The sequence below is a fragment of the Felis catus genome, chromosome A2, assembly GCF_018350175.1.
Source record: "Felis catus isolate Fca126 chromosome A2, F.catus_Fca126_mat1.0, whole genome shotgun sequence".
Lineage (NCBI taxonomy): Eukaryota > Metazoa > Chordata > Mammalia > Carnivora > Felidae > Felis > Felis catus.
Genome location: NC_058369.1, coordinates 90,270,540 through 90,342,628, shown reverse-complemented (window position 1 = coordinate 90,342,628; position 72,089 = coordinate 90,270,540). Strand labels below are relative to the sequence as shown.

General features: G+C 37.2%; 1 protein-coding gene and 1 pseudogene across 1 annotated transcript; one reads left to right on the top strand and one right to left on the bottom strand.

Annotated features, from left to right (window-relative positions):
- Positions 1-40,222: 40,222 nt before the first annotated feature.
- On the bottom strand, positions 40,223-41,176 carry LOC123383975 (annotated as a pseudogene).
- Positions 41,177-50,296: 9,120 nt separating this feature from the next.
- LOC109497284 (transmembrane protein 138-like) lies at positions 50,297-65,536 on the top strand. Its single transcript, XM_045052632.1, is given in 4 exon segments — positions 50,297-50,499; positions 50,540-50,795; positions 53,364-53,512; positions 65,424-65,536. Coding segments are annotated over 4 exon segments (696 nt in total). The 5' UTR covers positions 50,297-50,321.
- Positions 65,537-72,089: the final 6,553 nt, after the last annotated feature.

Here is a 72,089-nt window from a genome sequence, read left to right as displayed (position 1 = left end):
CAGGTTAATTCTGTTAATGTACTCACTACCAGTGTGAAGCCTGATACAGGGCTCAAACCCATGAACCGTGAGATCATGACCTGAGCTGAAATCAAGAGTCCATCACTAAACTGACTGAGCCACCCAGGCACCCCACAAAACTAATCTTCTGAGACAGTCTTTCATCCATAAACCAATTAAACAAATCTATGCAAGACCTTGGAGAAAATATTTTGACTTCAGAGGACAAGATCTTTGGAGTTAAATGGAAATGGAATCTTAGGGAAAATCATGTTGCCAAAAACAAACAAACAAACAAAAACTTGAAAACTTTTTTCTTCTGATGAGGCTTGAGAGTGAGAAAAGAAATCAACAAGTCTTACTGAAAGATGGGAAATGTTACAGGAACAAATTAGTATTTCCCTTCGTTTCTAGACTGAGCAAGTGTATCCCTTTTTCTGAACTTTCTGCTCTGCCAGAGTACTAGACTTTGACAGAAGAAAATGTCAGTGAGCTCCTTAGTATGTAGTATGATGACACGCAAATTGAGGTTACTGCTCTGTCCCAAGCAATCAGTGAATGTCTTTCACAATTTCTGTGAAGAAAGACCATGCCATTTATAAGAAAGCAGTGAAGAATTTGCTACTGTTTTCAGTTTCTTACATGTGTGAGCAAGCTGCTATGTTTAACAAGCATCTTGAGCAACAGAATTTATTTCATTTCAAGTGAAAATAAATCCTTTTGGGTCATAGGGTAGTTCTATTTTTAAGTTTTTGAGGAACCTCCAAACTGTTGTCCACAGTGGCCTCCCCAGTTTGCATTCCCACCAACAGTGCAAAAGGGCTCCCCTTTCTCTGTATCCTTGTCAACATCTGTTGTTTCCTGAGTTTTTAATTTTAGGTATTCCGACAGTCATGAGGTGGCATCTCATTGGAGCTGTGATTTCTATTTCCCTGATGACAAGTGACGTTGAACATTTTTCCTGTGTCTGTTTGCCATCTGGATGTCTTCTCTGGGAAAGTGTCTGTTCATGTCTTCTACCCATTTCATCACTGGATTATTTGGTTTTTGGGTGTAGAGTTTGTTAAGTTCCTGATAGATTTTGGTACTAACCCTTTATCCCATATGCGATTTATAAATATCTTTTCCCATTCAGTTGCTTTTGAGTTCTGTGGATTGTTTTCTTTGCTCTGCAGACATTTTTTATCTTGGGAAGTTCCCAATAGTTGATTTTCTCTTTTGTTTCCCTTTCCTCCAGAGACATGTCTTGTAAGAACTTCTAAAGATTCTTATTCGAGGAGGCACATGCACCCCATTACAGCCAAATTATGGAAAGACCCCAAATGTCCATCAACTGATGAATGGATAAAGGATATACATGCACACACAGAGGCATACACATAAGAAATCAGTCAGAGAAAGAAAAATATCATATGATTTTACTCATATATAGAATTTAAGAAAGCAAAACAGATTCCCCCCAGAACAGAAGTGTAAGAAAGATAAAAACAGAGAGGGAAGCAAACCGTAAGACACTCTTAAATACAGAAAACAAAATGAGGGTTGATGGAGGGAGGCTGGCGGGGGGGTGGGCTAAATGGGTGATGGGTATTAAGGAGAGTACTTGTTGGTTTGAGCACTGGGTGTAATATGTAAGTGATGAATCACTAAATTCTACTCCTGAAACCAATACTAAACTCTATGTTCACTAACTTGAATTTAAATAAATAATAAAAAAAAGAAAAGAAATCCTCTTGTATTTAACTTAATTTTCAGTGATAATTAAGTATTTTGTGCAGCAAAAACTAAGCACAGCTTTCATATTAAAGAAATTTTAATTATTTCCTTTTGGCTTAAAAATAATACTTTTTATACATACATTGTCTGGTAAAAGGAGTTCAAGGAAGTAAAAAAGGCCTTTATATGATAATTCTGTAATTGCTACGCCTACATACTCGCTTCTGTAATACCACTCAGTAAAATAATGTTTTTTTTTCAAAGTCATAAAAATATGTGTTTTAGACTTATTTGTATTCATATTGTTTCAAATTATGGCTGAGTAAAAATCTGCTACTGAAAGCCATCAATAACATTAATGGAAATCAACTTACAACTTTTATTTATATTAAGTTAAATTCAATTTTACCTACTTCAGTAATTTAACAAAAACTTGTTTTCCTTACGAATTTTAAAAACTTATATAAAGAAAGAGAATTAAATTTAAGAAAGGTAAACTATGCCTGCCTTTTTGTGTTCTTCCCAAGAAGGTTGCCTTTAGTTTTAAGAATGAGGAGGCATGAAACCGCTATTAAATATATCCTGTACAATTTATCTATTTTATTAGCAACTTGAAGAGAAGAAATCTGTGACAAGAATTTAAGATCTAAGTATTTTTTTTACATGGAAAAACTAAAATTTCCTTTACCTGCCTCCTTGACTTACAGTGGATATAATTTATGGGGATATTAAACCACCCAGAATAGACTAATGAATTGTCCAAAATAAGCGTATCTACTGGAAAATGTCATTCTCTACTTAAAATAGCAGTGAAAATTATTACTGTAATATTATAGCTACAAATTAATGACCTCGTTAAGTTACTAAAAGCTGGGGATATAACAACTTTTTGTGTGGCTAAACCTAAAAAATTATTCCAAAGATCTCCCCAGAGTAAAATGATTAAGAAATATTGTTCTGTCTTACAGATTACATAGATATATTACATAGATACATATATACATATAGCCATAGAAAGAAAGAAAGAAAGAAAGAAAGAAAGAAAGAAAGAAAGAAAGAAAGAAAGAAAAGAAAAGAAAGAAAGAAAAAAGAGCCAACCTTCAAAAAAAGAAGCACACTCTTCTCCATTACCACCACGTAACCCTAGCATTTAGGAAATCAATATTCATACAATGCTATGTTGCAATTCACACACTTCATTGTAATTTTGCCAACCATCACATGAATGTATCTTTTTCATTTCAGTCCAGCTACTTGCCCAGGAAAGAAAGTTGCTTCTGATTTTCACGTTTCATAAATCTTCAATCTGAAAGAGTTGCTCAATCTGTCATGTCTCTTATATCCTTAATAGCCTTCAAATTTTGCAGGCTTTTCATGATATAAGATGTTCCCTTACCTGGATCTAGAAGATTTTTCCTTATAATCAGACTCATATTTCTCCATGGTAAAGTCATCATTATGCAGAAATATATTTCAGTGTTATACCAGCATATTGTTTCTTAGCAAAACTTCAGCCACCATCGTTATTTTCCAAATTATGACTGTTTATCATTCCTTATTTTATAAAAGAAGAATTTTCTTTGCTCCCTTATTTATTTATTTATGTATGTATGTATGTATGTATGTATGTATGTATGTCTGTCTGTCTGTCTGCATGGACCCATGAGTTCCTGTTTCATGAAATGGGGTATAATCTGATAGTATTAATTATTTTGATCCTCAATTGTCCTAGATTTACTCAGTGAGGCAGCCATCAAGTAGGCTCTTGTATACTTTTGACATGTGTTTATCATTCTTGGACCATGTCTTCATTTTCTGGTACAAGGTATTCTTGGACAAGAAGTCTTGTTAGTGCAGATGTTATTAAGAAGTCAAGAATATTGTTAAGTGGCTATAAGTAAGCCTATACTCATCAGTAAACACACACACACACACACACACACACATACACACACACACACGGTCAATTCTCATTATTTATAGCAGTTATATTCTATAAATTTCACACTAGGAAATACAGAATAATTGCCGCTATGGATACAGGGTTAATTTCCTAGGAGCCTCTGGTCACATTTCTATCAATTGATCAAACATGATCATGTTTTATGTGTGTTTCTGTTGAAGACCTATTACTTAATATATATTATTCATTCATTTACATAGAACTCATGGCTAATAACACTAGAAGTCACACCTGAACAAAGCTTGACTAACACATGTATTTTTTCCATAATGCACATTATAGTTATCTCGTACTTAGGAATACCATATGGACTTCAGTGCTATGCTCAGGGGACATTTAAAATATATATTTTAAATATTTTAATAATATATTTTATATTTTATAATATATTTTAATGTTTTTTATATTTAAATAAAATATATTTTATTCATTTCTAAGAGACCAAGAGAGACAGAGCGTGAGCAGGGGAGGGGCAGATAGATAGGGAGACACAGAACCCGGAGCAGGCTCCAGGCTCTGAGCTGTCAGAACAGAGCCCAACGCGGGCCTTGAACTCCTAGACTATGAAATCATGACCTGAGCCAAAGTGGGATGCTTAACCAACTGAGCCACGCAGGTGGCTCAGGAGCCATTTTAAACAACAAAATCCTCCCCCCCCCCCAAACAAAAAGTATAAAAATGTGAAAACCAGGGCATGGAGTAGACTGAGAAAACAAAATTTGTTCATAATATGGGAAGTGAAAAAAAATCAAGGCATTGCTTTGTTTGCCCTCAGCTAGCAACGTGCAAGTTGGTCAGTTCTGATTTTTCATGACCCTGTCCATGTCTGCAAATAACCATGTAAGACTAGGTTGATTTGGGGTTATAAACAAATTGTAGCAAGTAAATGAATCCTCAACTATAGAATCCATGACAAATTGGGATATGTATTACATATATAAGTTGTATATTTAAAGTTGTAGATTTAAAAAGAATGAACAAGGGTTTATACCATCCTTTCAATTTCAACCCCAAACCTCAAGATTCTAAATAGGCTCTGCTCCTATCATGTTTGTCAATCATGTCAGTGTGTAACACCAGTGTAAATCCAACCGTCTCCAGTGTATTCACTTATTTGCCCCATCTACAAACTTATTTACTCAATGTAACCAAACTCCCAGTCACCCTACATTCTCCGCCTAACCTGTCACTACCCCCACTGATTTGTGACCCCTGTCACTACCACATGCTGTGGATACCTTCCATCGGCCCCACTCCCTATCACTGCCCTACTCTCGAGAGCATGGACTGCTCACCTGTGTCCAGCTTCCTTGGGTGCCTGAGCTAACTGTCTCTTCCCACACTCCTAAGAAGCACTCTTTCTTTCCCTCTTACTGCCTGTACCCTCGAACACAGGTGATTCAGGCTGAGAAAAAAATTCAGACTGGGAAAAAAAAATACTGGGTGGTAGAGTACATTTATGTTAAACCTTGCATAAAATTACTTTTCAATAACCAGTTACCATTTTCTTCATATTGTAACCAGCATTTGATGCTGTCAGTCTTTTTAAGTTTAGCCATTCAGTCTGAGTGAGGTCATAACTGATGTTTAACGTAATTTCCCCTAGTGACCAATAATGATGAGTTCTTTCTATAAAGTTTCTGTTCAAGCGTTTAGCATCTTTATTTTAATTGCTTTACTAAGGAAGAACTTACCTACAGTGAAATGATCAGATCTCAAAATTAGTTCAACATTAGAGTTTGAAACTCTATCGGCTCCTAGATCCTACATGAGTATCGAGGCATATGTCATTTCCAGCACTCCAGAGTATGAATATATTCATGTGTCTCTTCTCAATTGACACCCAACACAATTCTTCCACCACAAAACATCCAGAAAAGTTATTTCTACCACCACAGTTTTAGTTTTACCCATTCTGCAACTTCTTATACATATTTTTTTGTATGTAAAACTTCTTCAACTGAGTGTAATTGTTTTTGAGATTTATCCACATTGTTCCATGCATCAGTAGCTCATTCTCTTTTATGACTAAGAAGTATTTAGTTTTATGATTATACTGCAGTTTGTTTATCCATTTTCCCATCGATGGACATCTGGGTTATTTCCACTTTTGGGCTACTCTGCATAAACATGCTATAAACGTTATGTACAAGACTTTTAATGGACTCACTTTTTCTGTTCTCTGGTATACATAACTAGGAGTGTGGAATCGCAAGGCCAGAGAGTAGATGCATGCTTAACTTCTAAAGCAACTGGCAAAGGGTTTTCCAAACATTTCCTACCTTTTGTCCACTAGGGTTATCTGCTTTTTTATTATTTAATTGTAGGAGGGGTTTGTTTCCCTGTGATTTAATCAGTGAGAAAACTCTTGCCAAAACGCCTCTTCCTTTTCTGTAATGGAAAGTGGGCAGCAGTCATGAAACTTACACAGCACTTAAATAAAAGCAATATAGCTTCATGAGCAAACCATGATCATCCCACAACTCAAGTCCAGCAAAAATGGTCTTTTCTTACATGAAGTCTGGGGGAAAAAAAAAAAAAAGATAAACCTAACAACTAAGCAGTGTTCTTCCAGAGAACAAAGATGAAAACTTAAGGTCTTATTTTGGCAGGATTTGCATGTTGCCACGTACTGATAAAACACCAAAAGGTAAAACTGTATTTATTACATTTTTTGCCTCATAGGCATACGCTATGAAAGCATAAAAGATGACCGTGACTTTCACTACAACGGATGATTTATAACTCACAGCTCTGTAATTCTATTGTAGAGGAGAAAAATCTTTGCCTCTAACCCTCCTAGGTTCGACAGCTGTGTCTATAAAATAAACTGAGACAAATTAACAGGAAAAAGAGGCATATAAATTTCTTAATTTTGGGGGGGCGCCTGGGTGGCTCAGTCGGTTAAGCGTCCAACTTCGGCTCAGGTCATGATCTCACGGTTCGTGAGTTCGAGCCAAGTGCCTGGCTCTGTGCTGACAGCTTGGAGCCTGGAGCCTGCTTCAGATTCTGTCTCCCCCTCTCTCTCTGCCCCTCCCCTGCTTGTGCTCTGTCTCTCTCAAGAATAAGTAAAACACTAAATTTTTTTTAAATTTCTTAATTTTTAATACTCCATGCATTAGATCATCACAGGGGGCAAGAAGTAAATATTCAAAAGGTGCTGAGTTGTGAAAGTGTATGTATCATCTTAATAAGGGGGAGGGCACAGGGATGAAGGGACCTCAGAGGAGAAAATGATTTTGAGGAATTAAGAACAGGTTCTTAGAAGAATGGATGAGACATATGATAGTGTGTGCCAAAGTCTGGGAGTTGTGTCAACTTCCAGTTTTCTTTCTGCGACAACAGTCAATCTTCTCTGGTTGATGAAGGTCCCAAGTAGGGGATTTAGCAGATGGGGGATTTTTGGAGCATCTCTCTTTAGACAAATGAAGGGAATTCAGAGACACTTCAGCTCAAAATAAGGTACATGCCCAAGTGGCATACTTTGGGATGGCATGCCCTGAACTACTTCCCTATCAACATAAATATTTAATTTAGATTAATGTTCCTACCAACAATTTCAGAAAAACCCACTTAAAGGCAAGGTAAAGTAAAAGTAAACTAATACTAACAAAGAGTCTGCAATTGAAAGAAGAAACCACACTTATGACAATAACAAATGTGTGAGTCTTTGTTCAGTTACAATCTCCAATCCATGTGCTTCCTGGGAAGCCTTACTGGCTTGGTATGTCAGAGCAGGGTTAAGCGCTGAGTAGAAATCTAGAGAGTTACATGAAAAACATGGCAAGAAGGAAATCAAGTGAGGTCCATGCCCAAATCTGCCCGTAAAATTTATTCAAATAGTCCATTTATCCAAATATTGAGTACTCAATTCTACAACCACAGAGGAGGGCCAGAAGGGGGTCTGACCAAGAAAACGAAGCTTCTAGAAAGTAAAAAGCCTCAGCAGAGATTTCAGTTACCATTGTCTGCAGCGATTCAGTCTGGAGCTTGACTCCATTCAAATTAACTGCATGCTAGAAGAAAATCACTCTTCAGAGACATCATAGACCCAGAACTTCTAAATGCATTGTTCAAAATGTACTGTATACATTGTAAAATATATTGTTCAACATTTCAAATTAAAAAAATCCAATCAATATGTGAATAAACAGGATAACGTGACCAATGCTCATAAAAAATAATCAATACGAAAAATAATTAAGATGTTGTACATAGTGGAGAAGGAATTTAAATAAGCTATCATAAATACATGCAAATATGTGAAGAAATACATACATACAACCTCATAAGAAATAAAGGCACAAAAGCAAGACAATGGAGCAAAAAAAAAAAAAAAAACTTCAACCAATAGTTCTGAAGCTGGACATCCACATGCAAAAAAGTGAATCAACACACAGATATTACACCTTTCAGGAAAATTAACTCAAAATAGATCACAGACCAAAATATCTAACAAACTATACAACTCATAGAGAACAAAGATGTACATAATCTTGGGTTTGGTGACAAATTTTGTTACACATGAAATGAGTGATCCATGAAACGATTAGTATTTTGGGTTTAATTAAATTTAAAAATGTCTGTGGGGCTCCTGGGTTGCTCAGTTGGTTAAGCATCTGAATTTGGCTCAGGTCATGATCTCACAGTTTGTGGGTTTAAGCCCCGCATCAGGCTCTGGGCTCCTAGCTCAGAGCCTGGAGCCTGCTTCAGATTCTGTGTCTCCCTCTCTCTCTGTCCTTCCCCCATTTGCGCTCTGTCTCTTTCTCTCAAAACTGAATAAATGTTAAAAATAATTTTTTTAAATTTCTGCCCTGTGAAAGATGATGCCATATGAGTGAAAAAAGAAGCCAAAGACCAGTAGAAAATTTGTGTGAAACATATGATAAATGAATAGTATACTATATATACACATATATGTGTGTGTGTGTGTGTGTGTGTGTGTGTGTGTGTGTGTGTGTATATAAAATGTGAATAGATTCCTGAATAAAGAAGATAGGCAGATATAGCAACTAAGCACCTGAAAAGACGCTCAGCCTCTTATGTTACCAGGGAATTGCAAATTCAAACAGTGAGATGTCACTACACACCTTTTAGAACAGCCCAATTCCAAAACACAACACCAAATGCTCGTGAGGATACAGATCAATAGGAACTCATATTGATTGTAGATGGAATCCAAAATGATATAGCCACCTTGAAAGACAGTTTGACAGCTTCTTACAAAACTAAGCATGCCATCCAATACTTGTCCTTCGTGGCACTCACCCAAATATGGTGAAAACTTGCACACAGAACCAGTTTGGAAGACTGATACCCACATGAAATCTTGCATATAAACATATACAAAAATTCTTGCATATGAATGTTTACAGCAGCCTCGTTTATAATTGCCAAAACTTGGAAGCAACCAAGATGTCCTTCAAAAGGTAAATAAGTCAACTGTGACACATCCAGATAACGGAATATTATTTACTGTTAAAAAGAAATAACAAACCATGAAAGGAGGTGGAAAAACCTTAAAAACATATTGCTAAAAGAAAGAAGCCAATCTGAAAAGTGTACGTACTGTGTGATTCCAACTATATGACATTCTGGAAAAGACAAACCAATGCAGATGGTAAAAAGCCTAATTCGTGCTAGGCGGTTGAGAGTAGAGAGGGAAGAAAAAATACGCAGAACATGGCATTTTTAGGATAAAGTATTCTGGATGTTACCGTAACAGTGGATACAGGTAGTTATACATTTGTCAAAAGCCATAGAATTAACAACGCAAAGAAGGACCCCTAACGTAAATTAAGAATTGTGGTTAATAATAATGAAATGGTACTGGTCCATCATTGTAACCAATGTATCTCACTAATACAAGATACTAAAAACAGAGGAAACTACATGTGTGTGGTGGTGAGGGGTGTATGGACACTCTCTCTCCTTTGAGCTGGTTTTTCCGTGAACTTAAAACTGCTCTAAAAATATGGTCTTTAAGAAAAATTACAAAATAAATGAAAATTCAACCGTTTAAATAACTACAGTCCAAGTAAGTAGGCTAAACAATCTCAAGGCTGAGATTTTTAGGTTAGGTAAAAAAAAAAAAAAATCTAAATTCAAGTATATGCTTTTACCGGAGGTATATGTCTAATAGAAAGGCACAAAGGTACTGAAACCGAAGGGAAGTAAAATTATGTACTCTGTGTATCGAATCGCAATACAGCTGACATGACCAGAGTCATTGTCTAAATATAGGAACAAACAGAGAGCAAGGCAAGAAATACCACCAGAGGGCAAAAGTGGCATTTCATAATGGTTACAGGCTCAATAAATCAGGAGAATTTAACATTATAAATATGCATTCCCCAAATAATGGAAATGCAAAATAGGTGAAGTAGGATTTTGCAAAATTACCAGGTCCATCCATAATCATAATTGCCACCTTCAACACCACTCTGAGTAACTGACCAACCAACTTGACAAAATATCAAGAGATATGGAAGATATGAACATCACTATTGGTTACTTAATCCCAAATGGTATTTATAGAAAACTATATCTGAAACCTAGAGAATACAAATTCTTCTCGTGCACGCATGAAATGTTTACCAAAACACACATTAAGCCATGCCATAAAACAAATGTCTCTCAATTGCAAAGGAGAGAACTCTCTCAGACTGTGTTCTCTGACCCAGAGTCAAGTTAGAATCAGTAAAATTAGGCACCTAACAAAGGCCTAAATATTTTTACGTTTATTTATTTATTTTGAGAGATAGAAAAAGGAGGGGAGGGGCAGAGAGACAGAGAGGGAGAGAGAATCCCAAGTAAGCTCCTTGCTGTCAGTGCAGAGCCCAAAGTGGGGCTTGAACTCACGAACCACAGGATCATGACCTGAGCCAAAACCAACAGTCAGACACTAAACCAAGTGAGCCACCCAGGAACCCCCTTAGGTATTTAAAAATAATGATGGCAATTTGTTTTTTGATAATGTGGTAGGGTACCCTCCCTAAGGAAAAAAAAACCACAAGGCAACCTGACTATATGCGTACATGACAACATCCCTCACGACCTTGTAACATGAGGCCACTTAAGCAGACTACATGTTTGTGTGTTACCATATTTAGGAGACAAACAAGCAAAAAAAAAAATACATAAAAAACTATGCCACGTGGCGTTCAGGGCTCAGTTCTTTGGGCACGAACCCAATTGAGCAGTCCTGGCAGGAATAAAGCTGCTTCCTGGAAAGACAAGACTCAGTATCCTGAGTCTCTGTGCGAGAATCCTGCTACATTAACACACAGGTCAGAAAAAGAAGACTTCACATGCCATCTTACAAAATTATAGGTGGTTTTAAATAAATTATGATGGACATATTGCATATCAGTATTTGCCAAAGGCATAAAATTATGCTTAGAGAGCAATGTATAGCTTTAAATTCTTATGATAGAAAGGAAGAAAGGCCTAAAATCAATTATCTCAATATTCATTTTATAAAGCTAGAAAAGAACAAACAAATTAAATGCCAAGGATGTAGAAGAAGGGAAATAATTCAGGAAAGGATCAATGACCAGACAAATAAACAGTCAACTGACCAAGCCAAAAGTTCAAAAGTTTGTCCTTCTAAACAATCAAGAAAAATGTAACAACGACCTGTAACAAGACTGATGATGGAAGTGAGAGAGAGGAACACCGACAGAGACAGAAAGAAGAGGAAAGGCCAAAGAGACAAACTGCTATAATGCAAATGTAAAAAGGTCCTACCACTAAAATTCTATAAATATCAAAAATAAGAAAAAATTATAAACGTCTTTAATCCATTGCTTGTTAAGTTACAAAAATTATCCCTATGTCTGTCACATTCTTTTTTTTTTTTAATTTTGTTAATGTTTATTTATTTTCTTTCTTTTTTTTTTTTTTTTATTTATTTTTGGGACAGAGAGAGACAGAGCATGAACGGGGGAGGGGCAGAGAGAGAGGGAGACACAGAATCGGAAACAGGCTCCAGGCTCTGAGCCATCAGCCCAGAGCCCGACGCAGGACTCGAACTCACGGACCGCGAGATCGTGACCTGGCTGAAGTCGGACGCTTAACCGAATGCGCCACCCAGGCGCCCCAATGTTTATTTATTTTCAAGAGAGAGGGAGAGTGAGGGGCAGGGCGTGAATGGGGGAGGGGCAGAGAGAGAGAAAGACAAAGAATCTGAAGCAGGCTCCAGGCTCTGAGCTGTCAGCACAGAGGCCGACCTGAGGCTCAACCACATGAACCGCAAGATCATGACCTGAGCCAAAGTCGGATGCTTACCCAACTGAGCCACCCAGGCGCCCCCTGTCTTTCTCATTCTTAATGTTTCAGGACATTTCATATAAAATATATTTTATGTGAAATATAACATGGAAAAATTTTCACATAATTTCATACAAAAATGAACAACTCAAAATGGAGGTCAAACACCCTCGTTACTATGGAGACAAAAAGAAAGAGACTAATATCCTTACACACAATTAAAGTCTGACTTAGATTCACACCCATAAAACAGATAAAATTATTTAATATTTTAAAATGAAAAATTTCAGAGAAGTGGGTGAGAGTCATCAGGAAAGAGTTAACAAAGGCATAACACACTTCAGAAATGAAAAATAAGTTGTAACAAATACAAGTGACTAGATCCGCTTATGATTCCTGAAGGCAAGTAGAAGTTTAACAATTTGCTGTGTCCTCATTTTAAAAGGCAACGTAATTTTTTTTTAATTTTTTGTTTTCAACGTTTATTTATTTTTGGAACAGAGAGAGACAGAGCATGAACGGGGGATGGGCAGAGAGAGAGGGAGACACAGAATCGGAAACAGGCTCCAGGCTCTGAGCCATCAGCCCAGAGCCCGACGCGGGGCTCGAACTCACGGACCGCGAGATCGTGACCTGGCTGAAGTCGGACGCTTAACCGACTGCGCCACCCAGGCGCCCCGGCAATGTATTTTTTTAATAAAAACATGAATTAAATAAAAACCAAATGTATAGGAAGAAATTTCAACAAAAGCCAAGCTTCTTTTTTAAATAGACAATATACTGGAGAAGCTCCTTGATCACTTGTTCAAGAAAAGTAAAAGAAGTAAAGGAAAAATAACACAAACTGTAACTATCAGGATTAAATAGGGAATACGATGACACGTCTGAAGACAAGAGTGTAAGTAATTATCAACATCCATATTTGCTAATAAATCTATAGGGCAAACTCCTGCAAAAGAACACTTGCTACAGCCAACAGAAGAAACATGAAATTTTACTCTCTCTGTAGTTCCTGAATTGTCTGCCAAGGCATATTAAGACAACATAGTGAACCCCAAGAGCTAACACCACAGATTTTAAATGTATGTCACATATACGTGCAATACAACTTTCGAAGACAAACTGAAGGGAGTATCTTGCGACTCTAGAGAAAAATCAAGATTTCTGTATGGGAGGCAAGTGTTAACTATCATAGGGTTATAGTACAAATAAGAACTTCTTTTTTTATACAGAAAACTATTAAGAGTAAAAAGCCAATGAGTAGAGTGGAGAAGTGTATTTCCAAGAGTTATGAGAAAACACTTATGAAAACAAGGTACAAGAAGCTATGTAGAAACATGCACACAATAAAAAATGACAATTTTTTGGATCATTTGGTAAATGTCAGTTAAAACCAGCATGATGTTCCAACCACACATCCACCAGAATGGTGAAAATAAATAGTAACAATGGCAGAAATACTAAGTGTTGAGGACAATATGGAGAATGATAGCTCTCATATTGCTGAAAAAAGTATAAATTGGTACTTTTTGAAAATATGTTTTTCAATCCCTACTAAAACTAAATGCATGTCTTGTGCTTCCAGAATTCTGCTCCTATGGCTATCCCTAAAAGAAATGCAAACAAAGTTTCATCCAAAATATGTACTATAATGTTCATAGCAAGAGGGGCGCCTGGGTGGCGCAGTCGGTTAAGCATCCGACTTCAGCCAGGTCACGATCTCGCGGTCCGTGAGTTTGAGCCCCGCATCAGGCTCTGGGCTGATGGCTCAGAGCCTGGAGCCTGTTTCCGATTCTGTGTCTCCCTCTCTCTCTGCCCCTCCCCCATTCATGCTCTGTCTCTCTCTCTCCCAAAAATAAATAAAAACGTTGGAAAAAAAATTAAAAAAAAAAAAAGAGTACTATTTGAACAAGGAGTCAAAACCCTGGAAACTAATCAAAAACTTTCAACAAAAGGATGGATAAATAAATAATGCGATGGTCACACCAATTACACAGCAGTGAGATGAGATACTAAATCATGCAAGAGTATATCCTAATCCCATCGATTTAAAGAAATTGAATGAGGGGCTCCTGGGTGGCTCAGTCGGTTAAGCGGCCAACTTCGGCTCAGGTCATGATCGCTCAGTCCGTGAGTTCGAGCCCCGCGTCGGGCTCTGTGCTGACAGCTCAGAGCCTGGAGCCTGTTTCCGATTCTGTGTCTCCCTCTCTCTGACCCTCCCCCGTTCATGCTCTGTCTCTCTCTGTCTCAAAAATAAATAAACGTTAACAAAAAAATAAAGAAATTGAATGAAAAATGACCAAAACTTTTTGGTCTCTCCATCACAACTGCAATGTTTCTGTGTTGTTGGTGACTCATTGCAAATCGTATGTGTGAACAACGTGATTTCCGAATTTTAAATTTTAGCCAAGTGCTCAATGATGTTTCTTCGAGTTCACTTATATGACAGCAACAATTTGTACCAACATGAAGAGACTTTAGCAAGGTTAGCTCCAATTCCTCAGGGAGGAGGAAGCATCAATGACATATTGACAGATATGACAGATAATGGCAGATCTGCACTGTGGAAGGCAGTTTCCACCTAAGTATTGAACCCAGTTTATGGCTTACCTGTTTCCTCTATTATTAACTAGTTCAGCAAATGCCTACTGGTTGGCTACTCCGTTATACACAATGTTAATTTCTGGGAATACAATATTGTGTCAAAAATTATGGTTTTTGCCTTAATGGAGATGGGAGTCTAATAATTTAACAAACAAAAGAAATCAAATGGGGGTGATTGTGAAGAGGCAAAATAAATAATGGCCTGAGGACATTTAATGAAGAGCTTTACCTTATGAAATCAATGTTGACGAGAAGGTAGCCAACTTTTTCCCCTATTTGGGCCCCTCACTTTCTTCAAACTCCTGGTTTAAGAAATGATTTCTCTAAAAAGGCTTATTTGAGTAATTTATATCACTTTCAATACTCCTTTAGCCTGGGTATGCTCAGACACTTGTACCATAAAAGAATGTTCTTGCTTCCATAGAACTTTTTAATGGTGGTTTAGCATATAAATTTTATGACTTCTATTGGATTACCAACCTTTCTGGAGTACTCTGTTCATTTTACTTCTCATAATACTTTGTGAGCTCCCATTCTTACAGAAGACTTTCCTAAGTACTCATTTTTAGTGCTTAATGAATATGCATTGAGTTAGGGAGATTAAAGTGGGGTCATGAAGGAACGCTTTACATGTGAAAGGTCTTCAATTCCAGAAATATAGCAGTACATTATTAGGGAGCTTATCCCGGGGAATCGTCACACACAGTCACTATTTCATTGGTTCCGTTCAAAATTCACGCGTGTGTTCCCGGCTGCAATAGACATCTTAGGGCTAGGCTGAATTTTCTGAACCGGCAGAAGGAATTTTAGGCCATCGGAGTTATTCAGATTTTATGCTCATATGGAACACAATCTGCAGATGTTAAATTAGCCAACAGGGAGCCCATTTGCTGGCCTATAAATGTCAGAGAAGCATATTGAAACAGATAAAAGAAAAGTAAGAAGAATTCACGTAGGCAATACGAAGCCGAAACCTCATTCCACAGATTAGACCCACCTCCGTCTACAGAGGAATTAAAAAAAAGGTGTTTTATTTCCTTCAAGCTTTTCAAAGAATAAAATAATAAATGAAGAAAGGTGGTTTCTCTCTTAAGTTGCTCCATATAATTCTCAGGTAAGAAAAGAGTGATACATGCATTTAACTACACTTTCAAAGGCCATAGATTAGGACCCACAGGCCTTACTATCTCCATCTCTTGTGTAATCACCTGCTGGGTGACTGTCACCTTAAGCCTGGGGTTCTTGTTCAGTGACTCATCTTCAGCTGATGCCTCAGACCCACGGTGCTATCATACAGTTTAATTGCTGACTTCTGTTTGCTGATATTTCTACTGACTTGTTTTAAAGGTTATTCCCATTAGGAATTCTCATCTTTAGATGCAGAATGAAATTTGAAATTTTAGAATGTGAGCTCAGGGATGTGCTTCAAAATAACTACTATTGAAATAGGAATAAGAAGAAAAAAAGGAAAAGAAGGAAACTTGCTTTGGAATCAATACATCTTTCTCTCTTTACAATGCATTTGACACACTGGTGAGTGGTTTTTATACTGTGTGAACTTTAGGAGCAGGAAAAATAAAGTTTAGAAAAATACTTATACGGGGAGTGGCAAAACTGTTTTCAAGGCACTATCAAGTGGAGAAAAGTAAATTATGTGATGATAGTCCTTTTTGGAGTTTTTTACATTTTCTGATGATTCTTATGAGATTGTGATGGAACTATCAGATGGAATAGATAGGATATAGAAGCTTGTACCTGTCACAGGAACATGGATTTGTACAAAGAGGATCATTCCAGTTGCCAACAACAATTGGTTATCAAAACAAAAGGTCCTGTGCTCTCAAACACTGAAACATCAGGGGCGCCTGGGTGACTCACTAGGTGAAGCATCCGACATCAGCTCAGGTCATGAACTTGTGGCCCGTGAATTCAAGTCCCCTGTCGGGCTCTGTGCTGACAGCTCAGAGCCTGGAGCCTGTTTCAAATTCTGTGTCTCCCTCTTTCTCTGTTCCTCCCCCCACCCAGCGCTCTGTCTCTCTCAAAAATAAATCAAGATTAAAAAAAAATCAAAGACTGAAACACCATATTCATGACAGTATCTGTGTATTTCGACTAAATAGATTATTGCAGATTTGGAAATATGGCAACTGTCTTATTTTCTTCTTCCTCCACAATTGGAGAAATGAACAAAATCTGTGTACTCTTGAATCAGCAACACCTAGTATCAACCAGTCCCCTTGTCTGTGTCAGATTTTTTTCACTATATTATGCCAAAAGACAGAAAACTGTGACCACCATATAGAAAGAAGTTGTCAAGTGCTAGGTTAAAATAAAATTATAGTTAGGTTTCACACTGTCTACTTGACCTTTCAATACCTTTCCACGGGTGCTGGACAAAGTACTGCTTTAAACTAGGTGAGAAAGCAGGATTGGGAGAGTGGAAATAGTAACATAGTAAAGATTCTTTAAAGCTACATCTGTAGCCTGCCAAGAATGCTGACCAAACTTTTTGTAGTGTAAAACAGCTTGTGCCACTCAAATGCATAAAGAAAACATAAATAATAAAAAGCAAAGCCAGCTTTTAAAAATCCAAACAAAAATAGTTTTCAATGCAATGCAAGATTTTTATGATCTTGGAAACTCTCTGCCAGCATTTGCTTGTAGCTCACTGCTGGTATTCATGAAAACTGAGTACAAATTCTTACGTTTTGCTAGCTTTGGGATGCACCTAAACAAGTAACTGTCTATTCATCTTCCCCTTCTAGGGAAGATCTTTCCTCTTGTTATTAAATTTTAATGAGCTCAGGTGTTCCAACTTTAAAAGTCATCTTTTGTTTTTTATTTTTTAATTTATTTTGAGAGAGAGACCAAGAGAGAACACACAGGCAGGGGAGGGGCAGAGAGAGAGGAGAAAGAGAGAATCCCAAGCATTGGGGCACTGTCAGCGCAGAGCCCAACACGGGGCTCAAACCCATGGACCATGAGATAATGACATGAAGCAAAACCAAGAGTTGGACGCTTAACCAACTGAACCACCAGGCGCCCCACACCTTTTATCTTTGAATGAACCTGCCAACTCGGCATTGTTAAGAACCAGTGAAAAGCCATGATGGTCATGTGACAAACTGAAAGCATAGGAAAGCAAAGTAAGTCATCTGCCATTATCAGAAAGCAATTGCGTCATGAAAAAGGGTAAATTTTTATTCCCAAGTGAATTACTGCCTATACTGATTCTATTTAATTATACAAAATTTTAATAAATTTGGGAATTGCTACTAACATACAGAATACCCCAATGGAATTGTCAAACTGTGTTCTACAGCATGGGAAGTAAGCTGAAGATCTGCCAACTGTCCATGTTCTCCAAAATGAACCCCAGAACCGCCTTGTTTTTAATCCCTTTATATAAAAGACTTCCAGTTAAGTGTTACTTCCTTCAAGCAACCACTTTCAATCTAAAATGGGTTTAAAACTAGATAGAACTAGGTATCAACAAATAGTCGTTAAGCAGTCAAATCTCAGCTAATTGTTTTGGATTCAATAATGTAACAGTATCGTGGATTAAAACATTAGGACTTAAAACAGTCCCAATGAATCATCAGATCCAACATTTCATTTGTGTCCAGAGACAGAGGTAGATTGGACAGTATTTTTCTTTTAAAATTACACTTAACAAAGATTATTACATAGTGTTTCCTGGTAACATATTTTAACTCATATTTTCAGGACTCTTTTGAAATGAGTTTTTTAGGAAAGAAACAAGAGAGCGTGGACATTTATGAAGTGAAAAATGATACTAGTTAGGCCAAACTACAAATATCATGTTTGATGTTGATGATCAGCTTTCCAGTTCTTCCTTAGGTTGTTAACAGGTAAAATTAATAATCCAGATTGTAGAGTTTTCTGAATACTGCTAAAGATGAACTAGGGTTAAGTTTGGAGCTGGAAACTCAAATTTAAACATACCAAAATTAATACACTACACGTATTTTGGGAAAATTATTCAGAAATACCATCTCATAACCTGTAGTTCGTGGAGACTATTCCCTATTCCTTTTCTGTCTTCTCTTTTAACCCATTACGTGTTGGATGTAATAAAATGCAAAAACATGGGGCGCCTGGGTGGCTCAGTCGGCTAAGCGTCCGACTTCGGCTCAGGTCATGATCTCACAGTCCGTGAGTTCGAGCCCCGCGTTGGGCTCTGGGCTGATGGCTCAGAGCCTGGAGCCTGTTTCAGATTCTGTGTCTCCCTCTCTCTCTGACCCTCCCCCGTTCATGCTCTGTCTCTCTCTGTCTCAAAAATAAATAAACGTTAAAAAAAATTTTAAAAAAATGCAAAAACAGAATTCTACAGCATAATGATATATCACAAAGTGAACATATGGTTAACTGAGGCACTCAGGTCAAGAGAGTGCCACTATAGCCCCTCTTGAACTCCTTCAATTATGACATTCCTATTTAATGTTACCGGTATCTTGACATTTTAAATTATTTCTTTGCACTTATTTATAGCTTTAAAATTCCTAAACACCACTGTTTAGTTTTGCTGTTTGTTTTATATAAATGAAATGCTATGAGATGTACACTTTTGGGTCTGGCTTCTTGCATTCAAATTCATCTCTGTGAGATCCATTTGTGGTGTTCCAGGTAGCTGCAGTTTGTTGATTTTTAATGATGCATTGTATTCCATTCTATAAATAACACACGGTTGATTTACCCATCCTACTGCTAAGGGGATTTGGGTTGTTTCTAATTTTTGATTAATACACAGAATGCAATTATAAATGGTTTGGAATATATCTCTTGCATGTAGATCAATTTTCAGTTTTTATCTACATGTTTAGTGGTTATTTTTAATGTCCTGTTGATTAAAGCTTTGCCTGCTGCAAGACCATAAGATAATCTCCTATATTAACTTCTGGAATTTCATTATTTTGCATTTTACATATTGATTTATATCTGTAATTTAACTTTGTGTGTGATGTAAGGTAAACACCGAGCTTTAGTTTCTTCCACAAGGTTATGCAACTTATCTAGCACCATTTACTGAAAAGGACTATTCTTTACCAGTGTTTTATAATGCTATTTTATTTTTCTTTAAATCAGGTCCTGGGCTGATCTCCGAAGTCTCGGTTGAGGTCTACCAGTCTATTTCACTTTTTGGGACCCTAAATCCCACTTTATTAATGACTAAATTTTAATGAAAACTTTTGATATCCAGTGGAACATATGTTCCTTATCTTCTGTTTGCTCACTTTTATTCTCGGCCTTCAGAGTTTCATATAAACTTAAAATTATTTGTTAAGTTCTATGTAAAAAAAAAAAGTTTGGAATGCTATGATTACACTCAACATATAGAGTAATTTGGGGAGTATTTACATCTTTGTATTACTCAATAGTGTTCAGTTATGAAGTTTTTGTTGGTATCATCAAACAAATAGTCTCTCTAATAGTCTATGTAAGATTGGCATTACTTACTTATTCAGAATAGTTGTCTTAGTCTAGGGTTTCCTTTCAGAGAGAATTTAAGATTATGGATTTTGTTTCTTTACTAGTTACAGGAATATCGATTTCAAATTTGCTTGATGCACTTTTGGTAAGATATATTCTTCTAGGAATATGTATGTGTGTGTGTGTATATATATATATATATATATATATATATTTTATATATATGGCATACATACCTTTTTTGGATTACTAACATCAAGTTATGCATAATATTTTCTTATTTTTGAGGTATGTGAGGTAGGTAGGTAGTAACATGTTTTAAATATTTTGATTTTCATTTTATATTTATCAATTATATAAGCAATTTTCAAGAACAATTTTTAAATTAACTTGTCCATTTTTCCTGGTTTTGTTTTCAATATCATTAACCAACATCTATAGCTTTGATTTTCTTTATGTTTTGGGTTTGCTTTATTTCCCTACTAGATATATATCTAACTTATTTCCGGTATTTTTTTTGTAATATATTAATTTAAAGCTATACATTTTCTTCCAAGTTTGGATTATCTCAAAGTTTTAAAATTCATTGCTTCTTAGGGCAAAAAAAAAAAAAACCAAAAACAGATTTATAAACTAGAAATAAGGCAATAAAGCATAGTTTCTGTTCAAAAAAAGTTCAATGTTAAATCTTTAGCAAGTGGGTGGTGAAAAATAGTAAACCCAAATAAACAGTACAACTTGAGAAGCTATCTTTAAACGAACATTTTTTTTTATATATGTTTTTGAGAAACAGAGAGAGAGAGAGAGAGAGAGAACAAGTGACAGAGGGGTGGAGAGAGGGGGACAGAGGATCTGAAGTGGGCTCCACGCTGACAGCAGAGTGCCTGATGCTGAGGTAAAATTCATGAACCGTGAGATCATAACCTGAGCCAAAGTCGGATGCTTAACCACCTGAGCCACCCAGGTGCCCTGAACATATTTTCATACATAAAGTTTAGACTAGTCAACTTGAAAGGGTGGACATAAAAGATACTTTCAGACAGGCATAAATTGTCAAAATGGATTGAAGATTACAAACTTGTTTATTTTGATACTATGTAATAAAGACGAAATACCACAGTAAAAAGTAATTTAAGAAAAAAAAAACATACACCACAACTATTTAAAGGGCCATCTCAGAAATATACAGAGTAAGCTGTCAGAAAACTAGGATGCAAAAGATAAAATGCTGTTTACTTTTTAGAGAACGGAAGCTTTACTATAAGAGAATTCCTAGGAGTACATGTTTCTGTTTTTTTTTTTTTTTTAATATCCAGATTAAATTTGTAGTAACATTTGCTTTTGCAGTGTGTTCCAGAACAGCAAATTCGCATGCTTGAAACTGGAACTAGTTCAGTTATCAAGCAGTATTTATTTGACAGTTTTTATGAGAAACCTTCCTGGAAGCCCACACACACAGAGAAGCATATTGATTTCCTAGGTTTAATAGGCAGTAGAGAGAAGCGACAGTAATTTATTTATGTAACTCCTGGAGGGATGCAACCCAGCTCTGGACAGGACTCAATGCTGTCAACCAAAGGAGACAGATTATCACAACATATTTAGCAAATGATCACACAGACTCAAGCAAATATGCCCTGAAGGTGAAGGGCAGTGGTCTGAGCGTGACCACGAGAAATGTGCTGTAGACCATGAATACTTTTGTTTGAATTTCTAAGAACAACAAAAACATGGACACTTTTTAAGCATTAGAAGTGCCTTTCTGTTTAAGAATAGTAATCAAATTAAAATTAGCTTTAACAACTTAATTACTTGGGTGAGAGAAACGAAAGCCTGTTTTTTGTTAGTTTTGTTTTGAAGTTTTTTCTATTTATATTGAGAAAGAGTGAGAGTGAGCGGGGGAGGGGCTGAGAGAGAGAATCCCAAGCAGAGAGAATCTGCACTGTCAGCACAGAGCCCAACACAAGGGCTCAACCTCAGGAGTCATGAGGTCATGACCTGAGCTGAAATCAAGAGTGAGAGGCTGAACTGACTCAGCCTCCCAGCTGCCCCAAACCTGTTCTTTTTTTAATGCTGTTTTACAAGAAAAATAATATCCTAAGGAAAAAAAAAACATCATTTTTTACCCTGAGAAATATTAATTCTATGGGATATTATAATCAAGTTTCTATCATGCAGTTTTAATGACTGAGTCAGTAAGACAAGTCTTTGGTATATCTTGTTGAGTTGAAATAATTGGGCATTCTGGGAATACCGTCACAGAAAGAAGAACGAATTTTTCTGGAAAATCATAATGCAAATCTCCACCAATTATGCCCATGCTACTTGACTCGACTCTACAACTCAAAAGTCACATTCTTAGATTGTTGCAAGTTTCCAGTATTCATGGACATCACATTCTGTCACACCAAATATAATAGAAAAAGCGTCTTCTCTAAATAATGTAGAGTAAAATTTATCAGCAAATGCCTCCTTAGTAAGTAGAAATATTTTCCTCAGATAATGTGAGTATTTTAAAATGCTTTTTTTTTTTAGCGTTTATTTATTTTTGAGACAGACAGAGACAGAGCATGAATGGGGGAGGGGCAGAGAGAGAGGGAGACACAGAATCAGAAGCAGGCTTCAGGCTCTGAGCCATCAGCCCAGAGCCCGACGCGGGGCTCGAACTCACGGACCGCAAGATCGTGACCTGAGCCGAAGTCGGACGCTCAACCGACTGAGCCACCCAGGCGCCCCTTTTAAAATGTTTTTAAACGCTCTATTGAACATGTGTTCTCTAGAATACAGAATAACCAAATCTGAGAATGTACTTTTCTCAGACATTACTAAGTTTGGATTTACAAATTTAGTTCTGTGCCTCCTCAGTGATATTTAACAGATAAGAGGAGAGAAGAGCAAAGAACTCAAGGTATGGACAGCTCCAAATCATAAATAAATTAGACCAATGACCTTCAGATGCTTTTTGTTGCTGCTGCTGCTGTTTTCCTTTCTTTAGCTGCAAAGCTCTTAATTCAAAGACCTCTTTAGCGGTGATCCACTATATAACAACAGCAACAACAACAAAAAAAGCAGAGCTGCTCTGGAGAGACCAGGTCTGGGTCACCGGGGTCTGCTTTATGCAGCTAAGGTCACACACTGTACTCACACAATGGTGTCCTTTTCTAAATTAGATGGAGTCCCATAGACAGGTCACAAAAGGCTCTTTCTCATCCAAAACAACTTTTCCATTAACCTTTATTACTTGTACAAATAATGACAGTTCCTTTGGTTATGGCTATACACTTGCTAAAATACAAATGTCCTTGCAGGGTAATTAATTCAGTCCATTATCAATTATTAACACACTAAAATAAATTACTTTTTACATCCCTTCCTCAAGGCAAGAAAATAGATCATGAAACATATTTTATCCAAAAGTATTACAGGAGAAGTTTAGAATTTTTAAACCAAACTTCAGCTACTTCAAATTTCTGTAAGATGCATGTTATATGTTGTATTTTAATATAATTTTAACTAAACTTTATTATAAAAATAACAGATATGGGGTATTAGATTTGGAAGACGGATAGAACCAGGAAAGAGGACAGAGGGTAAGACACTAAGGACAAAACAGAAGTAGTCAGCATTACAAATCTCAATAGTAGCATGACAATCTTGGCACTTGTAATGTTGTTGAGCAATTTTGAACCTACTGGGAGACAATTCTCCATGGGCTTTTGTTGATTTTACACATCTTGCAAACAGCTTTTGACAGCTTTCGTTCTGAATGATTTTTTCAAAGATTTTCATGTAGAAAGTAGCCTCAGAAGAAAGAGATAGTGTCTCCTTTCAGGGCAGAAGCATATAAATTTCCGTGACAGATTATGCAAGATAACATTTCCTTTGGGGGGAAAGGTGAAGCAGGCTTTCCAGCAATGCTCTTAGAAAATGTGTACTTTCCTAACACACCCTAACCACTTCATGTTCACTGTGGTGCCATGAGTAACAACAGCTCTTTTTTTCTGGCCAAGGAGTCTTTTGTGTTCTGCCAGCACCTATAAAACCATAGTAGGCTAAATTGTTAGCTTGAAAATAGGGTAAGATCTCATACCTTTCTATAGTCTTTAAAGCAATGTATCATAGAGCAAAGGTTGGGAAGTCAAAGTATAAAATATAGATAGTTTTGTCAATGATGAGAAGAACAAAACAGAAAAATATACCAACAACTTGGCTGAATTACTGTAGAAGGACTACGGAGTGAAATTAGACTAACAAGATTTTGAGATTTATTTTTTTTTTATATTTTATTTATTTTTGAGAGAAAGAGACAGAGTGGGGGCGGGGGGAGGAGCAGAGAGAGAGAGGGAGACAGAATCCAAAGCAGGCTCCAGGCTCCAAGCTGTCAGCACAGAGCCCGACGCGGGGTAGGAACTCACGTGAGACCATGACCTGAGCTAAAGTCAGACGCTTAACCGACTGAGCTGCCCAGGTACCACGAGATTTAGGTGTTTTTTCTTTTTTGATGTGTAGGAAAAAAACATCTTATGGACTATTATGTATAAATAATGAGCTTGAGGTTGTTATGAAACTCCAAAATATCCTAAAATGTACTATTCTAAGAGTACATGAATTTCATTTTTTCAAATGGTTAATATTCATAATAATAATATTATGACCTGTAACTTATTTTGACTGTCAGACTGTTCACCAAATTGGGTGTTTTAAACCTTATCAATACCTGTTGTTATATTACCCTCAAATGTGAGTTTAACGTTTCTAAGTAGATTTACAGAGACATATCATAAGATACTATTTATGTTTGTTAATAATTAAGACTACATAGAGAATTAAATCATAACAGAAGCTCATCAAGAAATTATTAGAACACTATTCATTTACCTGTATTATGCAAAACAATGGAAGCTAAAAACACCTGCCAGGGATGATGTACTCCAATTCAACCACCTTAAACAGAAACTTTGGCTAAAAGCCTGACATAAACACCTGCATTTACTAGATCTTAGCCCAAGTGATCACAAAAAGAAAAAAAAAAGAAAAAAGAAAAGCAGGTAAGCCATTATTCCATTCAAAAGGCAAAGCTATGGTTGCACTATTTTTTATTTTTGGAGCCAACAATTAATGATGAAAATAATAGAGTAAGTCCAGATGGGTGGTTTGAATTCTACATCAGAAGTTGAACATCAGGTATGTAGTTTTGCTGATAGGAGGTTAAAATTAGCAGTTTAAATTAGTGAGAGAGGAAGTATTTTTTTCAACAAGTTGACCTCAAGTTCTTTAAATGGCATGGCACAGCTTTAGAATTATCCAACAAGGATGTTCACATCTTGTCTTATCAAACTGCATTTCACTTATCTCCCACTTGCTCTCCCTTCCTTGCCCACATTCAGGTGAAAAAGAAGACCAGCAATTTAAGCTAAGTAAAATGCAATGAATTATTTTTATGCTGGAAAGGTAATGTGTTGAGAGAAAAGCTTATCGGGGAATTCTAGAGTTTTAGAATTCAGGAACATTTTCGCGATTTCATTAATATTTTTAGACGTGGATTTTCAAACATTTGAAAAAAAGATGTAATTTTCCCCAGAGAAGAAAATTTAGGTGTATGCACATACTTTTGTTCAAACACATTCTTGGTCATATCCATATACAAAGACACTATCATACACATTTGCATATAGTCAGACTTACACACATTAACAGAAAGTCTTGTATATGAGTATGTTTTTTACCAACATTTCAGAAAGAACCATATATTCCTGATTTCTGTTGGGGATATCAGAATAAAATGTCAGCAAATTAAGGCCCATGGGCAAAATCCAGCCCAGTGGCCGTTTTTTATATAAATGAAGGCTTACTGGAACACAGCCTAACTCAGCTCATTATAGATTATTTATGGTTGCTCTCATGCTATAATGGCAGAGTAGTTATAGGACTGTATGACCCCGAAGCCTAAAATATTTGCAATCTAGCCACTTAAGGAAAAAGTTAGCCAAATCTCGAACAAAAGTCTTCTTTACATGTGGGGAAACACAACTTTCAAGTCATTTGTAATCTACTCTCAAGAGCAATCTGAACACATGGTGCACTGAATAAGACCCTTTTCTACGCCAAGATCCTAAAAGGATGCATAATATGCAAGCCAAATTGTACAATAAGGCTTTGCCTCTGCACATACCAGGAAACAGCAAGTGAGAGTTCTACAAAGATTCTCCTGAGGCTGCTCTAAGTGACAGAACACAGGACTGCACCCACTGACCAAGAACCACAAAGGTTACTAATATGCATTCAGGGCCAAGGTTCTTCAGGAGGGGAATCGAGAAGAAAAGACAAATTAAGTTGTCATCTGTGAACCTGTGAAAGAAATCAGACTTCTCACCTATGCTACCAAAAATTCAGAGGCTGAATTTATACTGCCAAGCCAAAATATCACATATTACTATCATCAAATTCCCCTGCTCTACAAACAGCTCTCACAGTAGTGACACAAATTAACCTATCAGCACTCAAGATTAGTTTACAACCCCAAAATAAAAAAAAAATCATAACAATTCCGATTAGATAGCATCAAAGACAGCCCCAAAAGGAGAAATAGAACCCAGCAACTTAAGAAATAGAAAAATGTACACTGAAAGTAACAAAATACCTAGGAATAAATTTAAGGGGGTGAAAGACTGGAGCACCCTGTTAAGTTGGTTAAGCATCCAACTTCAGCTCAGGTCATGATGTGATGACTCATGAGTTCAAGCCCTACATCAGGCTCTGTACTGATGGTAGTCAGTGCACTACTTGGGATTCTCTCTCTCTCCCTCTCTCTCTTCCTCTCCTGTACTTGCTTGTGCTTTCTCACTCTCTGTCTCTCCAATAATAAATTAACTTTATAAAAGAGGTGAAAGACTTATACTCTGAAAATTTTACAACAGTGGTGCAAGAAACTGAAGAGGACACAAAGAAATGCAAACACCTTTCATGCTCATAGATTCGAAGAAGAAATATTGTTAAAATGTCTATACCACCCAAAGCAATCTACAGATTTAACGCAATTCCTATCAAAATACCACCAGCATTTTTCACAGAACTAGAACACACGATCCTAAAACTTATATGAAACCAGAAAAGATTCCAAATAGCCAAAGCAGTCTTGAAAAACGAAACTGGAGGTATCATAACTCCAGACTTCAAGTTATATCACAAATCTGTAATAGTCAGAACAGTATGAGACTGGCACAAAAATAGACACAGAGATCAACAAACAGCCCAGAAATAAACCCACAATTATATGGTCAATTAATCTTCTACCAAGGAGGAATGAATATCCAGGGGGAAACGAAATAGTCTCTTCAACAAATGTGTTGGGAAAACTGGTCAGCAACATGCAAAAGAATGAACCTTGACCACTTCCTTACACCATACACAAAAATAAACTCAAAATGGATTAAGGACCCAAGTGTGAGGCATGAAAAGATAAAAATTCTTGAAGAGGGCGTAGGCAGTAATCTCTGCCATCAGCCATAGCAATATTTTTCTAGATACATCCCCTGATACAAGGGAAATAAAAGCCAAAGTAAACTATTGGGATTATATCAAAATGAAAAGATTTTGCTCGGCAAAGGAAACAATCAACAAAACTAAAAGGCAACCTACTGAATTGAGAAGATACTTTCAAATGACATATCTGATAAAGAGTTAGTATCCAAAATATATACAAAACTTATACTGCTCAATACCCAAAAGACAAATAATCCAGTTAAAAAATGGGCAGAAGACACGAACAAACATTTTTCCAAAGAAGACATCCAGATGGCCAACAAACACATGAGAAGATTTTCAGCATCACTCATCATCAGGGAAATGCAAATCAAAACCACAATGAGATATCAACTCATACCTGTCAGAATGATTAAAATAAAAAACCAAGAAACAACAGGTCTTGGTGAGAACTTAGATGAAAAGAAACACTCTTGCACTGTTGGTGGGAACACCATAGTGGCTTCACTGTGGCAAACAGTGTGGAGCTTCCTCCAAAGTTAAAAAAAAGAACTACCATATGATCCATTAATCACACTAATGGCTATTTAACTGCAAAATATAAAACACCAGATCAAAAAGGATACACGCAAACCTGTTTTTATTGGAGAATTATTTACAAAAGCAAAATTATGGAAGCAGCCCAGGTGTCCATTGATACATGAATGGATAAAGAAAGTGTGTTATATACACACAATGGAATATTATTCAGCCATTAAAAGAATGAATTCTTGCCATTTACAACATGAATGGGCCTAGAGCATATAACGCTAAGCAAAATAAACCCGTCAGAGGAAGAAAAATACCATATGATTTTACTCATAAATGGAATTTAAGACACAAAACAAACAAAGAAAAAAGAGAAAGAGAGAGAGAGAGAAACCAAGAAACAAACTTTTTTTTTTAATTTTTTTTTTCAACGTTTATTTATTTTTTGGGACAGAGAGAGACAGAGCATGAACGGGGGAGGGGCAGAGAGAGAGAGGGAGACACAGAATCGGAAACAGGCTCCAGGCTCTGAGCCATCAGCCCAGAGCCTGACGCGGGGCTCGAACTCACGGACCGCGAGATCATGACCCGGCTGAAGTCGGACGCCCAACCGACTGCGCCACCCAGGCGCCCCACAAACTCTTAATTATAGAGAACAAACTGATGATTTCCAGAAGGGAGATGGGGCCGGGTGGGGGGGGGGTAGGTGATGGGGATTAACAGTACATTTATGATGAGCACAGAGTAATGTACAGAACTGTGAATCACTATATTGTATAACTCCTATAATATTGTATGCTAACCATGCTATAATTAAAATTAAAAACTTAGAAATAGAAAAATCTGAACAAGACCATACAATGACTAAGCTTAAAAACCTAAAAAAGAAAAAAAAAGTTAAAAACGTTAGGCACCAGGGTAATTGGCAAGTAGATGGGTAACAGAAACATCAGAATTTCTGTAAGTTGAGATACAACAATTTGAAGTTAAAAATTCAGCAAAATATTTACTTAAAAAAGGACAAAACTGAAGAATATATTGGTAACTTCTAAAAAGTATACAAGTAGCACTGGATAAATTGACCTCAACATAGCCAGCTCAGAGGGATTCCCTCCCCCACCACAGATTCACTAAGATATATTCAACTATAACATCATATAAGTTGAAGGTGTATACATGTTCATTTTTTATACTTGTATATTGCAATAAAATTACCACTGTAGCATTAGCTCATGGTTCCTCACGGGTAACGATTATCTTTTCTGTAAGAAAATAGGGGAGGAGTTAAGATGATGGAGAAGTCGAAGGATCCTGGGCTTTCCTCACCCCTCAAAGACAGCTGTATTGAGGTCAGATCACTTGGGACACCCAGGAAATCAATCTGAAGGTCCAGCAGAAGGATCTCTACAGGTGGAGGAAGACAGCATGGCAGGTGCAAGGTGCACGGAAGCGAATTGGGGGAGAGAAAAACAGGAGTGCCGTGGAGGGGAGGGAACACTTTCCAAGGAGAGACAAAAAAGGAGAGAGAAAGAAAAAGGGGTTGAGAGAATGTGGCATCCGGTTCACACAAGGATAAACCTCTTTGGACCACAGACTGCGCAACAACAGGTACTGAGTGTTGCAGATTTCTCTGCAAACAGCATGTGGCGCTCAAACTCAGGTTTTAGAAGTGCAAGACTTTCTCTGGAGCAGAGCTATGGTGCGCGCTCCTGGGGAGGAGGGAGCTGACCCTGGAGGGCAAGTACAGTGTGGGGATCTCTGGGGCATACTGGGCAAAAACATTCTCCTTGCTGGAGTACATTGGAAAAAAGGTACGTTGCCTCTCCAAGGGCAAAAGACCCTGTAGGTGCCAGCAAAAGGCCTTTCATTGGCAGGGAACCAAGGCGTATGCAGAAGGCATAAACCTTGTTGCTGATTTCAACAGTGATAAACCACAGATTCTGTGAACTGGGCAGGCATGGGACTGTGTTTCTAGGACAAAGGACACCAGACACAGCATAGCCAGGCTTTACTTCGGAGGAGGGGGACAGGTACGTGCAGCGCGGGATCCAGTTTTGAATCCCAGCTGCAAGCCAAATTAGAAACACAGGAGAGTTGTGGCACGGGGTGAGCTGACTACCCTTGCTATTCGGTGAGGGCTGCCTGAACAGCACGGAGTGTGACATCCCCGGTCCCGGGTCACAGGATGAAAGCATCAAAGATTAGATAAATGGGGCCAAAGTACCTTCAGCCTAGTACAAAAGCAGAAAGCTGCTTTCACAGGAGGGAAGGACCTGAGTAGGTAAATGGGGCTATAGACTGCCATGGCAGGGTGCAATTGCCCGGAGCTAATTAGCAGAAGAAAGGTGACTTGTTGACCCTAAAGTAGCACGCTCTCTCGGTCTCATTTCCTAGGCAAGTTAAGACAAACAGATGCCTTGTGGCACCTGGTGCCCACCACCAAGAGCCATCTGCTTGGCTTGTTTTGTATTGACCCAAACCCCTAACACCGCCTATCTTTGAAACCCATTCTCTCTCTCTCACGCAGGAGTTGATGTTCACTGTTTCACAGTCTTTTGCTGCATGTCCATCACATTTCTAAGTCTTCCAATCCTAATAAAACTGGAGCAAGGACCCTTCCTTGGGGTTCTTGTCTCTTCCTGGACATTAGTCTCTTGCATTTAATTCTGCGCCCGCTCTCTTGCTGGATAAGAGAGAATTCCAGACTCAAAGTCTGTGACATAAATGGACTAAACATTCCAGTGGAAAGACAGAGGGTATCAGAATGGATAAAAAAACAAGACCCATATATAAGCTGCTTAAAAGACACTCACTTTAGACCTAAACACACCTGCAGACTGGAATTGATGGAATGGAAACCCATCTAATGGTTCAAACAAAAAAGAAAACAGATAAAAATGAGTTAAGAATTATCAACATAAAATGAAAAAGTACAATATAAATGTCATTAAAGTTAAATAAGAAATTTGAGACAGGAAGTGTTAAATAAAGAAACAATTGATAATTCTCTAGAATTTCCAAAAAATATTAACCCTCACATTAAGGAAGCGCAGTAAGTTATTCTCTCTGTAGATATATAAATAGGGAGATATATGTGTCTTTTTTATGTATACCTGTATTTATATAGACACACTCCATGTATGTGTACATTATACTAAAAAAAGGAGAAAATAAAAGCAAAAAAGAATATTAAAATAGAAAAAGGAGGGGCCCCTGGGTGGCTCAGTCGGTTAAGCGTCCAACTTCGGCTCAGGTCATGATCTCGCGGTCCATGAGTTCGAGCCCCGCGTCGGGCTCTGTGCTGACAGCTCAGAGCCTGGGGCCTGTTTCAGATTCTGTGTCTCCCTCTGACCCTCCCCCGTCATGCTCTGTCTCTATCTCAAAAATAAGTGTTAAAAAAATAGAAAAGGATATTAGTTGTAAACATGAAATTATAAAAATTTAGACCAATGACAGGAGTTCATATTTCCAATCCAGACCAGACACTAGAGAACATTTTCCATGCGCTTAGTGCTAACAATTTCGGTATTCATATGCCACTAGGATATCATTGAAGACTAAGGAGAAAAAGAACATTTCCAGACAAAAGCATGAGTGAGAAGGTTTACTGTTGGTAGACTGTGGTACAAAGTATTAAACATTGTTTATATTAAGACAAACTAAGCCTAGGATAAAACAGATTAAAGCATAAATGACAGAAAAAAACATATCAACATATTTTAAGTGAAAATCACTGAGTTATTTCTAAATAGGCAGTGGCTTCAAAATTATGAAGTTCATCAAAATCAAAAGGAATGAAATGTGGGGGGGTAGCAGACAGGAATGTACTTTTTTTTTTTTAATTTTAAATATGGCTATGAAGGAGAAGATACAGAATATGTAAATTCCAAAGACGAATGGGTAAAAGTAGGAATAAAGATCAGTGTGGAAGAGGGATCTGAGCACATATATTGACTGTTATCCTTCTTTAGACCCATTTAAAATGAGGGTAAGCAAATGTACTTGTCACAGCCAAGAAATCTGGGGATGAGTGAGTTGGGGAGGGGGAGCACCACGGGGAACACAAGTAAATCCTTTTATGGAAGAATAAGCGATGAGGGGGCACTTCTCTACTGATGAAGCAGAGGAGGAAGAGGCAAAAGAATATATTCAGGAGAGCTAGGCAGGTCTGGAGGAAAATAAGGCAGACAGCCGGGAAGCGAGGGTGGGTGGTTAACAGGAAGTCCATACGTGGAACAATTTTTTCCTTTCTTTTCTTCTCTTTCTCTCCCCCTCTTTCTCCCCCCCTTCCTTCCTAAGTTTGTTTATTTTGAGAGGGAGAGAGGGAGAGAGGGAGGGAGGGAGGGAGGGAGGGAGAGAGAGAGAGAGAAAAGAAGGAGAGGGCAGTGAAAATCCCAAGGAGGCTCTACACTGATGATGCTGGGCTTAAACTCACAAACTGTGACATCAGGACCTGAACTGAAACCAAGAGTCAGACTTTTAAAGGGCACTTTGGTGGCGTAGTCTGGTAAGCATCTGACTTGGGCTCGGGTCATGATCTCCCCGTTCATGGGTTTGAGCCCAGCGTCAGTCTCTGCTGACAGCTCAGAGCCTGAAGCCTGCTTTGAATTCTATGTCTCCCTCTCTCTCTGCCCCTCCCCTGCTCCCACTGTGTGTGTGTGTGTCTCTCTCTCTCAAAAATAAATAAACATTTAAAAATTTTAAAACAATAAAATACATTAAAAAAAAGATTCTCATCAGAGTAGAATCTACGAATAAAATTGTGCAGTATCTTGATCACTTTGATTGTAAAGTATGATTTGGAACCTAAAATTCTCTATCTACATGGACCACCAGACAGGAATATTAATAACAGTGACAGGACAGTGATTTTGATATAACGCCTCAGCTATCACAACACAAAGACATGACATAATTGCTAGTGATAAAAAACAGAGACTATGTTATTTGGTGATAAGCAGTTAACAGTTACATTGTTGAGAAGGTACTGGGCTCAGCTAGGACTCTGGCTTTCAGTTATGATTCCTTCACCATTTTTTTTTCACCATGCATATACACATGGCTTTATATTAAACAGGGAAAAAACAAAATAAATCAACACACTATATACATGTCTGTCTGAAATTTTAATTATGAGACTAATAACTTATTACAGCGGTGCCTGGATGGCATAGTCAGTTCAGCATAGGACTCTTGATTTTGGCTCAGATCATGAACTTAGGCTCCTGAGCTACAGCATGGTGTGGAGCTCCACACAGGGGGTGGACAGACTGTTGAGATCCTCTCCCCGACTCTTTCCCTGCCCCTCCCCACTCGTGCTCTTTCTCAGAATAAATAAACTTTAAAAAAATGATGTATACATTTCAAATATAGGCAAAAGTTATTTTTGTAGGCCATAATGTGATCATTTTCTTATGTTTATTCATTTATTTTTTCTCTATTAATTTCAAGTAACTAACATAATTTTCAGTTATGAACTTGACTCACTCTCAATTTGCTTCCATGTTCCGCCTGTAATCAAATTTAACAGTTAATTTTCATATAAATGTAATAGTTTTCATTTCTTTATTACATCTCATTGGTCTCAATTTGTCAGCGGGCACTTAACACAACTTAGCCCACATTGCAATTATATTAAATAAAATAATTTCGTAAGTGTAATAGACATGGGATAAATGATTTCATCTAAATAAATCAATTACAGAGCAACTGGTACCAATTCAAGTACGAAGTTTTTCATTGGCTTCACTTCACTGCATATTTATTTATTTTAAATGTTTATTTTGAGAGAGACAGAGACAGAGAGAGAGAGAGACGGAGGGAGGGAGAGAGAGCTCACAAGTAGGGAGGGGCAGAGAGAGAAGGAAAGAAAGAATCTCAAGCAGGCTCCATACTGAGGGTGCAGAGCCCGTATCAAGGCTCAAACCCATGAACGGAAAGATCATGTCTTGAGTGAAAACCAACTGTTTGCTGCCAAACTGATGAAGCCACCCAGGTGCCCCTGAGTATCTATAATGAAGTAACCAAGGATCATTTTCTTGAATATATATGCCAACCAATAAACTCACTTACCAAAATGTATCAGAACATAATTCTTCTTTTCCATCAAAAAATTATGAAAACATTTAGCATTTTTAGCAAATATACATCTACCCTCTAATAAGCACCAGTATGGTTTAAAATGGAAAAAGAGAAAGAAGTCACAAGCCATTTTAGAATGAGAAGCAACTACATTGAAAATATAGAAGCAGAGGTAGCTTTATGGGTATGCAACTTGGGCAATCACACACAGAGCCCAGAGCTCCGAACCCAGAAGAACCCCACACTTGGTCTCATGCTCCTCTGTGGTTGTTAAATGTTTAATACAAGTCCTCACAATTTCGTTTTCTCCTGGGCCCTGCAAATTATGCAGATGAGCATATACGTAAAGGATGATTTCAACAAATCGGTAAGCTTAATGAACACAAGTATGCCTTTAGGAAGAAAATCCGAGTTACTTTCTTTCTTTGTTTTTTTTTTTTAATGTTTATTTGTTTTTGAAGGAGAGAGACACAGAGTGCGAGCAAGGGAGGGGCAGAGAGAGAAGGAGACACAGCATCCGAACCAGGCTCCAGGCTCTAAGCTGTCAGCACAGAGCCCGACGCGCGGCCCGAACTCACAGACCGTGAGATCATAACCTGAGCCAAAGTCAGACACTTAACCAAGTGAGCCACCCAGGTGACCCTCAGTTACTTTATTTTTACTCTCCTAAAGACCTGGATTTTTCTGTGATTTTTTTCTATAATTTTTATTTGTGGGTCCCCAGAGACTGAAAGCAAAATTGATAAGAATAATCATTTTTGAGGGGTTTTTTATACTTAAAATACATAGTTCAATAAGGAAAGGTTAAGTAGGGTTGAAATCTTTTCTAGATTTTATTTTAATAAGAAGTCATTATTCAATATTCTCTTTAGCCCAGATATGGGTCTGAGCTGTAGGAGACACACACACACACACACACACACACACACACACACACACACACACACACACAGTTTCCTTTGATGTTAAAAATGGAGACATTTTTGTGTCGTGTTTTAGTTCTCTTAAGACTGTTAAAAACCAACTCTAAATTTAAACACAGACCTGTTATGTCATACCTCTGGCCATATACACTTTAGAAATAATGTATTAAAATTAATTTGCTATATCATTCCTTTGCTCTTAGGAAAGAAGAATCTTAGCTCATCTAAATTACAATTATTTTTCTAAACTAATTTAGGCCTAGTGTTACAAGATCAAAGGCCAAAGTATATACATGAGGTAATCTTCTGTCTCCCCCAATGGGTAGGGGAGATGAAATTATCCAAATGTGGCTTCCGTCTTTTAAGAATGTTAGCAAAAAGATTAGATGATCATGGGGTCCACTGAAAAATTACCAACCCCAAAGCTCAAATTTTAATTACATTCATTTATTAGAATTTGAGGACTTTAAGGTTAGCTCTCTCAAGTTTCTCCCAAAATCAGAACTCTGATCATCACTTAACTATTCAAACACATAGAGAGAGCCTAAGTTTCAAACATGGTGGCCCATCCTATATATGGGCTGTATTATCTTACCTAAGGAGAAGAATTTTTCCCTTGGCTTTGGAGAAACTTTCTCTGTAATTTATGATTTGTACTGAAAAGTTAAAAATGTGTCGGGTGTTTCTCAATAGTTTTAATCCTGAATATGGTAAACCTGTCCCCTAAAGTTGCCTGAACATCAATTTCCCTAAAATAATGGAGATTAAATTAGTAAAATCACTCATGATAAGAAAGCCACTCTTGGAAAATGTAAGGAACAACGAAGAGTAGGTGTAGGAGCCCAAAAGCTTTTCTCATTTGGCATGCCCTCCAAGACCCTGTTTACTTTCCAAGTCATACATAGCTTTTAGCCAAAGCTGAGAATGTTCATTTTACAAATGAAGATGACGACTAAATGATAGTTTAATACGATGATAATTTAATATACATTAAATTACTATAAATGATATTTAACATGAATTAATATGCATTAATGATGTAAACCAGTAAGTTATCATCCATCCCTGAATTAGGAAAAGTCAGATTTGAAGAACACATACTTTAGCTATATGTATGAATAATGTACAGATGAAGATTTATACAGGCATAAATGCAAATCATCAGACTAACCAGGTGGTCTTAGAGTGCATTCCACTTATAACTTCACGTGATACTGACACCACATTTAAGCAACCTAGTTCCCTAAGTTTTAAGTGATTGACTAAAATGTTTTGATAGACATTTGTTATAATTTTACCTACATCTTAAAAGCCTGAACACTATAGTACTATGTTGCACATTTATATCGACATATGATTTTCTATTTTCTTATTTGTGTATCACTCTCTATTTTAATATTCTGAAAGAATAGATAGTAGGCATTTGTAATAGAAAGGCATCAATTTAAGAGATGGCCTAGATTTCTGAAAATTACACTGGGGTTACATCTTCAGATTTTTATAGAAACCTAACTACAGCATTTTCTTTTCTCCTTTGTGTTTGAAGGGAGGCAGTATTAACTCCGTGCTGGCTTGGTGGGGCCAAGGAGGGGTGGGTTAGGCTCCTAATGGGGAGGCCAGGGAGCACCAATAAGGGAGTATAGTTGAGATAATAACGTGCAAAACCTGGGTATCTAATCATGCTTTTTAAAGTGCAGACCCATATTCTTTGCCCCAGGGTTCATATGAATACCAAGGCAATCACAAAGTCTGAAATTAGCAAATGGGAGATGACATCATTATCTAATAACAAAGGGAAAATAGACTTAACAAGATTAGATGCCTGCACAATCTTCCTGGTAATCTGTAATGGGCTAATACTAAATACATCACTTCAACACCTTGATTTTAAGATAAGTAATTCTGGGGTCCTAAGATGCCGTTACATGCCCTTAACACTATTACTCTCCTCAGAGCTATGATCACAGTATTTATCTTTTTTTTTTGACTTTACAATAGAAGTTTTTTATTTTTTTTTAATTTTTAATTTTAATTTTTATTTATTGTTTAAATATGAAATTTACTGTCAAATTGGTTCTTTTTCCTTTTTAATTTTTATTGCTAGTATTTGAAGTTCTCTAAGGGCAGTGACAAATCTGTTGCTGAGGAGTATTGGTCCATTGTCTAAAAAATTGTGGGCACTCAAGGCATGTTTGATGAGTGAAATTAGGAACCCAATAGTTATGGTTCACTTCGGTTGACTCGAATGGTTATTTAATGAACACCTACTACAGGCTGAGATGACACAGATTAATAAAGCAGGGCACTGCTATAAAAAGCAGCCACACTGACAGTACATGATATTGTCTACCTAACAACCGACTATGCTGGAAGTGTGTGAGATGCCACGGGAGCACAGAGATAGTCAGAACTCTGCCAGCAAGCTCCAACAAGATGTTTTGTCTAAACTGAATCCCGAAATTAAACTAAGCATTTGCCATTTAAATCGGGATGATAAAAGCATTTTGGGCCAGGGGAAGAGAATAAGAAATGTTAAAGGATGAGAAAACATGATGTATGGGGGGAAAAATTAAGTCATTGACTATATATATACACACATATACATATACATATACATATATACACATATATATACATATACATATATATATTTATCAAGCAATGTTGAAACTCACTTTTGTCAAATGTTTCTAATTAGAAGGGTTATAAAACCATATAATCCAATTTTACACATAATTTAATTTTTACCAAGAAAAGTATCATGACATGAAAAAAAGGTTGTACTTTTGGGGATATTTGGGCACAGACTAACACAGCAGAATGAAAACAGTGGTTCTAAGCATAAAATAGGCAGCTCTCAGGATGCCTGGGTGGCTCAGTGGGTTGAGCATCTGACTTTGGCTCAGGTCATGATCTCACAGCTCTTGAGTTTGAGCCCCCATGTCGGGCTCTGTGCTGACAGCTCAGAGCCTGGAGTCTACTTTGGATTCCATGTCTCCTTCTCTCTCTGCCCCTCCCTCACTCAGGCTCTGTCTCTCTCTCTCTCTCAAGAATAAATAAAACATTTAAATTTTTTTTTAAAAAAGTAGGCAGCTCTCAGCAGAGCTCTCCAGAAGAAAATATACATTATAGTTAATATATAAAAATATGTTTTTGTATTTTTTCTAACTATGGTCAGAGAGGTATAAGTTATTTTCCTTCACAGCTCACCTATATCCTTTAAAAAATACCTCTTGTATACATTCCTATTATATGGATTTTTTCCCTCGTGGATTATGTATTACTGCCTACATATCATACTGGGCACCCAACAACTCATCATTACAGAAATTACTTAGAACATTACAATGAGGGCAAGTTTTAGAGTTGCCTCAACCCTAGCCTATTTATAAAATTTAGAAATAAAGGAGTAGTTGTTATTCTGAAATCTACTTAAAGCTTTGCTTTAGGCCTCTTGAAATTCTTCATTTTTAAACAAGGGCCCCGCATCTTCATTTTGCATTCCGTTAAATTATGACAAATTACGTAGCCAGTCTTGCTTCTTATTTCTCTTTTGCTTAATGCGGACAATTATTATATGTTGTTGTTCTTAGAAGGATTATATTGCTGTCACAAAAAAAGATCTCTCCCAACTCTCTCTCTCTCTCTCTCTCTCTCTCCATAGGTACATATGTATGTATGTATGTATGTATCTCTCTCCAGATATAGATGCTTCCTTAAACCGGCATGGTACAACAAGAAAACAATCACCATAACAATTGGAAGTCATCAATACATTCTCTGTTATTAAAATTAAAAGCCTGACTCAAAAGAATGAAAGGTATTTGAGTTTAATATGTATTGGTCTAAAAATAAAAGCACTTTTTTCTCTTTTCTGAGACCTCAATCAGCACAACATGCCGTCAACTGAAATAGTCACAAATTTAACCCCAAATCAATTTGTAAAGAGAGTTTCCACATTTAGCTAGAATGATAGCTTGTATTAGACTAACTCTTCTTGCAGAAATGAAAACAAATAAACTGGGTTTTTTAAGGTGTTTAAATCTGTCAGAGAAATACAGAGACAGTGAGGATTTAAGAAGTATCGCTATCTTGGAAATCAAATCAAATGAGCCCCAAAGTCCTCACATAATCTCATCTTGAAATCAACAATACATGCACTGGAGGAGATGCTGAGAATGTTAAAATTGACACCCAAGAGGTTATAATACTAATCAGAGTTTCCAGAATTAGTGCTGCAAGACAGAAATAGGTATCACGGCCGGACAAGAATGAGAGGCTACTGTTAAAATTCAGGCTTTTACGTGAGCTCCTGAAAGAGGTAAATTCTAGAAGGTAAAACAGAGCAACAGACAGAAAGACAAACCTGAGCTGAAGAAAATTAAATGTAGTGGTCGGGAAACAAAACGTCATCTAGAGCCTTTGCTATTGTTCATGTGTACTGCATTCAGTCAACATTATCCTGAGCAACAAGAAAGAAAACCAAGTGACAAAAATCAGGAAGAACATAAAGTGAGAAATCTACAAGTAATCCAGCTACTGGAGTTTTCAAAAATGGACTTACACTAATAACTTTAATAAAATAGATTTACAAAGATGGATAATTTCACCAGGGAACTGGCATCTCATTTTTTAAAGGCAAATATTTCTAGACATTAAAAACATGCGCACCACAACCAGATGTTGCAGATAAGACGGAAGAGAGGGCTAGCGACATCAAAGACTAATAATGAGAAAATATCCAGAAATAAATATGAAGAAAACAGATGGAAATTGTAGAAAAGTATGAAAGGAACACATGGATGTGATAGATGGAAAATTGTGTAACTGCAGTTCCAGAAGGCAGAAGGTGAAAGAGTGGATGTATTAAGAAATACAAGCAGAGGGGCGCCTGGGTGGCTCGGTCGGTTAAGCGGCCGACTTCGGCTCAGGTCATGATCTCACGGTCTGTGAGTTCGAGCCCCGCGTCCGACTCTGTGCTGACAGCTCAGAGCCTGGAGCCTGTTTCGGATTCTGTGTCTCCCTCTCTCTCTGCCCCTTCCCCGTTCATGCTCTGTCTCTCTCTGTCTCAAAAATAAATAAATGTTAAAATTTTTTTTAAATAAAAAAAATACAAGCAGAAAATTTTCCAAAATTTATGACACTTATCAAGCCACAATTTCAAAAATGAGTATGAAAGCATAGTAGTATAAATACTAAGAAAAAGTACAAGCAGGCACATACAATTAAACCTCTGAAAACCAGAAGAAAAGAAACATTTTAAGCAAATAGAGGAAATCACACCAATTTCCTTCAGACAGCTAACTATAAGCTTAAAAATGTGTTTTCAATATAAATTTCTGTTAAGTTATTCATTGTTCTTTTTTCCCCCCCTCATTAAACTTTTGTTTTAATGGGTCTCAAAATTCCACAACAGATTTTTGGTCAAGTTGTTTCCTTCAAATAGTACAGATTCTACAAACTAGTAACTTAAAACTGCCACACACACACACACACACACACACACACACACACACACGCACGCATGCGCGCACGAATGGTGCACAAAACCTCCTTTCCTTTTCACGGTTTACAATACATTGTTATCATTAACCAGTCTTCTATTTAAATTTAAAATGGCCAACTGACACTAACAGTTCTGTTCATCCACCAGTGATTAAGACCGGGTGGCAGGTATTGGAGATAATATTTATTTAGCCTTCTGAGCTTTCTGGGCAGATATGGTGACCTTGACGGCCCCTGCGGACTTGTTGTTCACGGCTCTGATGACACCCACAGCAACTGTCCATCTCATGTGATGAACAGCAAGCACAGTGGCCCAGAAAAGGATAGTCAAAGAGGCAATCAAAACACATAGGCTTTCTACGAACCATATGAACGATGGCAGCATCCCGAGATAGCAAGAACTTGGGCCATCTTCCAGCTTTTCTTCTAGAATGGTGATCAATCGTCTTCAGCTCAGCAAACTCCCAAGAGATGTGAGCTGGGTGACAAGTCAGCACAGGTGCGTATCCAGCACTGATCCGGCCTAGATGGGTCAGGATATTCCCTAAGCCATGAAGCCAGCTGCTTCTACTGGTGGGTCATTTTTGCTGTCACCAGTCACACTGACACGATGAACATCTTTGACACGTTTTCCTGACACAGAAGGCCACATCGTCCCCAGCAAGAGCCTCACTCAAAGCTTCATGGTGTATTTCAATAGACTTACTTGAGTTGTGACATTGACTGGAGCAAAGGTGACCACTTTTGCCAGGTTTAAGAACACCAGCCTCGACCTGGCACACAGGGATAATACCAATACCAACCAACTCTGTAGACGTCCTGGGGGAGTAGATGCAAGGGCCTGTCAGTTGGACAAGTTGGTGGGAAAATGCAAACCAGAGCTTCAAGCAGCATGGTTCCTCTGGCATTGCCATCTTTACTGGTGACTTTCCATCCCTTGAACCAGAGCATGTTAGTTAGCACTTAGCTCTAGGACACTATTACCATTCCAACCAGAAATTGGCAAATATGCTACTATGTTGGGGTTGTAGCCAATTTTCTTAATGTAGGTGCAGACTTCCTTAAAGATTTGCTCCTATATCTTGTGGCTCTAGAGGGTCTCGGTGAAATTCATTTTGTTAACAATTGTTTCACAGTATTTAAGCAAAAAGGGCATGATCATAGGTCTGCCCATTCTTGGAGAGATCGGCTTCAAATTCTCCAGCACCAGCACCAATAGTCAGGATAGTACAATCAGGGTTATAAAGCCCGTGTGTCCTGAGGCATCAGTGATGGTTACATCATACTTGCTGATCTCGAATTTCTACAGGGAGGTATCGATGATACCACATTCACAGTCAGCTTTCAGTCTAGCCAAGACCCAGGCATACTTAAAGGAGCCCTTTCCCATCTCAGCAGCCTCCTCAAATTTTTCAGTAGATCTTTTGTCAGTCCACCACGTTTGTAAATCAGATGACTGGAAGTGGTAGACTGGCCTGACCTATATGCCCAATAATGATACTGTTGATAGGAGTCTTTTCCTTTGCCATTTTGATTCAGGTTTAGTGGTGATTTTCACACTTGTGTTCTGGTGGCGAACCCACTGAGAAAAAACAATTTTTCAAAATTTTCTTATGCGATAGTTGTTTTAAGCTGTGGCTACACAATAGTGGATTAAAAATTAACAAATTATTCATGTATCACATGAGCTTAAGATAAAAAAACATATTTGAGATGGGCATAATTTAGAATAACGCATGAAAAAGGCTAGGGCATGACAAGAAGGTTGCTATTTAAGCAATTTGAGAAAATATTTGACAAGGAAGCCATGTAGACATCTTGGGGGGAGAATTTTCCAGGCCAAGGAACAGCCTATTCAAAGTACATGAGAGGGAATATGCTTGGTGTGTGATTAAGAGTAAGTGGTCAGGGTCAAATAAGCAAGTAGAACAAAGCATAAGAGGGGATCAATTCACGAAGGTCTTACTACACTCCATGAAGAATTTGGGCTTTGGGATGCCTGGGTGGCTCAGTAAGTTGAACGTCTGACTCTTGATTTCAGCTCAGGTCATGATCTCATGGTTGGTGGGATTGAGCCCCACATTGGGCTCCGTGCTGACAGTGTGAAGCCTGTTTGGGATTCTCTCTCTCTCCCTCTCTCTCTCTCTCTCTCTCTCTCTGCTCCTACCCCACTTGCACTTTCTGTCTGTCAAAATAAACTTTTTAAAAAAAAATTTTAACGTTTATTTATTTTTGAGACAGAGAGAGACAGAGCATGAACGGGGGAGGGTCAGAGAGAGGGAGACACAGAATCCGGAACAGGCTCCAGGCTCTGAGCTGTCAGCACAGAGCCCGACGCAGGGATCGAACTCATGTACTGCGAGATCATGACCTGAGCTGAAGTCGGCCACTCAACCGACTGAGCCACCCAGGTGCCCCATAATAAACTTTTTTTTTAAAAAAGAATTTGAGGGCGCCTGGGTGGCTCAGTCGGTTAAGCATCCGACTTCATCTTAGGTCACGATCTTGTGGTCCTTGAGTTTGAGCCCGTGTCGGGCTCTGGGCTGATGGCTCAGAGCCAGGAGCCTGCTTCCGATTCTGTGTCTCCCTCTCTCTCTGCCCCTCCCCCATTCATGCTCTGTCTCTCTCTGTCTCAAAAATAAATAAACTGAAAAAAAATTAAAAAGAATTTGGGCTATTCACTTAAAATGAGAGGCAAAACCAATGGATAATTTTGAGACAAGGAGTTACAGGATCTGACTTGATGTTCTGATAAAATGACTCAGGTTGTTGAGCTACTGATAGGCTACAGAAAGTCAAGGACAGAATCTGGGAGGGTTGTTTCACGATGTATTTTCTACTACCTTCTGACTTCCAGAGTAACTGCTATGAGGTCTCCTGTCATTTGACTATCACTTCTTTAAGATAATCTGTCTCTCTTTACTGACTTTTAAAAAAGTCAGAATGACCAACATAGAAAGGAAGAAGATGACAGAATTTGTAGAAAATATGGAGCAAGTAGAACTCACACACTGCTGATGGGAAAGTAAACTGGGATGACTGTTTTAGAAAATTGTTTGGTGGTATCTATCAAAGCTGAACAGAATCATTCCCTGTAACCTAGCAGTCCTCCTCCTAAACATATACCCAAAATAGACATGTACACGTGCTGATTAACAGACATGTACAAAAATAATCATAGCAACATAGTCCTAAATAGATCTGGACTGGAAACTGCCAAGTGCCCATCAACAACGCAATGCATACAAACATTTTGATATATTCATACAGTGGAAATAATGCAACAAGAAGAATGAAGTTTAACAGTAGGTACCAACTATGTATCTAACCAAAATAATGTTTTGTCTGATTGAAATGCCTCCTTTACAGACTGAGCACCTCCTACTTTCTTTTTTATACCCTAAGATGTTCCAAACTCATCTTGCTCTCTCCTTGCCATGCAATCAACCATTTATTTAAGGAGCCTTGGTTATTTTATTTGAGGACGGCTTTAAAAACCAACATCAAGAAGATTGGGGTGCTCATTTGTCCCATGATGTCATTGCTTCTAAGGTCTTTTAGAGAAGTTTCTTCTCTACCTTAATTATTGTGGTTTATCAACATCTTCTTTTTCCAATGGGATTTAACCATTTAAAAATGTTCCTTTTCATTGTTAACACTTGTAGGCTTAAATAATACTTGGTCTGATAATATAACTGCTACCCCTACTTTCTTACTGTTTCTATTTGCCTAACATACATTTGACCATTCCTTAAAACTTTGCCTTTGTAAATCAATTTCAGCCTACTTCTTGAAAGTAACATAATTGGGCCTTGTTCTGTAAACAAATTGAGTATCTTTATTTTTTTTTTAGTAGGTAAGCTAAGCTCGTTCCCATTTATTGTTCCGTCGGTATGTTTGGTTTTATTTCTGTAACAAGATTATATAATTCAGGTTTGTGTTTTAATTTATGCTTCTTTAATGATTAAATCTTAACTAAAAACTATATTTTGGAAGGTTTGTATCTTTGTTCTAATTACCTTTGTATTTATACCCTGCGAATGCCCTTTAAATTTTTTTTAATGTTTATTTCTTTTTGAGACAGAGAGAGACAAAGCACGAATGGGGGGGGGGGTCAGAGAGAGGGAGACACAGAATCCAAAACAGGGTCCAGGCTCTGAGCTGACGCGGGGCTCAAACTCATGAACCATGAGATAATGACCTGAGCGGAAGTTGGCCGCTTAACCAACTGAGCCACCCCTGGCTCCTCAATGCCCTTTAGTTTCCAGTTTTCGTACTCCAACTTTTAATACCTGCTTTGCCCGATTTTAGTGGCATTTTTTATTTCCTATTTATTGCCTATACATGTGTCAAGGAGTATACTTTAATAGAATGTTATACATCAATTTAAAAAGAATTAATGCTCTCATTCGAATTCCTTCTTTGAATCTTTTCCTCCCATTAAAAAAAATGTACTATGCCACCCTATATAGAATTTGTACATTAGCAGTCCATCCCATCCCCACTTTTTAGCATTAAATTTAAATTGCATATATTAAACTGCTCGGTATCTGTCCTTTTGTTGAAATTTCCCCAGGCATCTCTTGTTTTAGTGGAGCTCATTCGAGTTTCCCTAAGAAGGTCTCATTAGTCAAGAATCCCCTAAATTCATAGATGTTTAAAACTTTTTCCATAACCTTCTTATTTAAGGAATGTCTAACTAGATATAAAATCCTTGGTTCACACTTTCTTTTAATAATCTTTTGCATATCCTGCTCCATTACGGTCTTGCTCTGAATGTTGCTTTTAAAAAAATTGAATATCACCTTCATCCTTTTGGCCTTGTAAGCTATTTGATCTTTTTTGGCTGAAGAACTCAAATATTTTTTTCATCTCTATCTTCAAAGTTTAATAGTTTTACGAGGATACTTCTAAGACCTAATCATTCTGAGATAATTTTCTCTTATTTGCCCTTTAATTTGTAGATTCGGGTCTTCATTTATTTTTTTTTAAAGATACTCAAAATGGTATTTTAAAATCTTAGTTATATTATTTCTCCCCAAGGGATTCCGTTCCTTTGCCTTTTCTTTTTCTCAAATGCTATGTGTTTCAAAGACAGCCAATTCACAATGCAAGAACTTAAGTTTCTTCTATGAAAATCACGCTGTGATCATTCAGAACACTTTACTTTTAAAAAGTATTTTTACTATTATAGCTGTCAGACTCTTAAGGGCAATGGTTTTAGGTTAACTTTAGATCTATTGCCCACTCCCCTGTTCTCCCTTCGAGGGTTTCCTCCCCCACCGCCCCTCTCTCTCTCCCTCCATCCCTTTCTCTCCCCCTCTTTCTGTCTGCTCTCTTCAACACAAAGCCTTGCAGCAGGGCAGGATTAAGAGATAGTGTCCACTGGGATCTAATAACTTCTCTACTTATCCCCCCCTTTTTTTATTTTAAAGTTTGAGCATGCTCCATTTTCAAGTTATGAAAGCAAAAAGCATGACTTTAGTAAATTCTCTGTTCTTTTTCTTGTTCTTTTTAGTTTCAGGAGGAAATATTGGGAGATACACACCTAGGTAGTTATCCTTGTGTTATCTACCTGGAAATCTTTTAAATATATTCTGTGATACAAGAGTAATTCTATATACAGTTTAATTTTTTCTCTTTCATATCAAAATGTAATCACACTATGCATAGTATTATGTATTTTTTTTAAGAAAACTCTACATTTATCTTGAAAATTTTGCCATAGCACAACTTACCATTTATCATGTATCTAATGGAGATGTTGCTAAAAATTTCACATGTTGCTGAATCAAACACCTATGAGGAACAATAGGGATTAGAACAGTGTCCTTAGTATCAATGGAACTTACAGCCAGAATCCTAACAATAATTGCTAAGGAAAAATACTAGTACAGGTAAAGACACGGCAGATCATCGAATAAGGGAGCACTGTTACAAACACATGATCTTAAATTGTGAAGATAGATCAATAGAGGGGGTGGGAAGAAGAGTTGACGCTATTGAACTGTGGGGAGACTAATGGTGACCACCCGCTAGCACTTCCAAGTCCAAGCTTGAGGCAAAAAAAGGAAGAACGTGGAGTGGATCTGCATCGTGTGCTTGTTGCCTTCAGCTGACACAGTTGCATTCAACTGTTGGTGCTTGTGAGCATACAATATTAAAATGCTGGGAAAATTCTCATATAAACCAACACGCAGTCCACCCAAAAGTGATCATCACTCCTCTAGTTTCTAATCATATAGGGCTTTATTTGTATTTCATCAATAGGCTGTATTCAGTTGCATCGCACGCTGTCTCACACACAAACGAGATGCAATTTCAAAAGACTATCCTGCGTCAGCTATTTTTAACCTCATTTATAGAGGTGTCTAAGATCATGTATTTTTTAATTTTTTGACATTAAATCATTTTTGAAAGAGAGAGAGAGAAACAGAGTGTGAGCAGGGGAGGGGCAGAGAGAGAGAGGGAGACACGGAATCCGAAGCAGGCTCCAGGCTCTGAGCTGTCAGCACAGAGCCTGACGCGATGCTGGAACTCATGGACTGCGAGATCATGACCCGAGCTTAAGTCTGACACTTAACAGACTGAGGCACCCAGGTGCCCCAAGGTCTTGTATTTCTAAGGCTCTTGTGTATACTCTATTCAAGTTGGGTTTTTTTTTTTTAATTTTTTTTTTTTAATTTCTGACCCTGGGTTCAGTTTTCTTATTCCATTTGTGATGCCTCCCATCTTCTTAGATTGAATGGTTATCAAGTCCCCCATTTTGCTTTTTTTTAAAGACTTATAATTTTTGTTTGAAGCTTTCCAGTGGCATTTTTTATTGCGATAAAGCCCCTGTCGATTATATAATCTCCTTAAGTATTCAATGTGCAATTATTTGTATAATCAATGTAACTATCAATAAAAACATTTTATATTCCTTTTAAGGCTACCAGCTTCCAGATTCTGCTAAAAACAAACACCAAGACAGACAGACCTCACAATGTAACATTTTGGTTAGCAAATTTGGTTAGAGATTTTGAGTGAAACAACCAATATTTGAACTTTGGCTGTGGCGTTTACCAGCTAGGCAACTTTCAACAAATAGCTTCAGCTTTTTCATCTTCAGTTTTTACAACATGTATCGATTTTATGGGGTACATTAACTGTGAGTAGAGATGTTGACAAGACTTCATAAATGCTGCATTTATAAATGCACTGCAGAGAAGGTATGTCCAATCGCTTAGTTATCTTCCCCTTGTCAAACCTGTTAGAGGATGTGTATCAGCAGGACTCAAAAGTTAGCTAGAAAAGAACCCTAATGACATAAATGGGATGGGTCTGACCCGAGCATGGGTCATTGCTAGACAAAGTACTCATTTTTTAATTTTGGCTGGGTAGAGCTTGAGCCTTAGAGGAAAGGAGACCTGTGTTGAAGCACACTTAACCATCTTGCAGAGAGTCAATTATAGCTGTCTTGAATGGTGACGAATGCCTTCTATTACACAGTAAAACGCCGAGTGTGAGTGAAACTAATGCATATGACACCATACTGAATGGAGGAATGTTATAAACATTGCCTATGTGCTTCCGAATCTACTGTAGAACCCAGAATTCTTTTGTTAATGTTAGCCAACCACAAACCTAATAACCTATTTAGGAAACTGAAGACAAATCTGCCAGTCAAGGATTTCTTGAGTCAGCAACCCCGTCACCTCATTGGATTGTTCGTCTCCTGAGACTAATAGAGAGCTTAGTGATTTTGTTTAGTCAGCCTTGTGGTTCAAGCTTTCTTCTTTATCGGCACCCCTTCGTATGATCCTTGAACACAGGCATAAGGATTACCAAGTACTACCTAATTTTCTTTTTAAAAAGATGGTTCAATGTGAGGCTGACCTTAGTTTTGGGGATGAAGACTGAAATTTCCTACAACTTTATCATCAGTGGTAACTGCCAAATTTCAAAAACCTTAACCATAATGTCTTGACCTGCTTTCACATCATTATCCGTCTGCCCAAAGGATCTTAATTTTTTTTTAGTTTAAAAAAAAAATTTTTTTACCATTTATTTATTTTTGAGACAGAGAGAGACAAAGCATGAACAGGGGAGGAGCAGAGAGGGAGACACAGAATCCCAAGCAGGCTCCAGGCTCTGAGCTGTCAGCACAGAGCTCGACGCGGGGCTCAAACTCACGGACCGTGAGATCATGACCTGAGCCAAAGTCGGACGCTTAACTGACCAAGCCACCCAGGCGCCCCAGGATCTTAATTTTTGAATATTGATTTGCAAGTCAACTATTTCTCTTCATGTTTTCCACAGGAAGTTTCTGTACACCATGAATCCTATGACTCCTACGTCATCATTTAAAGTCTAAGCTTGCAAACCTGATTTTATTGATACTCATAAACTTCTTTTCAGATGGCTGGATTACCTAGATGTGTCTGTGTCTCTTCACAAGATTTCAACACACCTATTCAATAATGTAACTGCTCTAATGTTAAGAAAAACTACTGAAATTACAGGGGTTTTATTAACACCTAGCATTTTAGATTGACTTAAACTATGTGTATTTTAATATAGTTTACTCAAATTGTATCATTTTCCAGTATACACATATTACACGGGCTTTCCTGTAAATATAGGTCTTTAAGTAGACACATCTTGAATGCTATATTAAGTCATACATTTCTTATCTCGTAAGTAGGTCAGGATACACTTGAGACATGGATTGCTAATATAGATACTCATAGGTACTATATTGCTAATATAGGTACTCATCTTTCATCCATTCAACATGTTTTCTAAGTGCTTCCCATATACAAGGCATGCTTTTTAGGCTCTGTGGATACAACACAAGAAAATAAGTGAAGAGGGGCGCCTGGGTGGCTCAGTCGGTTAAGCACTGGAGGGGAGTTAGAGCCCCATGGCCGGCTCTGGGCTGACGGCTCAGAGCCTGGAGCCTGCTTGGAATTCTGGGTCTCCCTCTCTTTCTGCCCCTCCACGACTCATGCTGTCTCTCTCGCTCAAAAATAAATAAAACCTTAAAAAAAAATTTAAAACAAAAAGGCAACAAGTGAAGAAATTTCCAACAAACATTTTAGGAATGATGGGAGAAAGTAAGTTAACACACATGCACATACAAACACGACACAATCACACAGTCACACACCCCGCACACAAACGCATGCTATAATTAAGAAAACTGGAATGGGTAAGAGATGTGGATGATAGGTAACTAAAACAAAAATAGTCTTCAGGCCCGGGAAATGGAGTCCGGGGTTGCAGGGTGGTCCACTCCTAGCATGCCAAGGTGCTCACCCCAAACCCAGTTCCTCTGCCGGCTTATCTTCCCCCAAGGAGCACGACCACAGCTATGCCCACATCCCTCATCCCCCCATCTGGTGGCCACGGAAGTGTTTGGGCAGATGTGAAGGCTCTTGCCTGGGTCTGCCCCTCACCGAGGCCTTGGGCAACGGCTGCCTAGGAGGGTCAGGAGCTGGGCGCAAGGATGTGGGAGGGCAGGAGAGGAGTGGGGCCAGCAAAGCAGGGGCCCAAACACAGTGGCAGGACCGGCCACAGAGCCCCAAGCAGGAACCGAGGACCAGCGGGTTACCATTGCCCAGACAGGGCCCGCGCCTACCATCCACTTACGGAATTTAAAACCAGTTTTCCCCAAACCATCATGTGGTTTCCTGACCATCCACCCAGGCAGGGTCTTTGAAGCCTTTGTCTTAGAGCAAGGGAAACAAGCTGATTTTGACTAACGGGTGCTTCCTTCCGTGCTGGGAAGAAAGCCAGGAGCTGTTTTCTGTGGAATGTCACCCAGGCATCCCCAGAGATCAGAGCAAAGCTGCTTATACAGCCTGGTGCTCTCCCTCCAGTTCCTGCTGCTATCATGTGACCTCTTTGTCAGTTCCTTCTCAGAGCCACCCTGACTGGCCCCTGTCGTTTAGCTTTTTTTTTTTTTTTTTTTTTTTTTTTTTTTTTTTTTTTAATTATCCAGGTTATTGCAATCCTTTCCCTCATGTTCTTCCACACTTCATCTTCCAGGCTGGCCTGGCCAACATTCTATGCCCTAACTTCATCCTCACAGCTCTGTTCTTTGCTCTCAGCATCTCCCTTCAGGTCTGGGTCAGGAATTCACCCTGCAAAGACTCCAACCACTTGGTCTGGACAGAGGGACATCAAACATTGTTTGTATTCCAGAGACTAGCAGCAGGGACTCTGGGTGATCCTCGCTTCTCCCAGTACTCTTCATGGCTGCAGGAGGAGTTCACGCAAGTTCAAGGGTGGGAGGGAGGCTGGCTCATGCACAGAAAGCAGCTTAACTTTCCTAGGACAGGCTCAGGCCTCTTCTATTCAGCAGTCATGAAGGAAGCTCTTCCCTCTTGCAAATTAAAGTGCTTCCCAGTAGACTTCAGTGCATAACCCTCCTTGGCTTCCTCCTTCAGTTCTGCCCCTTTTCCTGCCTGCTGGCTACCCCTCTTCCTCACAGAAGGCTGTGCGACTTTATCTTTGGGAAGCTGTCACTTAGCCTAGTACAGGAGGGGCTCCTGGCACCTGCCTTCTTTGCACCAGACACTAATTAATGACTGAACGTTGCAGAGTGACATTTCTAAGCTCGTGACTGATCACACTATAGACAGTTTGATTTTATACCCGAGGCACTTTTTTTCCCCTTTTTATAAGGGAAGAAACGGATTTCTTTTTCCATAGAAAAATAGTTGCTCAATTGAAAAATCAGCATTAGAACACTTAAGTTAAAGTGTTGACGCATAAACTAACACTAATTTCTAAGTCTCGTTTTTTTAAAATGTATTTTTTCTGTTAATAATTTTACAATAACGTAAAGGTAACCAAGTTTGGAGGCTAAAAAATACTCTAGATGTCTTGATTATATATATATATATATATATATATATATATATATATACATACACACATATATACACACACACACACATATATACACACACACGTATATATGCATACACACACACGTATATATGCATATGCATACACACACACACACACACACACACACACACACAAAGTATTTTCCCTAATTTTACTCTCCTAAATTTTATACATTTACAGAAAATTTTTGATGGTTTTAATAAATATCAATATATGTGCGCACACACACACACAAGCATATGTATGAACATATGCTTGCACATGTTTAGGTTATATGAAAAGAACGAACATGTTACTGTATTCATCTCGTTTCTCAAAACAAAGCTTGGGTATAAGTCATAATTCCTGATGGACACTTACTTCCTTGCAATCCCTTTTTCTTATCAGTATATCATTCGTTTCATCACCATGACCTTAGCATATTTATCAGATCCTAGTATCTTTTATAAGTGTACCATTCACCCATCTATCAAGCACCTGTGAAACAAAACCAGATTCAAAATAAATTAATCTGTGTTAATTTCTGTTATTTACTAATATGTTACTAGGTTGGGGTAAATTGGTTTTCTTTGGAAAATAGTTTTGGAAAATGAATTTTAACCCAAATGACAAATGTTTTAATGCTGAAATTTCAGGTATGTGACATGTCAATCAACAAGCATTTTATCTCCTAGTAAAAATATTTATGTATCATGCTAAACAGCAGCTATTTTTGTAGGAGTTTCAAGAATATAAATATCACACACACACACACACACACACACACACACACACACACACACACACACAAAATAATGGCACTAAAAATGTAAGAAATAGCTTTCAAGTCTTCCTAACCTGAGATTCACCCCCTTGCCTTTTTAGAGATAAAAAGACTGCCTCAGAGAAGAGACTGGATTTAAAAGTCTGTTGACTTTTAATGCTGTTGAGCTCAACCAGATTTCTATTTAAAAGTACAAGTCTAAGTGCTGCTACAGGCAGATAATAATCATTTCAAGTAAGCTTAACAATTGAGGTAATTTTCACAAATGTCACTATCATGGGGCCAAATAGACAAAAGTGTGGTTTTCTAGGACTATTTCCATCAAAAATGTAATTCTGTAACGATAGGTAGAAAATATGTGATAGAATTGCTTTGGGTGATATTTTATGAGAAAAACAAAAGAAGGTCACTTCTCTGGTACCCACATTATTTCATTAATTTAGATAAAATTCTCTCTGCCCTGCTATACATTTTTTTGAAGAAAATCTTGGATGGTACATATACTCAGAAAATGGCCCTAAAAGTCATTATTTGCTGAGAAAGAAAAGTTGCATGTTACACTCTACTGTTAAGCTGGATTTAAATTTGAAAAACTAGTGCACTACCGCTGTCTCCATGACCGCCCTGAGCATCTTAGAAGCCTTATTTCACATTTTTATGTTTTATAGATACAGGGAAAATGTTTCTCAACTCAGCTCTGAACAATATTGAAGAGTTTACAATTCTCACTCAACTTTTTTATACTTATACTTGAATAGATTTGTTCATAAAAGTATGTTTTCTTTTGCACGTTCTCAAAATCTAGATTAATGAAACTTGTTACTTTTCCAACGTGGTCTTTTCATTCAATACCGTATTGCAGAGCTGTAGAAAGAATGATGCATTGTCGATGTCGATCACATTCTATTGCATCCATTAATCAGTTTATTTAGCCACGTATGAGTAAACAAATCCACTTTTAGATCAACTAAATATAGAATCATTCCAATACTTCACGCAATTTATCTTACCTCACCATGAGAGATAATGTGGTGAAAAAAGAGCTACAATGATTACTATTTCGTTTTACCACCTTCTCTGATTTACACTTAAATAAGAAATAGTTTTTACTACCGTTAGTACAGCTATTTTTATTTCAGCAGAGTTCAGATATAAATCCTATGCCTATAAATTGTAGGCAGGTAAATCAAGGATTTCATTTGTCTACTGGCCTCAGATTGCAATGCAGTCGTAGAGTTTCCAATAGAAACGCACACTGCATGGGAGCAGAACATGATGATTCAGATCCGATCCAATCAGGCACTATGTTATCACTGGATACTTCAGGTATTATATAGATCAAGAGCTTAAGAATCACTTTTAAGTATAAGGAATATTTAGTATAACGTATTTTATGACTGCTTCACAGATCATACCACTAGGAGAGCATTAAAATGGGTCTGTGTGTGATGAAGCAGCATTTGCCATGAGGGAGAATCTTCTAAAGATCCTTTCTTGGAAACAGTAATCAATTTTATAATGAATTACATTTTAATGTATTTTCAGATAGGGCACTTTACCACATTTTTAGACAACTCTGTAAAATATGCAAGGTAAATATCGTTATCCAAGAAGACGGGTCTTCATATGAAACCAGATCAGATAAATGGAAAGTGAAGCATTTTTAAAAGATACCAGATATTTTATATGTAACTCAGGGTTACTGGAATACACTCATATTCATGTTTTCCATTAGAAAAAAATCAGGTCTGATGTTAGTGCAACATCCGATTTCATTTTAAAGCATGAGTAAGATCAGAACAAGATGGACAAGCCAAATATCCCCCCCTCTGAACCTAGCCTCGACTCTGACGATCTCTGAAAAATTATGCTTCCTAAGACAGACTGAGGACTATATTCAAATAATATTAAATACGCGTTTTAGTGTATACATAGTATCTCTTTAAATATACATACACATTTCTGATGAACAAAAGTCTGGTAAGATATTTAGTACTAAAATTTACTACTAATTACAACAGCAGGGTGATTATAGGTTTTTCTTTTTATAAACATGTGTTACATAAAAAAAGTATTCATTTACAAGTGTTTACTAACACTATTATATAGAAGCAACTGTTTTAGGTTCTGAACGGTGAATAAGATAGTGTCTTTATCATGGAGACTATAACATTAGAATAATTTCTATTTGAAAATAACGTAAATTTGTTATGATGACAATTTTGCAGTATATTGTGCTTGAAAACGGTGATTATTTCTGCATGATGAGAACAAGAATAGTTCTTACTTCTTTTTCTGGTTGTTAAAAATGTCGTAAAATAAAGTAAGACTATTATTACAAAAAAAATCAAAAACTGCCCTAACTCCTTACATCCAACTATTTCAAAATTATGATTTACATTTTTTGTCTCTTCTAATTGTTCTCTCTCTGAGAAAACTCGCATTCTCAAAGTAGATCTTTATTTTATTACATCCCTGTCAACCATGTTGTTTTCTGTTTATCAATGTTAAGTGTCTACACGATTAGTTTTTTTAACTTAAAATTCTGCCTCCTGCTATTTCCAACAAATACTATAATACAGTTACTTTCTTCCTAAAAGTTTAATTTTTCTTTAGTCAGTCACTTCCTTTCAACTTAAATTCTTTTCCTCGCATCTGTTCGCTCCTTGTGAATTTCTCCTTGAATTTCATGGATTTGTGTTCTATTATGAACTGAAACCCATTTTCTAAGCTATCTTCATTGTTAAATTTTTATTTCAAATCTAGTTGGTTAACACACAGTGTAGTATTAGTTTCAGGCATACAACGTAGTTATTCAACACTTCCATACATCACCCTGTGCTCATCATGACAAGTGCACTCCTTAATGCCCATCATCTATTTCACCCATCCCCTGCCTTCTCCCCTCTGGTAACCGTCAGTTTGTTCTCTATAGTTAAGAGTCTGTTTCTTGGTTTCCTTCTTTCTTCTTTTCCCCTTTGTTCCTTTGTTTTGTTTCTCAAATTCCACATGAGTGAAATCCTATGGTATTTGTCTGACTGACTTACTTCACTTAGCATAATACAGTCTAATTTCATGCATGTCCTTGCAAATATCAAGATTTCATTCTTTTTATGGTTGAGCAATATTCCCATTGTATATACACATATTTACACTCACCCCATATTCTTTATCCATTCAGCAGTTGATGGAGACTTGGACTATTTCCATAATTAGTCTATTATAGATAATGCTGCTATAATGCATGTATCCCTTTGAATTAATATTTTTGTATTCTTTGGGAAAATACCTAGTAGTTCAATTCCTGGATCCTAGGGTCATTCTACTTTTAACTTCTTGAGGAAACTCCATACTGTTTTCCAGAGAGGCGGCACCAGTTTGCACTTCTATCAACAGTGCAAGAGGATTCCCCTTTTCCCACATCCTCACCAACCAACACCTGCTGTGTCTTGTGCTGTTAATTTTAGCCATTCTGACACATATGAGGTGATAGTTCATTGTAGTTTTGATTTTTATTTCTTTTTGTATTTCTTGATGATCAGTGATGTTGAGCATCTTTTCATGTGCCTTCTGGCCATCTGCATGTCTTGTTTGGGCGAAGGGCTATTCATGTCTTCTGCCCCTTTTTTAATTGGATTACTCATTTTGTGGGTCTAAGTTGTGTAAGTTCTTTATACATTCTGGATACTAACTCTTTATCATGTTTGTCATGTGCAAACATCTCCCATTTCATAGGTTGTCTTTCAACTTTGTTGATTGTTTCCTTCACGGTGCAGAAGCTCTTTATTTTGATCAAGTGCTGGATAACAACATGCACAAGAATGAAACTGGACCAATTTCTTATACCATACACAAAAATAAACTCCAAGTGGATTACAGACATAATTTGTGAGACATAAAACCATAAAAATCCTGCAGGAGAACACAGTCAGTAACCTGACATCGGCTACAACAACTTCTTTCTAGATATGGCCCCTGAAGCAAGGTAATTAAAAGTGAACCTAAGTTATCTTCTGATTACTGTAGGAGGTATTTTTTTCCTCAAGTATGGCCTGGCATCCTCTTTTCCGAGTGGCATTCCTTCCCATGCCACTGATATTTGTTGTTATTTTTTGTTGACTGTTCTTTTTTCATTTGAATAGTATGTGACCAGGGTATTTTGATTAATACCTACCTGGCAAGATATAAAGATTGTCCACTCAATGACCTCCAATATGCTGACTCATTCTCATTTTTACTCTTATGGCAGGAATGTATGTTTATACCGAATGGTCCAAAGCTTGTCTACAATGTATTTTTTGTGAGTTTCTATTTGACTCAGTTGGGAAGCCTTATTGCCTGATTCTCTAGGAAACATAAACCTGTAATTCTCAGTATACATGTTTCTTAGTCTTTCATTTCCAAGTATTTACCTAAGACAACTATAATTCTTGGGATGCAGTTGAGTCACCCCCAACCGTGGGTATTTTGGCCCAAGTACTGTTATATTGATAGTCACAGTAGCTCCAAGCACGATTAATTTAAGACCAGATGCTCAAGTGCATTTTTAAAATGGTACCATGCTATTAAAAAAAATCACTAAGGAATGCCACTTAAAACCCAGTAATTATTCCAAGACAAATACTCAAAAATCAAGTTATTTTAAGCCGACAGAAAGTAGACATGGGAATATAAACCCAATGTACTAAAATATAAGAGTGTAACAAGCCCCCTGCTCGATGAGATCCATGGTGGATTTAACCTTTAACAGAGCATTGAGAGGAGGAAGTCACCTCCCTAAATGCTGGTCAGAGGGAAAAAGCTAAAATTTGAACATGAAATGACTGTCTGTCTCTTGAGTAGAAGCAGGAGAAGTAAGGGTCATTAGCTGCCAAGGGACAGAATAAAGGCCTGATGGAGAGTAAGGATGTATGTGAAGGAACCAAGAGAAAGCCAACAGGTAGGAGCTTACACAATGCATCAGGCTGTCTATCCTTCAATCCTAAATGGATGATTTGGAAGATGAAATAGTCTCATTTTTATGAGAATCATAACAATTTACATCAGCTTTCTTCATCAAAGTATTTCACATTTTATCAAATATTGTGAAATGTAACAACATATTACTATCCAAAAGAAAGAATACTTTGAGACCCAGAAATGTCCCACTGTTAGAATTACCAGAAATGGATTTTAAGGTAATTATTATAAGCCTGTTACAGAATTTAGACAAGAAAGCCAACAACATGAGGGAATAAAAGATGCTTTTTACTAAAGAGATGGAAATTTTCAAAAGCACTGAATGGAAATTCTAGGATTGAAAAAAAAATCTCACATTTGGCATTGAGATTTTTTGGAAGGGGGGAGGTGACTTTCCAGAAGACTGGAAGCAGCAGACAAAGGATCAATGAATCACAGACACTTCAAACAAAATCTGGAAGAATTTATCTCTAGCAGAACTGCTAAATAAAATCTGTTAAAAATAATTTATTTACGTTTTATTTTTTTAATGTTTATTTATTTTTGAGAGAGAGACAGACAGACAGACAGAACATGAGCAGGGGAGAGCAGAGAAAGAGGGAGACAAAGAATCCAGAGCAGACTCCAGGCTCCTAGTTGTCAGCACAGAGCCCTACACAAGGCTTGAACTCACAAACCATGAGATCACAACCTGAGCCAAAGTTGGACGCTTAACTGACTGAGCCACCCAGGCATCCCTAAAAGAATTTCTTTAGATTAAGAACAAATGATTCCATATAGAAAACTAATTCTGAAGGAATAGAAAATGCCCAGAAGAAAAATATATGGTAAATATAACCTTTAAAAAACAACAACAAAAAACCTCTTCATCAATTAGTAATTAGCCTCTTTTATACTCTTCCAGTCATTGATAGAAGAATTAGGCAAGAAAATAGTAAGTATATATAAGATTGAAGGACTGTACCAAACAATTTGATTTAATTGATATTTATATAACATCATGCCCAATAGTGGTAAAATACACACTTCTCTCAAATGTACCACAAACATTCCATGACAAAAGCCATGTGCTGAGCCATAAAACAAGTCACAAACATTTTGTTAGATACAATTTGTACAGAATTTGTTATGAACTATGGTAATATCAAATCATAAACCACTAACTAATATGTATCAAGAAAATATCCACATGCTTCAAGATTAGAGAATATATCTGTAATAAATCATGGGTCAAAAGAAAAAAACCTCAACAAAAATAACTGATGAAAACACAATTTGTTAAAAGCTTTTTCATGAGCTATTCAATGCTTACATTTATATATAGCATTAAATTCAAGAAAGAAAAAGGAAAAGGGAGTGAAACCAATAATATAAACTTCCACATGAAGAAGCTAGTTCAAGAAAATAAACCCAAAGTCAAAGTTGTCAACATAAAAAAAAAACCCTTCTATATAATTCAATCAATATTAAAAGAGGATCATTATATGCTAATGGCAAAAGAGACAGAAAAGGTACTTGAGAAAATTCAATATACATTCATGATAAAACCTCTCAGCAAATTAGGAATACTAGCAAATTTTCTCAACCTGATAAATTTAGTCTCAAAAACAAAATCAAAACCAAAAACTGTATGTGATATTATAATTAATGGTAAAATACAGACCATCTTACCCCATGATCAGGGAGAATACAAGGTGTTTTATTCTTACCAGGGCAATTCAACACTGTATTGAAGATCATAGCTAGTGCAATAAGGCAGCAGTCCAGAAGACAAATTACACCTAAAATCAGTAGTAGCTAAAAAGTAGGAACCAGAATGACATTCAACAAATAAGTTATTAAGAAGACTGGGTAACAACCACAACAATCAACAATGTAAGGAAAAATAATTGAAGACTCTTCTTCTCATGTCTTCCGTATTAAACACACACACACACACACACACACACACACCTCAAACCCTTAGCAATATCAGTATTATCTAAGATGTTCCAAAATTAAATGTACCAGCCAATCCCTGTTTTCACTGTGCCTCATCTAGTAATAGCAAACTATGGTACATATGTCGTGGTTTCTAGTTTATCTGTAGCTCTTTCTCAGAACTTTCAAAAGAGCTGAAGGTAGGTGATTCAGATTTTTGGCCTCAATTATGACCCTAAAAATAGTTCTTAACCCATTAAATAATGTACTTTGTACTCTCATTAGAATAAATTAAATACTATAATCAAAATCGTTTGATAGTTGAGAGAATAAGGAAACAATTTAAGTCACAGTACAATTAAGTTTGGAAGTGTTTTATAGATTTATACATTATAGCTTTATATGGGATAATCAGATGGTTATTGGTAGCATATAAATATGAACCCCTTCTGATAAAGTTAGTAGCACCATCCTCTTTTATCCACAAAAAAGTGAATGTTTTCCTCTGTTATAACCTTACTGTAATCATTATTTGTTTCCATGCCTCCTCTCCTAGCTCTTTGCTCCCCAGGGATACTCCTAGGGCACTGTCTCCTACTCATCCTCAAAGGGGAGCACAGTTCCTAGCTCAATGTAAAAGTTTTGAATTGAATTAAGTTGAAGTATAAGGACAAAGTAGTCGTCAGTAGTCATCCCTAAATTCTAGATAGAGGACAACTGTTAGGATCAAACACAAGATCCTGGACCAACTAGAAAAGGCACCCATAAAGAGGATTTGGACATCACACTGTTTAAGAAAAACCTTGAAGAACTTTGTAGTAGCCTAATAACACAAAGCAAAAAGCAAACAAAACAGTTTGTTCAGCACAGTGAAGTATTTTAATAGCTACAACAGTAATGTTAACCTTTAATGTGACAACCTATCTGTATACGCATAATTCCATTATGCACTCTGGAGAAACATTTGGAATAAAACTATTGACTTGAATATCTAAACAGATGTCTAAGTCTGCTGTTGAAACGATCATTTCTGAGAAAGTCTGACCATTTTGAGATTGCCTTAAGTCCTCAAGTGCCTTAAAGATCTTCAGGCACTATTACATTTCGGATTATGAGTAATAACAACAACACATTACCTCCTCTTAGAATAGAGCAATGATGCAGTAACTTGTAAATGGAATTAAGTAGCAATGGGGCAGCACTGAAGATTTATGTTAAAGTTTCAGCTAGGGATCAACATTTTATGAAACTAACAGGTAATACATTGCTTCTTAAATTCTACTGAGTCTTAATTTAGTTATTTTTAACCAGAAATATCAGTATTCAAAGCAGAGACTGTGCATTTCCAAAATTTGACATTAATTAGGCTGACGACATTTTTTCACTGACAGATTTGAACTTTTTGGGTAACCATGAAATTAAATTTCATGAATATAAAACAGACTGAAATTATTTCCTTTTCAGAGAATTAATCAATTTTATAATTCCCCTTAAAAGTTTTTAATAATAGCAACTGTCCGTATAACACACTTTTACTAAATAGCATTCTATAATGTAAGAACTCTGAGGTTCTTAATAGGAGATACATATTATGAGTAATTTATAGGTAATGACAGTATCCAAAAAAAATCAATATAGAACACAAGATGGTCTGGGCGCCTGGGTGGCTCAGCAGGTTAAGCATTGGACTTCAGTTCAGGTCACGATCTCAAGGTTCACAGGTTTGAGACTTGCGTTGGACTCTGTGCTGGCAGCTCAGAGCCTGGAGCCTGCTTCGGATTCTGTGTCTCCCTATCTCTGTCCCTACCCCACTCGTGCTCTGTGTCTGTCTCTGTCTCTCTGTCTCTCGCTCTCTTTCTCAAAAATAAACAAATAAAAAAATTAACTATTTCAAAAAAGAACACAAGAAGGGCTATTCTTTACATTCCTTAATCAGGAGAAAAATGCTCATGCATGGAAATACAAGTTTAGCCTTTGCATAGATTAGTACCATTTTAACAGAAGTAAACAAAATTTAATTTTGGTAACAAGAGTCAAAGTTACGTTCATTTGTTCATTGAATAAATAAAAAAAAAACATCTACCGTTGTTCTTAATGCCATAGTGAGTGTGTTAATAGAAAAAAAAAAGTACTTGTCCTCAAATAGATTTTAATCTACATAAGGACATCAGATAACATGTAAATTTTGGAAATGAAAACAAGTGAAAGTGACATCAGGTGTTAGAATATATGGTGCAGAGTGAAGGAAACGCTAGTACTTTCTTTTGATCTTAAATGTCACTTATGATACAAATCAGAAAGCCAGACACAGTGATATTTTCTAAAAATCAAGGGGATGTTTGTGTTTTTTTATGACCACACATAGTCTGGTTTCTGGATGACTTATTGCCTTCTCACACCAATGAAGAATAGGTAAATAATGTCTGTATCTCTTTGAAGAGTGATTTTTTTATTACTTGCATTGCTATTTAATTTACTAATTTAAGTATAAACCAGATAAAATTACGTAGTTAATGCATAATGAATTTCAAACAAGTTAGTGTAATAAAAAATACTAGCTGCATTATCCAAAGGTATAGATCTTTCCTTATCTTTTCTAGGAACTTGAAAATTACTTCTACAAACCTCAGTTTTCTTGACTCTAACACTTAGAGGACACACAGCATATATTTGGTCTAACTCACAACATTTTAAGGATCAGATGCTACAAGTGTGAAAATATTTTTTCAATGACAAAAGATACACAAATATTGAGTAGATTAGAATATTTGTAGAGAAAAAATAGTTCTAATGGGGCCCTGTCTCCCCTACTGTAATATACAACTTCTTTTCTGCCGCAAAACCAACCACATTTATTGGTAACTTACAAAAATAACATTTATTTATTTTTTTTTTTAATCTTTTTTTTTTTTTTTTTTTTTTAATGTTTTATTTATTTTTGGGACAGAGAGAGACAGAGCATGAACGGGGGAGGGGCAGAGAGAGAGGGAGACACAGAATCGGAAACAGGCTCCAGGCTCTGAGCCATCAACCCAGAGCCCGACGCGGGGCTCGAACTCCCGGACCGCGAGATCGTGACCTGGCTGAAGTCGGACGCTCAACCGACTGCGCCACCCAGGCGCCCCTAACATTTATTTTTTTAACCTATGTTATGTGAAGTTTCCTGGATGATTGTAGCTCAGATAGTTGGTTCAATTTTTCTAGGCTCTGTTAATTTGACTGGTTTATAGGAAACTTGAATTGAGATGTCCATTTGAAAATATTCCCTCTGAACTGAATTATTCCATGCAGGTATCTTAGCAATTAATTTTATAAACATGGGCCCTTTAAATTTCTCTTTGCCCAAAACGGTATCTTAAGCAGCAAAATGTTATTCATTTCACTTCTCAAACTCATCTATTATAATTTTATAAAGAAACAGTCACAACTTCTGAGGCTCATTACAGATTTTCTAGAACATTTTATTTTTTTCAGTGAGTTCCCGATTGAAAACAGTTGAACTCCTTTTTGAATTAAACTTCTTGTAGTTCTTAATGAGATGAAATTAATAACATACAACTTGCAGTATTAGCATTCTTTCTCAAACTTGTTCTACCAAAGTAAGTTCACTAGGTATCTTTTCTACCGCCCACTTTAACTAGGCCAACACTTTTCCTTTGCCAAAACAAAATATGGATCACTACTTTTTCGGTCTTCTTTAACAGTAGAATTTATAAGCTCAGGCTACCAACACTCAGACACAAGTTACAATTACCAGAAGCTTAAGAGTGCCCATCACTACTGAACCCGTGGACATTACAACGTTAATAAACAAATATTATTAACAGCTGTATGCCTACAAATTAGGTAACTCAATGAAATAAAAATTCTATGCCAGTCATAATCTAAAGAAACTCACACAAGGAGTTATATCATCTGAATAGATCTCTATTACAACAACCATATCGGGGAGCCTGGGTGGCTCAGTCGGTTAAGCATCAACCTCAGTTCAGGTCATGATCTTGCGGCTTGTGAGTTCGAGCCCTGCGTCAGGCTCTGGGCTGACATCTCAGAACCTGGAGCCTGCTTCTGATTCTGTCTCCTGTCTCTCTGCTCCTCCTATTCACTCTCTCTCTGTCTCTCTCTCAAAAATTAATAAACATTAAAAAAATAAAAAAAAACTTATCAATAATTAACCTTCCAAAATGAAATTACCTGTTGCAGGTGGTTTTAATAGTGAATTCTAACAAACATCTCAGGAATAATGATACAACTCTCTGTAATTTCAAAACATAGATATCTAGCAAACACTTCCTAACTCATTCTGAGGCCAACGTTACTCAAATAACAAAACTGGAAAACAACATGACAAAAAAGGAAAAAAAAAAAAACAAACTACAAACCAATATCCTTCATGAAAACAGATATAAAAACCCACAACAATATATTAGTAAATAAAATTCAACTGTGTATTAAAATAATTGTATACCATGAACAAGTAGAATTGATTCCAGGTACATAAGGCTGGATCAGCATTTTAAAATTAATTACTATAATCCATCACACCAGGCTCAACATGAAAAACCTTATTAATAGGTACGCAAAAAGTAGTTGGAAAAATTCAGTATCACTAATGATTAAAACAACAAACACAAAAATTTCCAACTAGAAACGGAGGGGAAATTAATAAACTTGATTTAAATTTAAAGAAATAAAAAACTAAAAAAAAAAACCACTAATGTATGTAACGGCAAGAAACCAGATACTTTCCCCCTAAGAAGGCAAGAGTATCTTCTTTCCCTACTCCTATCAAACAGTGCACTGGAAGTCCTTGCTAACGCGGTAAGGAACAGAAGTACATAAAATGTATACAAAGTGAGAAGGAAGAAACAATACATATGGCAGATCAAAGCACAGGAGACATTGCTCAATATCCTATGTCATTAGGGAATCGCATATTAAAACAACACAATACCGCTGTGCATCTAGAATGACTCAAACCCAGAACACTGACACCACCAAATGCAGAGGACAATGTGGAGCGTCAGAAATGCTCATTCACAGCTTGCAGGAAAAAATAACGGTAAAGCCACTTTCATTTAGAATACACTTTGGTAGCTTATTATGAAGTTAATCACAGTCTTATCCTATGATCCATCAGTTACACTTGTAAATATTTACCCAAGTGAGCTGAAAACTTATGTTCACACTAAAAGCTGCCCATGAATGTTACACAGCTTCATTCATAATTGTAAAATACTGGAAGCACCCAAGATGTCATGTAATTTGTGAATAGATAAACCGTGGGGCATCCTAACAGAATACCGCTCAGCAATGAAAGGAAACTAACTATCAACTTATGAAAAAACACTGGGAAACCCTAAATATTTATTACTAAGAAGCCTGTCTGAAAAGACTACATACTATCTCATTCCAACTTAGTGACATTCTGGAAAGACAATTATATTAAAACAGTAAAACGATAGGCGTTTGCTGGGATTTAGCGGTAAGTAGAGAGTGAAAGATGCATAGATTAAGCACAGGGATAGATTAGGAAAATGGAGTAAGCATAGATTAGGAAAATATTCTATATGATACTGTAATGATATATACGCAATATTATGCACTTAACAAAACTTTTCCGGAATATTCTACACAAAGAATTAACCCTAATGTAAACTATGTATTTTAGGAAATAATAGCCTATCAGCAATGATTCAATTTTAACAAATGTATCACACTAATGCAAGTTATTAATTATATGGGAAAGTAAATAGAGGAAACTCTGTGGAGGAAGAGGACATACAGAAAACTTGTAGTTTCTGCTTAATTACTCTATAACCCAAAACTAATCTAAAATATAGTATATTAATTAAACAAAACAAAAACAATTTCCAGTCTTAGTTCACCATGTAAGTAACTTAAAAATTCGCGCTGTGTCATAACAAATAAAAAAGCCAAACATTTGGGGCGCCTGGGTGGCTTAGTTGATCATGTGACTCTTGATTTTGGCTCAGGTCATGATCACGATGTTAGTGGGTTTGAGCCCCCTCCTTGGGCTCTGCACTGACAGTGCTGAGCCTGCTTGGGATTCTTTGTCTCCCACTCTCTCTGCCCCTCCCCCACTCGCTGTTTTCTCTCTCTCTCAAAACTAAATAAGCATTAAAAAAAATAGCTGAACAGACTGAAGATCAGAAACTCTTCTTGGATTTAGGAAAGAAGGGAGGACACGGGGCCAACAAACCACTACCCCCACGACTGGAGAGCCAAACAAGCAAACAAGGGAGTTAGGACTTACCTAGTAGAGACTATAGCGGAAACCAGCGTGGAACCAAAACTAGTTAGTTAAACCCGAACTGCAACTGCTGAATTTCCGGAGGGTCAGTGCAGACAAGTCAGAGAGTTAAAACAAATCTGCGGGAGATGAGTCGCAGAACGCCAGGCTCCCAAGATCGACCTCCAGGAACTTCAGCAGGTTCTCCAAATAAATAATGGAAAAAACTACTCCCCCTTGTTTCCGGCAGGGAGAGGGGAAAGTAAATTATTTGAAACTGGCAAATCGTGTTAATTGTTGAGGATGAAATGCTCCGCACATTGGAGCATATTATCCTGCTTCTTCTACTTTAGTGAATGTTTGAAATATTCCACGGAAATTAAAAAAATGATAGAAAGTTAAAAATTTTTTTTTTAAAAAGGAATGAAAAAGTAAATGAATAGCCAGAAACAGCTGCTTTCTTCTTAACACAGCCTACCCTCAGGGGAAACTATTTAACCAGAGTCTAACCGGCTGCAGTGTTATCAGAGACAGCTGACCCGAGGGAAGAAAAATAGCCAAATCCTGCCAGTTCTAATTTTGCACGTGGAAGAAGGGAACTAGCCAAGTCCAGCCCATTCTAGCCATCCTGTAACTAAAATACTAACTAAAAGATTATGAGACCTCACATCATATCTGACTATCAAGAATAAAAGACAAGTCATACCAAAGGGCAAAGAACACCATTTGACCAAGCAGACCAAGCATCCGAACAAGACATAGTAAGGATATTGGAATTATCAGACCAGGAATTTAGAACTATAATTAATATGCTAAAGTTTATAATGGATGAAGCAGACAGCAAGCAAGAAGAACATGGGCAGTGTCAGCAGAGAAATGGAAATCCTAAGAAATTACCCCAAATAAATGTTCGCGATAAAACACACTGTGGTAGAAATGAAAAACACTTTTGATGGGCTTTTTAGTAGACTGGACCCAGCTGAGGAAAAAGTCTCTGCCCTTGAGAACATCTCAATAGGAGCCTCCAAACCTGGAAAAGAAAAAAAAAAAAAAACAACAAACAAAAACCTCAAAACAGACACAATACAATCAGCAGCATTATCATCAACTTAGCTCAGGGCTGCCTACCAACGAATTCTCTAACTTTCAAAACTTTGGTAAAAAAGTTGTCCTCAACATATACAATGGAAAGGAAAGCTATTCAGTTTGTAAATCTTCAAGACGTTGGGTTTTGTTGAAACTAAATACTGAAATGCAATAGATTCATATATGAGTCTTTCTTGTTTTAAAGATGGTTGTGAATTGCAAAAAAGAAAAAGAAAAAAGAAAGAAAATTTGAACTATTGGCAAATGGTGCATATTTACTATAAGTTCATATTTTAAAACAATGTAACTGGAATTCTAGAGAGCCATAAAAAGAATGTGTGTGTGTGGCTTTCTGCTGATAGATAAGGCATGCCAATTTCCTGGTTATGTTTGAAGGATGGGAAAATAACTGAAGAGTTTTGAATTTAGAAGACATATTTATAGTTGAAATTGAAAAATAACTATCGATGAAATTTTCATGGTAACATATAAGCATCTATTTAAAAGAACAGACTATTAGAATGGAATAAAAGAGAAAACCTGTCATATGGAGATTATAATAGATATATTTAGGCAATAATGTTATCAAAATTTTAAAATCAAAGGAATGTAAAAATATATGTTAACCAAATGAAAGGTGAAATGGGCGGGGGCGGGCATTTGTTTATATAATACAAAATAGAACTAAGGCAGAAATCTTGAAATTTACTATTGCTCAATATAATTGTGAAGAGGGGTTAAGCAAATTGTGTATAATTGCATCATATCTCAATAAAACTATTTTTTTAAAGACTTCTTTTTGGCATGATCATTAAAGCAAACAAAGAGGAACATTTCTTGACATCCAGTCATAGGTCAGCAACTGAATACCTTCATTAATGTATCACACCCTTTCCTTTTTCCCCCCATGCTTCCTAAGCATCACTGGACTTATATATATCCAATTTAGAATAAATGGAGAAGGATTTATGGTGCCTTTGAAGAGGGCCAACACATGAGCTGGGATAGACCACTGTCGAGATCCAGTGATTGAGTAGCAACAGTATTTGACCACAACACTATCACTATCATTCTGATTTTCATCCTGTTCTTTATCCACCACCTGAATAGCTGACTCGCCTAAACCATTTTTTCCATTTCTCTTCTTATCATTTTTATTTTTCTATTAGCCATCTTCCTTCTTTTGAATGGCTTCTACCTTTTTCTCATTATTAAACAATACATGGCAGTTATGGTAGCAAGAGGTCGCGTCCTATATGCCTTATCACCTCTCAACATGAGGTTGAAATAAGGTGGCCCAAGCAAGAGGAATTGCCTGTATCATAAAGTATATAGTTGTTTGGACCAGAGCCGTATCAATGTGGTTGGGTCATTTCTTGTCATCATACAACAATCTCGCCTTGCTTGTACATTTCAAGGACTTGAGGGGATATTTCAGTGTTTAAATTAGGTAAGAGAGTCAGGTGATAATCTTTTCACCATAAACTTGCTCACTTCATGCCTTCATTCATTTCAAATTGGTCAATTCAATTACATCTAAATTCTGGGGGATTTTCTGTGTGCTGAACACTGCTGGGATTCTACCTGAACAATCCATTCTGTTCATTTATATCTACCCCGAAATTGTAAGTCTCCTGATCATATAACTAACAAATCTGAGAGAACTAAGACGTACCAGGCAGTACTAATATTTTCAAACAACGCGTCACACTCCTTTGAACTACATTCATAAACCTCCATGGTCACCTTATTGCTGTGTCATAGAGGAGACTATGGCTAATCACTAATGGTCACACCGGAATAAAATCATAAATGATCACTGTAGTTCTCAAATTCCCAACAAAACCTTCCTTGTACAATCACACTTTTTTCAAGTGCTTGTTTCACCTGCTATAATTGACTCATATTTTTGGCAATTCTACTTATACTAAAAATCAATTAAGCACTCACCCAGTAATAGTCCTTCTCACTCTTCTCTCAATCTGCCTTTCCTTATGAATTTATTTTTCCAATTTCACACTTTTCACTCACAGATATTAAACAAACACCAAACAAACAAACCTCCACCACAGAAATTCTGCTGCTGCATACTGAGAGTGGGTCGGCAACTGCCCTGACATCAAAATCTGAGCTCTTTCTTCCATCTTCACTGTCTAACCATCAAGTACCCTTGCCATATTGAGTTGTAGGTCTGGAAGTCAATGCTCTTCACGAGGCCAATCTGTAAGATCTACAAATCATTCAGTAGCGGCAGTGGTCTGGGATTCTGATTGATAACCCAATTCATAAGGCAGAATAGCCTTCACAAAGCATCAAGTTTATTAGCCCTAATGAAGGATAAATATCAGGGAACAATATGCACAGTGGCAAAAGAGCAGTTGTCTTTTGACAACTTGAATTTCAATAACAGCTTCTGAATATTCCCCCAATTCCATATTAAGATTATGGCTGAGATTTGGTATTGGATTTAGTAACACTGAGCTTCATTGATTACTTTGACAAAAAGTCATAGTGTTATCATGGAATATAAGTCTGGTTACAGAGGGTTAATGGGAAATAGAGGAGACATAGGAAGAAACTATAGATAACACTTTCAACGAGATTTGTTATAAAGGCAACAGAGGTATGGCAGAAATTTGAGGCAAAGGTCAAGTCAAAAACAGCTTGGAAATGGAAGCATTTGCTGATGGTAATAAACCAATAGGGAAGGGAAAAGTAAAATACGCAGAAAGAAGAAGGAAGCATTGGTAGAAGGATGTACTTGTGTAGGCAACAAGAAGTGAGTACTGAACACTGCTGGAATCCTCGGAATATTTCCACATTGTTTCCATGTGTCACTAAGCTACCTATTGTCATCTCAGGCTTCAGAAAAGATAATATATATGCCAGCAACTATTTGTTTCATTGCTAGTGTTTTTGGATCCTTTTTGAGTATTTGGTATTATAATTACTTGTTGAAATGCTTTAGGGTGAATTTTAACTCAGACAAACGGGGAAATCTGTTAATCGTGTCTCCATTCCAGTGCATTATGAAGAAATGTTTTCCTATATTTTAATTTCTCAGAGGAAACTAACAAAATCAAAATCAGGGTAAAGGATCCATGCATAGCTGATATTTTTTAGAGCTTTATGCAGGAAAAAAAAATGTAGCTCGCACAACAAGGGCACTCTAATCAATGATTTCTGCTGAACTCTTCACAGAATATTCACTGCAATTCCGGGTGTGTTTAATATGCAGGACGTGGATCCTTTCAGTCAAAGAAGGGGAAACATTTGCAGACAGGAGGAATGCTGCTCTATGTTCTAGTCTGTGGTCCCCAGCATACTGATTCTGTTGACAGAGTTTTATTTCTCCCATTTATTCTTGCCTTTGTTGTTGATACTATTAATATATTTTTTAGGAGCCAAGTATCCAGGGGTAACCAGAGACATGTAGCCCACATCGCTAATACCTAGGATGACAGAGAGATATTACTAGCTGAAAATCTACTCTCTCCGTACAAGGCCAATCAGAAAAAAACAACATGGAAGCCATATTTTTCCTTTTCTACTATTTACTCACCAGCAATCTTGTTCTTTCCCCTAATCATATTTCTTTAAGTCCAAAGCTATTTAAACATAGCCATATTTCCCTTTGCTGAACACTCAAATTTGGCCTTTTTTGTTTTGATGCCCTTATAATATAGGAATAAATAAAGGACTGAGAGTTATATTGATTTTAATTGAGAGCATTAACAATCTGGCCACAGCTACCAGCATATGGTATTTAAGGGAAGGGTTTTTACTCCCGCATTATTTTCTTTTACTTTCCCTTCACCTAGCATAAATTTGATTGCAAATGGCTACAGCAAAATGAGTGTGACCCAATTTGAAACATGACTTTCAAGCAACTTTGACTTACTCAGCACTCTTATATTCCTAGGGATTTAGATAATACTTTCCAACATGTTATTTTCCTCTCATATTAGCAAAATCCCTAATCTAATTCCAATATATAATTACCATCCTTTCAAGATACAATCTTGTTTTTCAAATAAAACTGAAATAAATTACGGTTTGAAATGTATCTGTCAAAATGAAATTCTGCCAAAAATGGAATGTTCTGTAATCCATATGATTAGTATGGTTTTGCCATTTCTTTTCCATTTGGCTCATTTTATAGATGATACCGGGAGGCTCAGGCAAGCTAATTAATCTCAGGTCACCTAGGTTATGTAGCATGCTGTCATATTAGTGCTTCTGCACAGCTACCAGGGAAAGGCAGCACGACAAAAAAAAAAAAAATGCCATGGGACATGAGGTCTTCTAAATGACCCCGCTGTCATTTTTCAAACTGCTGCCAAACGTCTTCTTCAGAGCAGCTGTAAATGTCAATTTGGGTATTTGTTCGGCGTGGAATCCCTGTTGTTCAAATAGCGAGACAAAAACAGATCACATGCTCTCTGGTGCTGGAGAGAGGAAGAAAGAAGGGCCACTGATTATATCTATTATTTGGAGACAATATATCTGTTCTCTGAACTGGAAGATCGGTGTGGCATTGGCTTTGCCTAAACTAGGCTATTAGTGTGCTGACAGAATTTAACAGCATGGGATATTCTTAGCTATGGCCATTAACGTGGGCAGCCGTCACTTCCTTGCCGTCATCTGAGCAAAACGGCCTATAACATCAGCCTTTCTTGGCGATGACAGTCACTCTACCTTGGCCATGCTTAAACACTGCACAGAAATCAAAACGGGAGACTAGAACTTGGATGTCTGGTTGGCTTATTTGCACGTTTGTCTATAAAACAGTGCATAGCAATATTAAAACCTACACGTTTGGAGAAAATGTTGATTTTGGGGCGGGTGTTCACATATAAGGTTCAAAGAGAAGTTTAAATCCTTTCTGTTTTGATCGTCCTTATAGTTTATAGAAAAAGATGCAAGATATTGGTGCAAGGTTTGGGGGTGGGCACTATTTAGGCAGAGGGCTCAGTGCTAGTCCAAAGAGAAGAATTAGATTCTTTTGTGTGCTTTCTTCAAATGCTGCCTCTACCAAACAAGGATGGAATCTTATATTCCACAATTAATGCAAATCACAAATACTACTATCCCGTAGTAATTTTTCTTAAAGCTCTGCAGATGAATATGAAAATCATTCATTTTGTGGGGCGCCTGGGTGGCTCAGTCGGTTAAGCGTCTGACTTCAGCTCAGGTCATGATCTCACAGCTCATGAGTTCGAGCCCCGCATTGGGCTCTGTGCTGACAGCTTAGAGTCTGGAGCCTGCTTTGGATTCTGTCTCCCTCTCTCTCTGCTCCTCCCCACTCATACTCTGTCTGTCTCTCCTTCAAAAATAAATAAAAAGATTAAAAAAAAAGAGAATCATTCATTTTAAAACCATGGTTTTAACAGGGAGGAAGGAAACGAGAGCTCAGTAAAACACCTCACTATCAACTCCGGGCAGCTCATCCCACTTAGCTAGCTTTTTTTTTTTTTTTTTTTTTCTTTTTTCTTCAGAGCAGCCATCATTACCTGGGACTTTACGTGATCATTTTTCTACTGTGTCTTTCTTTTAGAGAATGTTTTAAGTGCCAAATGGGCAGAAATTCTGTCGTATTCACTATTGTATCGCCAGTAAAACTAGTATGTAATATACCCTCAATAAACATCAGCTGAATGAATGAATAAAGGTGGAAGAGGTTAT